General features: G+C 40.3%; 1 protein-coding gene across 1 annotated transcript; it reads right to left on the reverse strand.

Moving 5' to 3' along the window:
- Positions 1–8,680: 8,680 nt before the first annotated feature.
- Positions 8,681–45,757, reverse strand: mmp2 (matrix metallopeptidase 2). The gene is made up of 13 exons (XM_072279547.1): positions 45,406–45,757; positions 42,595–42,821; positions 42,037–42,185; positions 35,440–35,568; positions 34,646–34,819; positions 26,982–27,155; positions 22,162–22,335; positions 16,148–16,303; positions 15,536–15,662; positions 14,489–14,625; positions 13,538–13,697; positions 13,196–13,305; positions 8,681–9,580 (listed from the first exon to the last, which is right to left on the reverse strand). Exons 1-13 carry the CDS (start codon positions 45,556–45,558, stop codon positions 9,477–9,479), a joined length of 1,974 nt encoding a protein of 657 aa, XP_072135648.1. The 5' UTR covers positions 45,559–45,757; the 3' UTR covers positions 8,681–9,476.
- Between the last annotated feature and the right edge of the window lie 26,332 nt (positions 45,758–72,089).

Here is a 72,089-nt window from a genome sequence, read left to right on the forward strand (position 1 = left end):
TGCAGATGCTGAGGTCAAAGCAACACTCACAACATGCTGGAGGAACTCAGCAGGTCGGGCAGCATCCATGGAAACAATGAGTCAACGTTTCGGGCCGGAACTCTTCGTCAGGACTGAAGAGGGAGGGGGCAGAGGCCCTATAGAGAAGGTGGGGGGAGGATAGGAAGGAGAAGGCTGTTAGGTTCCAGGTGAAAAACCAGTAAGGGGAAAGATAAAGGGATGGAGGAGGGGAAGTAGGGAGGTGATAGGCAGGAAAGGTGAAGAAGGAAAAGGGGAAAACACAATGGGTAGTAGAAGGAGGTGGAACCATGAGGGAGGTGATAGGTAGCTGGGGGAGGGGGACAGAGTGAAATAAGGATAGGGGAAGGGAGGGGGAGGGAATTACCGGAAGTTGGAGAATTCTATGTTCATACCAAGGGGCTGGAGACTACCTAGACGGTATATGAGGTGTTGCTCCTCCAACCTGAGTTTAGCCTCATCATGGCAGAGGGGAGGCCATGTATGGACATATCCAAATGGGAGAGGAGGGAGAATTAGAATCAGGTTTAGTAAATTATAGTCTTAAGGTAATTTGTTGTTTTTTTCATCAGCAGTACGTTGCAATATGTAATAGTAAAGACTGTGAATTACTGTAAATATATATATATATTTCTGAAGTTACACAATCAATTTTTTGGTCATACTGACACCGAGTGCAAGGTTGCTGGTGTGACACCACTCAACTAGCTGATTTATCTCACTCTAGTACGCCTTCTTGTCACCATCTGAAACTCTGCCAATGATGGCTGTGGTGTCAGCAAATTTATAGATGCCATTTCAGCTGTGCCTAGCCTCACAGTCATGGGTGTAGAAAGAACAGAGCAGTGGGCTAAGCACACGTGCTGGAGGTGCACCATTGTTGATTGTCAGCGAGGTGGAGATGTTAGTTCCAATCCGCATAGACTGTGGTCTTCCAATGAGGAAGTTGAGGTTCCAATTGCAAAGGGAAGTACAAAGGCTCAGGTTTTGGAGCCCTTGAGTCTGAACTGTAGGAATTATTGTGTTAAACACTGAGCTGTTGTCAACAAGCAGCATCCTGATATAAGTATTAGTATTCTCCAGGTGGTCGAAGGCTGTGTGAAGAGTCAATGAGATTGCATCTGCTGTAGACCTATTGTGGTGATAGGCAAATTGCAGTGGGTTCAGGTCCTTGCTGAGACAGGAGTTGACTTTCGTCATAACCAACCTCTCTTAGCACTTCATCCCGGCAGATATGAGTGCTACTGGACACTAGTCATTAAGGCAGCTTAACCCTAAGCTTAGCTCTGCACCATAGCCCTGAATCCCTATTGCCAACCTTATTGTAAAGGCAAACTTCATTCCCTACCTCAGCTCATCTGCTGCTAAAATCCTTATCAGTCTTTAACAGTAGGCAAGCACCCTTGGCTGGACTTTCAAGTTCCACCCTCAATAAGTCTGAATATTCTGCAATCTATGTCCAAACACTGTCCCATTTAGCCATCACCATGTGTTTGTTGATTTAATCTTGGTCTAGCTTAAATCTCACCCTTGTTTTAAATTCCTTCATAAAATCACCTTCCCAATCACTGTTATCCCTTTCACCTTCATAATGATTGAGATGAGGTGGTCATGCTCATTACCTGAATCTGATCACTCCATCAGTGCCTTCAGCTGCCAAGCCCTAACCCTGAAATTCCCTTCTCCAAAGCTCTACCCCCCTCCTGCTTAATGATGCCCGTTATGCTTTTACTAAATTCTTTAGCCAATGTGGCTTTGTTGAATAATGACCCTTAGGCTATTTAAAGAAGTGATATAAATACAACTCATAGTTGTCCTTTTAAAAAAATAGTCAGACAAAGGAGAATTATCTGGATTGATTTCCACTTCAGGGCATATAAGGTTCTTTTAGTTGGAATGGAGATTATTATTGTTACAACAAACACAATTCACATGGTATTTCGAATGATTATATGTAATCAATATTGAGAGGCTGAAGGGATTATAAATGACAAATCAAGGTTTTGCAATGAAAATAAAACTGGTTAACAAATAAAATCGAGGAAAAAGTGCAGAGCAGCACAAAATGAAGTGGAATGTCACAAACACAATCTAAAAACTATTGTGGCTATAGGCTTGGCTTGCAATGTGGAAAAATTTGGAAATAAATACTCTGTTTTCAAGCAATTTTCAATCTTGATGTGATGTCACGTGGAAATGAATTGGCTGATATTTACAGGAAGCTTGGAGGGGGAGGCTGTTCTAACAGTGTGAAAGGATGGAATTCCTCCCCCTCCCCCCACTCCCATTTACTGGTAAATCCAGCAGGACCTAATTACCATCTGTAAAATCTGTTTTCCAGCTGTATCTAGTTAAACAAGCCAGTGAGCTGCCTGTAAGGTGGATAGACCTTGGTCTGCAGAACACAGTTCAGAAGTGGAATGGAGTGGGGGACAGGGGTTCTATGGATATAGTGGTGGTGTGGAGAATGCTGGAGAAATAGGTTGGCAGATTGTGGATAAGGTATGCATTGATATGGAATCGAGGGACATTAGTGGTACTGGAGATGGATAATGCAAGATATAGAGAGGCAAGGAGACATGAGAAGGGTTTCTGGAAAGATCAGGACATTGATATGGAATATGGGCAAAAATTGAAGTTGTGGGAAATTGCTAAGGAGAGCTGGAAATATTTGGAGTCATGTCATGTATCTATATAAAACCTTAGTCGGACTGTTTTTGTAGTATTGCATGCATTTCTGGTCCCACCATTATAGGAAGGACGAGGAGACTGAGAAAAGAGTGTGCAAGTGGTCTACCAGCGCGCTGGCTGGATTAGAGGGTATGAGCTATAATGGAAGTTTGGGCAAACATGGGTTGATCTTCCTAGAGTGACAGAAGCTGAGAGGAGACGTGAGAATTTTTTTTATATAATAGAGTCAGAATATTTTCCCTGTGATGAATATTCACTCCCTGGGTGTCAGCTATTCATTGATCGCTAAGCTTGCTTTCTAAGCACGGCAGTTGCTACTTATAAGATTGCAAACATACTGTATGTAAGTTCATTTCCAACTAATATTGCTTTGTTTCATTTCTGGTCATAATGGGAGTCAGTCTTCAGTTCTTAAAATGTAAATGAAAAGCAGTAATAAGCTTGAAGTTAAAACAGCTCTGTAAACAAGCTCTGTTTAGATGCGGTATAAGACAGTTGGTTATTTAATATGGCTTGTTTCAAAACAGACAAGTTGACTCTAAATTGGTTATTTCAAGGAAGGTTGCAGACCAGATGGATTATATTACAGCGTATCAATAACTGATGTGGTTAGAGTTAGAGGGTTTATGGAGTTAGCTTCAAAGCATTAATTGTCGTACTGTGCCTCCAAGATGTTTTGAGACCATTTGTGAAAAAATTGTATCTGAGGAAATATTATGTGTGTGTGATGTCACCCAAGTGGTAGAGAAGCTATGAATGTCTTCTTCTTCTTCTTCTTGTTTTACAGCAGTTGGTACCCAGCTTAATGTCGAGAGCGGTTCAAGCTTATTAGGAATGGGGTAAGGAACATTGAGAAGAATGGAGGAAACACGGGTAAACGGGAATCCATTCCTCTGGTTTCAATTTCTGCGATGGACAATTTGTTCAGCTGCAACACATTGGTAAACAGAGCAGTCATTTTCATCAAGGAGAGGGCCACGCCAGTCATAACAAAGAGGTCTAAATCCAATCTGCCAAATCATGGGAGATGTGGGTCGATGTGGGGAGGAAGCTACAGTTCCCGGAGGTGGTACAAACCACACTTCGACCAGACATCGCACTGTGATCCACCGAAGACAAGAAAATCATCTTGGTGGAGCTCACAGTACCATGGGTGGAAGTATGTGAGGAGGCTCATGAGAGGAAGGTCCTGTACCAGTCCTTAGTCTAGGAATACTGAGACAAAGGATGGCAGACATGGCTACTCCCCGTAGAGATCGGCTGTAGAGAATTCCTGGCAAGGTTGGCATGGAAGTTGCTGTCTGCGCTGAGCCTTGATGAAAAGAGCAAGATCCAAACAACTCGCAGGATGGTGGAAGAAGCAGAAAGACCCTCTTGCTGGATATGGAGCAGGCGAGATGAGTTGAGTTGGAAGTCAGGAGCAGATGGGCAGTGACTTGGCCATTACTACTGACCCGCCGACTGGAGAGTGTAGTGGTTAAGGGTCGAAACACTCTATGAATGTTGGGCACCACCTGACAACATTTGCACCTGGCCAAAGGCTGTGGTTACCTCATCAGGTAACTATAGAGAGCACACTGGTGTATGATGCAAGTGTCTTTTTAGCTTATGGGAATTGTACCTGTGGTTTAGGAATCCTTTAGAAACATAGAAACCTAGAAAACCTACAGCACAATACAGGCCCTTCGGCCCACGATGCTGTGCCAAACATGTACTTACTTTAGAAATTACCTAGGGTTACCCATAGCCCTCTATTTTTCTAAGCTCCATGTACCTACCCAGGAGTCTCTTAAATGTCCTCATTGTATCCGCCTCCACCACCGTTGCCGGCAGCCCATTCCACGCACTCACCACTCCCTGCGTGAAAAAACTTACCCCCGACATCTCCTCTGTACCTATTTCCAAGCATCTTAAAAGCACCTTTGTGCTTTGTGTTTTGGAAATGCTTTGTGTTTTAGCAGTTGTTTGTGATTTGGAAATGTTTAAGATAGAAATCTTTTGTAAGATTAAAATGAGTTTTAAAGATGCTGTTTGATTTAAACCTGTATCACTGAAAATAAATGAACTGTGTTTTAATCATCGAACCATTGTCAAAGATTCTCACCACCCAGGCCATGCTCTTTTCTCACTGCTGCCATCAGGTAGAAGGTACAAGAGCCACAGGACTCACACCACCAGCTTCAAGAACAATTACTACCCCTCAATCATCAGGCTCTTGAACAAAAGGGGATAACTACTCTCATTTAAGGACTCTGTTATGATGTTATTTCATGCTCATTATTTATTGCAATTTATTTATATCTGCATTTGGACAGCTTGTTTACGGTTTACAGTTACTGTTCTATAAAATAATCTTAAGGTTTAATGTGGTTACATGTATGTACTCTGATAATAAATATTACTTTGAACTTTGAACTATTTTATTTGCTGGAACTATGTTCTCCCTGGTAGGGAGAGGGGACCCGTTACTTGAATAGTGGGTATTGCGAGCTAAACTTATCATGGAGAATGAAAAGGGAAGTAAACTAGCTTTTGAAGATAGGGTGATTACAGTATAATCTCCCTTTAGTGAGAGTACTCTTGGCTATTTATATCCCATTGGGCTTAAGGACTTCATTTCTCTTTGTAGTCAGCAAACCCAATACCATCACATCACTTGGATAGAAATATCAAACGCCAGAGGGCAGAGTTTGGGGGGGGGGGGTAGTTTAAAGCTTATGTAGGAACAAGTATTTTTTGCATAGAATGGTAGGTTCCTGGAATGGGTTGCCAGTAGTAGTAACAGAACAAGGAGTTTGGTGGAGAGGCTTTTGGCTAGACAGTGGACAGAATATGAAGTGAATGGATATAGATGATACACAGGAAGAGGGCATGAAACATAAATTGGCATCAAGATTGTTACAACTTGTGGGCTGGATAGCCTGCCCAGTGTTGTGCTGTACTTTTCTATGTTCTGTGACATCAAAGAGGTTCCTTGAACCAATCAAGAGAGATAGTAGGTCAGTGGAGAAACTTGGATATTTGGGGGTTGAGAGTGATTGGTGGTGGGGAAACGTTAATGAGAGAAATCAGAGATATGGAAATGACAAAGATGGGGCCTTAGCATCAGTGGAAGCACAGCGAAAGGAGTAAGTGAAGGGATGTTGCTACAAGGGGAAACTCTGGGACATGGAGAGAGCATCAACTCATAACTTCTTCAGTTTGCTACAGACGTGGAAGCAGAAGGAGGCCAATCAGCCCCTGTTCGTGCTGTCACTTTGTAAGATCACAGCTGATTTTCTTTACTTTGCTGCACTAATCGCATACACCTTGATTCCTTTAAATCTAAAAATCCATTTATCTCTGTCACAAATACCGCCAATAACTAACCCTCCCCATGCTTTTTGCAGAGAGAGTTCCAAACATGCTCTGCCCCTGACGGAAGAACTTCCTTCTCATTTCTGTCCTGAACAGTTGACATATTATTTTGAAGCAGTTATCCTTGCTTGCAGAGGGAACAGCCAGAGGTAACATCCTGCATTCCCCATTCAAATACCATAAAGATTTTGTATACTTCAGCAAGATAACTTCTTATTTATTGAAACTGAAGAAAGCATGGACTTACCATGTCTCTGGGATGTATGTGGATAGCAAAGTACCTAGAGAAAACATAAGTGCAATTTCCACACATACAACATTGGAGGTCAGCGATGAACTCGGGTCACTGGAGCTGTGAGACAGCTGCACCACGTACTGCCCATAATTTCTTCTCTCTCAGACAGTAAGGGACTCACATTAACTTCAGCTAATCTTCCTCTTTTGCTTATCTGTAGAAGCTCTTGCAATTAAGTTTTTTTTATATTTCTTGCTTGGCTGCTTCTGGATTCAGCGCTTTGGCTCTCCCATGTTGAATTCTGCGGTTTTCCAAATTCTCAAATTTACTGCTAATTTGGAAGCGTTGAAACCCTTCTTCCATTGATGTCTTTCTCCCAATGCAATTGTTAACTTCTCTTGATAAACCACAACTGGATACTTTACCTGGTTTTTCATCTTACTTCGATACTATTTGTTGATATTTAAATGCAAGCCATTATTTGCTCAGTGTCATATGTTTTAATATAGATTCATGATATATCATAGTAGGCTCACTTCTCATGATTCCATAGTTTGGTATGTTTGTATTTATGATATTGGTTTTAGATAATCATTAACTTTTATGTAAAATTCAATTGATTTGTTTTCCAAAGGCCCCTTAATTATCAGAACATTAATCAGTCCTTCCTCAATACACAATACTAGATTTAAAATAACCTAATTTTTTTTAAAAGGTTGGCTTTCATTTGGAATAACCTATTCCTATTTGATTTGTCAACGTACTGATTTAGGAAACCATCACTTATATACCTTGTGCTCCACATGATTTTATGCTAATTTAGTTAGTCCAGACTAATTGCAGATTACAGTACTCAGGATACCTTTGTTACATGCTCCTCTAAATACCTGATTTACATTATGCACTATTTGGAGCCTATATATACAACATGACATGACCTCTCACTGGACTATTGCACAGAGCAAGTTTATTCTTGTTACCGTTGAAGAAGAATGGGACAATATGGCTGTACTGACTGGCTTGAGAATTTTGTCCACTATAAACAACTGGTCCACCTGTCCACTTGCACAGAAAAGTGCAAGGCAAAGAAAATGAGACCAAAGCAGACTGTCAAGACCAATTCAAGCAGCTGCTGTTGTTGCGATGGTAATCACATTCAACAAAATCACATCAATATCAGATGCCAAGAGATGCCCACAGATCCAAGGCTAAGATGGAAACAAATGCAATTTCAGTGGCTACATGAAACAACAGAAAAGAGGACCTTGTAGTCTGAAATAGGATTGGCTGCCCCCAATAATACAAATGATAATTTTACCTAAAATGCTGGGGGAACCCAGCAGGTTAGCCACATCTATGGAAATGAATAAATAGTCGACATTTTGAACTGAGACCCTTCTCTCTTTCACCATTCCCCATTCCTGTTTCTTTCACTCTATCTCCTTAACTGCCCATCACCTCCTCCTCATCCTTCTCTTTCTTCCATGACCTTCTACCCTCTATCAGTCACCCTCCTCCAGCCCTGAATCTCATTCACCAAGCAACTTCACAGCTTTTCTTCACCCCATCCCCGTCTCCCAGTTTCATCTATCGCCTGCCACTTTGTGCTTCTTCCTCCCCTCCCCCCAGCTTCTTGCTCTGACTTCTCATCTTTTATTTCAGTCCTGAAGAAGAGACTCGGCGCAAAATGTCGACCATTTATTCATTTCCATACATGCTACCTGACCTGTTGAATTCCACCAGCATTTTATGTTTTGCCTTGGATTTCCAGCATCTGCAGATTTGCTCGAGTTTGTGATGCATTTCAATGTACATGTGATAAATAAGTTAATCTAAAATCTTAAGTTTATTTAGACATCGAGAAGCTGAGGTTGTACAGTATTATACAATATTTTGTTTTAAATACTAAAATTTTGGCACAGATTTTTCACTGGAGGACACAAATAAACAATCACAAGAAATTCCTGGTTTTATTTTTATATTTTTATGGTTCGTTGTCTTTGAATTCTGGCAGAACTTTGTAAAGTCACTTAAGAAGAGAAAGGTTACTGTCAGTGTCTCTCTGTGCCTGAGGTAATTTAATTTGTGCTTGCAAATTGGAATTTATATTAAGAATGTTCATTCTTAATATGAGGTTATCGCATCTTCACACTTATAACCTCTTTTCCTTTCGTTTTGAAATAGGTTTGCCAAACTATCTTATTAATGAGATGACTTCATTAAAATGTCTAGCTCCAGGCAAGGATTTATTTGATTAACAATATACTAATACCCATTGTGATATATGGGTTAAATAATTTCTGGATAAACTTAATGAGGTAACTTTGTCTGCCTACTGTCCTTTCACTGTTAATTAGTCAAAAGAACTGGATTCAAAACTCTTTAAGATAACTTTATTGAATATCAAATTTCTGCAAAAAACTAAATTAATACATGAATACTTCCAAAATTCATAGTTCTTCTGCAGATTCATTTAACACTGTAATAAAAGAAACTGAAACACCTGTGTTTCTTGTGAATTATTGTTTGCAATCAGATTTGCGTACTTAGCCTTGGCTAAGCATACTCTTCGAACTTATTTTATTCAAAACATGCAATTAAACTGATGCCTCTGTGCACCATTAAGCAAACACAATCTGATATTTAGACTTTTTTCATCTTTTTTGTCATTTGTGTTCTAAAAATATTAACTGTGGTCTGCTTCTGATAACTAATTGATTATTTTCACATTTCAGCTATTATCAATATTTCATAGTCACTGCATGGTATACAAAGCTGTAAAACTAATTAGATCTGTCAAAATATTTCCTGATTTTAAAACACAAAAAAACATTAATATTGCATGTATTAAAGAAATTGTGCAGTGAAGTACAGAAAGCATTTTTGAATTTTTAAATAATAGTTTCTCATTATAAATCCGTCATAAATCAAAACTTGAGGCAACCTGTGCCTTCACCACTTTTACCATATCATAGAATGATGAAATTAACAAAGCAAAACTATTGTTCCAATTCCAAAGCTGGATATAATACTGTTGTAGATGGTCTTGGCATGAAATTCCAAGATGGTGTTTGCTACTGTATGACATTGATGTCCTTGCCATTTTAAAAATAATGTACAGCAAAGACATTCGATTACTTGAAAGAAAAGATAAATGACTGAAAGCATGTTTAACCTAACAACCGAGCCAGTCACGCTTCACACTGCCTATTTTGACAATCTTCAAGCTTTGATCTTCCAATTTAAGGTAGTACCAATCCTTGAAAAAGTAGCTGTGTCCTGTTCAAAATGAAGGAAAAAAAATCAATGCAAAATTATAAATGACAGGTTATGGCCTTTTGCTCCAGTTTAACACATATTTCACTTATATCCTGTTTAATGTAGCCAGCTAATGTATAGAAATATGAAATAAGTAACCTTGGTGACGTGCAGATATACGATCATTTCTGACACAAAAGTAGTGAACAGTATAGTTCAGCCTCCTAAGTTACAAAGGTGACACTGGTGATTTTGGACCTGAGTTAGTTCAAGGGCAGAAAACAAAAGGTGAAATTATGCAGATCCTGGCCTTTGTACAATGGTCATCCTCTACGCTAACATACTTTCTGTAATGATCACTTGCTAATGGTCAGCTCTGCAAATTCTGCCTTGGTCAGCTGGCAAGAAGAAAGACCCTGCTCATCTACCCTAATGGTCTTCCAACATCTCATGCTTTCAGAAGGCCTATTCATTGTTTCCAAATACAATGGATTCCAGTACATTGGACTATTGGTTAATTGGGGTAGGTGCTTATTTGGAACAATTCTTAAAGAACAAAAATCTAATTGAGGAAACTGCCTGGTTTCCCTTTGTTTATTTAGGACGATATGCTGCTTAAATAGGACAGGAGACTGTTGTTGAGCATTCCAATTACTATCAGCTGTGTGTGCTTGTGTGGTCATTAACACTACCCTGTTCTTAGAGCCAACAATTTTTAAATAGCATCAGTTCCATGTGTTTGCATTCAAAAAGCAGTGATTTTTCAACACAGATGGTGAGAAATGAGCAGTAAGATAATTCAGAACTTGTTTTGCTCAGTACAGTTTCAAGCATTCAGGTTTAGAGATGCCACAAACACCTGGGAGTGAGAATGAAACTATTTCACTATGTCAACAAGTTAGGACCTACGAAGGTGGTATCAATAATCATCTTGAATCATACAATAAAGATGTAGATTTGGAGGAAGCAATCACTGAAAGGGTTGTATGAAGGTGGTCCATTATCTACATTAGATGCCTGCACTGATTTTGTTAACTTACAATGAGAAGAACACAGTTGCATGTGCTTGTTGAATTCACCTGGTGATAACTAATACACAGTTTCATAGTACTGTAATTTTCTCATTTGTTCCATATTTTATTTAAATACATAATTTGTTACTCAGTTAAATGGTAATTTGTCTTTTTATACTTTTTTTTAATGATTTCCATGAAACTTTGGCTATCTGGGCAGCCGTTTAATTGGGCCACAATGTAATGGTCCCAATTAACTGGAATCTACTGTACCTCTAATGATCAGCCTCATTTAGAAAATAGTAACAAACATATATATTCACTTTAACCTTCATGAGCCTTTTCAAATGTGTGGGGCTGTGTCAGATGCTTTAGCAGTGATTGACTAACATACAGAATGTCCCTAGATCTAATGTTGATTCTGGGGATTGCATAAGAGTTTATCTGTTCTCTGACACAATCCCAATTTTTGAGTGGCAAGGGTGGCAAGTGAGCGGTCTGTAAACGGTAGGGGCCAGTACTGCAGCCAGCTAACCATTCTCTAGGGATCCACTGGCTAACCAACAGTATGTTTTCACCATTTTGTTTTTGGCACACATGTGGATAGTTTGCAAATTGAAGAATAGTTGGTGTTTATCCCAGGAGTAACAGAGTGGAAGTGGGAAGAGAAGACATTACCTGCAATTCTCTGGCTTTGACAGTTAACAGTGGATAAGCCAGATTGCATTGGAGGATGTATTACCAGTCAAATCAATGGACACAGGCAGACTGTGAAGGATGGTATCTCACAGTTTATTCTTGTCACAGTCAAACTGTTTGACTTTTGTGACTTTGATAAGAACTGTTTCAGTGGAGGAAACCTGACTGGGGAGATTTAAATAGATTTCTGTGAATGATGGGCACATTATGATTAGGAGAAGGAAGGGAGTCAGGGGAAAGGCAAGAACAAAGGAAGGGTTTATATTAACTTTTCAAAGAGGGTGATGATGGGAGACTTGATGGAGCTGGACACTTATAGTTGATTGACCAAGATCTGACACTTGTCTCATCAGTCAGATGCTAATATAAATGGTTTGACTTCTGAAAGGAAACACAACAGAAATGCTGATGTTTGTATTCCCATAAGTACCAAATGCAAGGTTTCACCTGCATGCTAAAACTATAGGCTGAACTTGGAGTGCTGATGCTTTCTCTATGTGACCAACTCTCCCTGCACTGAGCTACTTCGTTGTAGAATCTCATGATTTTATATAGGTCTGTACATCTCATAACAGATGTGAACATCCAACTATATGTGATAACAACAAAATCCACTCCAACTCATTTCCATGGGCATCAGTCCTCAGTAATAATGCTTCCAGTCATCTCCATTGCACCAGTCTTGAAACAAAGCTAGCCACCAGATTGTGTGTTAAGTCCAAACAACCTGGGCATTGAAATATACTGTACGTAGCAAAACTTTACCTTCCTTTCCAAGTAGCCCACCCTTTTAAAACTCTTGGACGTTTCCTTACTTATGGTCAGAATAAGTATTAATTAACAATCCCATCACCTTTAACACAGCAAGAAAGTCACATCATTATCGTTGTTTTGAAGTGGTATTGGTATTGGTTTATTATTTCACATGGACCGAGAAACAGTGAAAAACTTAATTTTGCAAGCCATCCATACTAATTCTTTTAAAACATAATCACACTGAGGTAGTACAAAGGAAAAGCAACATTAGGGTGCAGAATATTATTAACTGATGTTGAAGTGAGCAGAGACAGTATGCCTTAAACCTCTAGCAATGATACTTAGCACAAATACAAAGTTCTAATAGATAAGTTTAACCCACGCGATGCATTATCAACTCTTGCCCATTTACCTGGTGGACTTCAAGTCCATTACACTGTTCATATCAATATCAACAATGTGCCATCTTTACATATGCTAAGTTAATCCAGCAGGGAAACGGCGACTGTGGAGAGAGAACCATTAAAAGTATGTGCCAGGAAATGAAGTTTATTCAACAGCTGTTTTGGGGGTAATAGGGTTGATGGAGGAGCAGGCAGACTCATGGGCATGATGGGGCACTAAAAGGAGATGTGGTCCAGACAGGTGAAAATCTCAGGAAAGATCTAAGTTTTCAAGGCGAATGAAAATGCAAAATTCAGAGGACCTTCCTTTACGAACCTGACTTTGACTTCCAAGATGAGTCTATCGCATGCTTATAGATGTGGTTAAGCAGAATGCCCAACTATTTAGGTTGGTTGGAGTAGGTGGTGAGGGTGGTTGGCAGGCTGGTGAGTCACTGAAGTAAAACACCTTGGCAGTTCTTAATGCCAACAGTTAAGTGGCTTAACTATTGGTCTTTATCCCCCAATACATTCATTTGCCTAAGCTGTTGCTTTCTAAGATTTTGAAAGAAATGTTGAGCCTGTGTATAATGTCATTACAGACTTTTGTTATTGCAATGATTTGTCTAAGTCATGTACAGGCCTTATTTGTAGCAAACTGATACAGTTATAAATATGCGTGTTGGTTCTCAGGGTGCACCATAGCAAGGAAAACATTGTTTGGCTTCCTGGTTTTTAACAAGTAATATCCCATGGTTTTGGTCTACTTTGAAGACAGAGCTCACCATTTTCAAAGGACTTTAGGGCACAGTCCAAGTTATCCGGGACCCCATTCCAGGCATCTGCAATTAACTTAGGGAATCCGGCATCCATTTTCTTCTTGGTTTCATTGTATCTGCAATCGTTTAAAATCCAACCCTTTAATTATTGTAAAATGACGTAATCATAATAAGAGCGATGATTGAATCTTACTCTTGAAAACTGTGACAAGATAATATAATATGCAGCATTGTTAAATCTAGTGTTTTACATTTTGCACATTTAAGGGAATAAAGAAATGTTCTGAAAACTATCATCCGAAAATAAAAACATCACAGCGGTAATTAATATTTAAAGCTTCAACTTACCTCCAAAATTTGTCACCTGAAAAGAGGTAGGTCTTCTTGTTTCTCTTCCAGTTAAAAGCTGCATCAATTCGTGGCAAGTTACTTGGTAGCCCAAGTGCAGTTATTTTCTTAGGGTATCCTTCCTCCAGATCATTGGCAGTATAAACCCAGAACTGATCTCCTAAGTAAAGGGAACCATTGTTTTGGTAGCATTGTAATATGACTGAACATTGCTGACAGGCCATTTCTTAGTGTTAGCAGCCATGTGCTCTATAAAACGGCTTTTTTCTTCTAAACTTATTCTCACTTTGTGATATTTGAATTTATTTTCTGAAATAAATGATAAAGTGTTTTTTTCCAAAACTACTGGAGAAAGTTGATCTACAACTAAATCAAAGGTTATTGCACCATCAAAAATAATTATTTTCCTCTTCCACATTTGACATAATCTTTAATCATAGAATTATATAGAATAGTACAGCACATTACAGGCCCTTCGGCCCACAATGTTGTGCCGACCCTCAAACCCTGCCTCCCATATAACCCCCCACCTTAAATTCCTCCATATACCTGTTTCTTAAACTTAAACTTCACTAGTGTATCTGCCTCCACCACTGACATAATTGCTTCCAGATGTAACATTGGGCTGTTAGTGGTTCAAAATGTGGAAAATGCTTATTTCTGAAAATGTCTAGCTAAATCAATATGCTCATAGGATTTACCTCAGAATTTGCAAAGCATATACAGTTTTGCAAAAAGAATGGTTAAAATGGATTATTGCCTTTTAGGAAATCGGTAGTTGTAAGCTGTTTTTAAGAAGATAACAAATTGACTAAGTTATGTATACTGGTATGTTTGTGGATGTTCCCTTATGTTTGGCCATGTCTTTCATCGGTATCTAGAAGCTTGTTGAATAAAATATTTACTTTATGTATTTACTTAACTAAAAGAGATGAATATTGAAATTGATACCTGCAAAGAATATGGTTTTCTCTCTCAGCGGTTCCTCATAGGCGGCATCAATTTTTTCAGGCAATCCAGACCAATACATCGCCACTAAGTTTGGCCCTGATGGTTGGGTATTGGGACTTGTGGTCCTCCAAAAGAATCTAACAGAACAAATGATTTTAGGAAATATGCAATAGTCTAATTCATTAGCTAACCCAGCTGATCAATGTATGCAGCATTTATGGCTGCAGCAAAGTTATTATTTCCCTCTCCTTTTGAGATGATTCCTTTTAACAATTGTTTTCTAAAAAAATGTTAAAGATACCTGCAAATAAATTAAAATGACATGAAATATTTGTTTTACATTTCTGGCAAATGAAGAATAACTTTGTCAACTGCAAACTGGTAATTCTATCACATTAAATACATAAAGAAATAACCATTATCTTTAGACTTTCACTCAGATAAAGTTTAAGTAACTACTTTATTGAATAATTAAGACAAGAGCATGTGATTACACAGCTTTCTACTAAACTAGCAAAACTGGAACATTAGCAGAAAACAAAGTCTTTACTGAGAATCTGGAGATGCGTTCTTTATAAAAGAAATGAAAAAGCCATCATACCTTAAAATTTCTGTTGGTTTGCTATCCTTAACTTCATCATGGATGGTCTCAAGACCAACTGCTAAAAGGAGGAAGGATGGGATTGTGACTAGCAACCCCATCCCGTACAAACCCAGAGCTACAGAAACACCAACAGAAGCTCCAAAAACCTCATCCTTGGGGACAACTTGGAAGGCTGGCTGGACAGAGGACTCAGGCAAGTTGCTGTTGGCAGCCTATGCCCCAGTAGAAATGGCAGGCTTTAAATAAGTATGATGCTATCCTGAACAGAAATTTTAATTAGGGGAATCTGGGCACATTGAAGAGGTATCATTTAACAGTGTGCTAGGGTAGAATAAAATAGATGAATCCAGAATCTATTTTACATCACTTCAAAACTTTTTATTTCTTTTTGATACATTTAATGGTAAATAAGAATGTATATAAAATGGGGAAAGCACCCTTACCGATCTTTAAAGAAGAACAGTTCTCTCCTTATTAGAGTAATTGCATCAAAGATCAAATTCCCCTTACACAGATCCAATGGAGTGACAGGACCCTGTGTTGGTGGCAGAGGCTTATCGGTTGGCACGCCTTAAGTGAATGCAAAGGACACAAAATTGTTTGCAGTTGATGGGATGCAGTAAGAATGTTAATTATTGTTGAGCCCTTTCAACAATAATATATTGATATGTTTATAACTCAGTTAAAGTTACATCCTGATAATGTCTCACAAATCTACAATTTTTTTCCTCTCAATTATCCTTGGACTGATATTCAGCTGGTCTCTTATGGATTGAACCATGTTTAAGTTGCAGCTGCTTAAAATACAATGAAAATGTTTAAATTTTTGAACAACTGAATAAAATTTAGAACAAAATTCCAAAGTTTCTCTCAAGGTTTCTTGACATTGCACTTTATAAATAAGTAGAGGAATAAAGGAGAGGCTGTACCCTGTTCTTAAGTTGCAATGTGCTTTACACTCTATTTGAATACTTTTTATTCATAGTTGAGTCCATATGCAGTGTACTAAACAACTTATTAAGGTTCCATTATGATTTTATCTACTGCTACTGTACCGTAAAGTTTCTGAATGCCAGAAATATCATCTTGAGGGAGCCTGAAGTTTCTGGTGTAGGTGTAAATTGGGCTCATCAGTGCTCCAGGGTCTTGGGAATGATCTAAACCAAGTGCATGGCCAAACTCATGAGCAGCAACCAGGAAAAGACTATAACCTGTCAGAAATAAAAAGAAAAATCAGCGCTACTTTTGTCAAAAAATAATAAAATAAGGATACAAACTATATTCTAATATTTCTATAGTTAACCCTTATCCAAATATTAGAGATGCATTTCAACTTCCCCCCTCACCCACTCAAACACACTGACCATGAGCATTTGCAATACTGGCATAATGCTTGGCATAACTGCATGGCCACTGGTTGTTTGGTCCTCAAACCTCTGAGTGCGGTAGGGAGCCCAAGAATTAGTCTGGGAACCTGTGATGACAAGCCTTGGCCTCAACTTTGGTTACAAGGAAGTGCTATTGGGAGCACTGTGGAATTGGAACCCACCTTGAACTTGCCTTGGTTGGCACATATTACCTATCTTCATCTGTATTCCACTCAACCTTACCATAACTTTATCATAATGAGAAACCAGAAGCAGCCAATTCCACCCAGCACAGGACCACTATTCTGCTGAGGAGACCTATTCTGCTAGGGAAAAGACCTAGGACATTACGCCTCATATCAAAAAAAACATTACATATATACTGGCAATATGGGGATTGAACAGGCTTAGCTAGCGGGTAAGTTTCAGATGGAAAGACACACAAGCACTAGATGATTGGAATCACAGCAAAGGGAAGCTAATGACCCAGCTTCCTAAGGGGTAGGGGGGGAATCACACTATTTTTTACCCCAGATGACACGAGTACATTGCTATAGAATGCTGATGTGGATGCATGAACAAATGCTAATTATATCATCATTAGAGTTATATAGACATCAGGTGGCATGGGACAAGTCAACCTTTAACCTGTCACAGTAGCGTTTGCATGCCAGAAGTGTGCATGAGCTCCTGTGCTGGATGTGGTATGTATGCTGTACCACCCAGTGGCCATACTTAATATAGTGGCTAACTGAGCCAAGAAGTCACAGGGGAAAGTCATTTAGCATCACCGTGTCTCCGTGAAGTCTTGTGCCAAACCAGTTAGAGCTCTGCTTGCTATATACTGCCATTCCTTTAAGGCAGGAAGTCAACAGAGGGCAGTGCTCTGTTGTCATCAGGGAACACTCTGCTCTCCAATCAAGGACCTGGCAATGCTCTGAAGGCTGCTTTGGCAAGTATGCAATCTGCCTTACTAAAGATCTACAGCTGTAATCTGGCTCATCCCACAAAAGTCCCACTGGCACTGTAAGTCTTCTTCTTCAACCATTTTTCTCCTCTCCAAGATTCTCAAGGTATGCCTTTAACTGTGCCCTACAGACAGACTGAAGACCAGTAAGCCCAAATGCAACCTGTATTAAGCTCTGGAAACATAGCTGGAAGATGCTCACACCAAGGAGTAAAACACCGGACAATCAGAATAAATGTTGCAGTATTAAGTTTCTTCTGGTATTACTTTGCAGTCTCCTTTTTTGGAGCATTTATTATCCCCTATTTATTAAATGTCCTTGAACACAGACATATTGTGGAGTTAACACATTACTTTAACCTATGTCATTTGCCAAAACCCCTTTCCACTTCAATGATGTGTGAAAGTAATCACTGTCAGGAAATGACTACGTCAAGTCATTGAGAATATTATTACTGGCAGATTTCCTTATACCACCCAGTGGAAGCTCATGCTGCCTGGCTTTCCCTTCGAATTAGCCTAGTTTCAGATGAAATTCAGGTGTGGATGGAATTAGCAGGGGATTTTAGAGAAGAAAGAATTGTGAAGATTAAATCTAAGAACTTGCAAGTTCAGTGAACATTCCTTACTCCTATTATGTTGTGCATTATTATTGAAACTGTAACTGAGTTAGAGCTCCAATTCTTTTCACAATATTTTACATCGTAATAATAGGCATCGTACCAGCTGATCTTCTTCTCAAGCCTTTATCGTGTCATAATGTGGACCATGTGGAAGTCTAAATGTTGACTGAATTTTTGACCTTGCTGGCTCTGATAGTTGCCAGCAGCGATCAACGTGGTTAGAGCATATTTTCCAAGGTTTTTGCTCTGCACTAAGACCAGCCTTCTCCTTCTCTCTTCTGAAACATCCCAGGCAAATTCTTAGTCATTCTCTAATCCATGAACCAGCAGATAATATCAAGGTCTGAAGCCATTTCAGGAGAGTACTGCTGATGATGCAGACTGCAATAGCATTCCTCACTAGGTACTTGTCCATGCCATGGCCTACAACACCAATAGGTTGCACTTGCTGAAGTAGAGACAAAAGTCAGAAATCAAGGAAAGAGGGTCTAGGACTTATCCTTCAAGATACAGCCTATGGAGAAATGTTCTGTCTGAAATAAGGCAAGCTGGAGTTAACCATGGATTATTGATTCAGAGAATAATCACCCAGGCAAGACTGAAAGATGACCCAGAGATGGAATTTATGTGAGGTTATTGACCTTGAACTATGAAAGGTCAACAATCCTTAAAAGTCCAATTGCTATTTCAGACTGAAGACACAAGAGACTGCAGATGCTGGAGGAAAAAATCAAACTGCTGGAAGAACTGAGCAGGTCAAGCAGCATCTGTGGAGAAAAAGCAACACTGACCACCTCCTTGCATCCAAAGACACTGTGTAATTCACTGAGTTCCTCCAGTAATTTGTTTGTGCTGCTAGTGATTGGTGCTCAAGGAGTAGACAAAATCTCTTTTCCTTGAATAGAGAACACCAGCAAATTCTCAGATGCTGTAGTATACAGTACACAATGAAATGCATCACAGATTAGACACCACTGCCTCAAAAAAATTGGTCTCAGACTTTTCCTCTACAGCAGGGGTCCCCAACCTTTTTTGCACCGTGGACCGGTTTAATATTGACAATATTCTTGCGGACTGGCCAACAGGTGTGATGTGTTAATCATGACTGGAATATAGGTGATAATTCAACTATATGTCACTTATCAGTGGCTAATACACTCAATTTTGTTTCTAAGGGTTTATCTAACAAATTTAATGTTAAACACACAGCGCATATTTTCCTCGCATGAATATAGTGATAAGTCAATTATGTCATAAGGAGGTTCCTTATGTCCAGTCTATTCCGCAATTTGGTTTTCGTTGCATTCATTGCAGAAAACTCCACTTCGTAGAGATATGATGTTGGAAATGGAAGCAACATTTTCAGTGCTTTCGTGGCTACCTCAGGATATTCAGCCTTGACTTTGATCCAGAATGCCAGCAGAGATGTTATGTCAAACATACTTTTTAGACCACCATCATTTGCAAACTCGAGGAGTTGATACTCTTCCCGTACAGACATGGATGATTCGCCGGGGACGTTCACAAATGGGTCACAGACCCATTCCTTTGCACGTCTTGGGTTATTTGCAGTTGGGAAGTAATGCTCGAGTTCTGTCAACAGTGAAGATAGGTGTTCGCACACCAGCTGTGAGCCTCAGTCTCTCCCAAATTCCCAGCTAATGTCGGGAACATGTCAAATATGCCCCTGTCCACTCGCCGTCCCCACAGTTCCAGTTTCGCTGTGAAAGTAGACATTTTATCTGCCAACTTGAAGACAGTTGTCATTCTCCCCTGAAGTGTCAAATTGAGTTCATTGAGCAGGTTGAAGATGTCACACAGATAAGTGAGTTTTGCTATCCGCTTCTCATCACTGAAGTGTGCTGCCAGTGGTGACTTTTTTCCAGAAAGAAATCTCTGTAGTTGCTCTCCTAACTCAAAAACCCTGGCCAGGGCTCTCCCCCTTGATAGCCACCTGACTTCAGTGTGTTTGAGAAGGCATTTGCGCTCTGCATCCATTTCCTCGCAAAGCTGCTCAAACAGACGTGAGTTAAGGGCTTTTGCTTTGATGTGATTGATAACTTCAAGAACGTCACTCAATATGCTGTTAAGATCAGGTGACATTTTTCGGCTAGCCAGCATTTCCCTGTGTGTGACACAGTGTGTACACTGGCATTCAGGAGCAACCTCTGACTCGGGTAGTGAAACCAGACTCGTTAAGCCGTTCCAACAGCTGTGCTTCAATGTCCTCCGCTATGTCATCGATTCTCCTTGAAACTGTGGTAGCTGAAAGAGAAACCTGTGCCATCTTGTTAGCTGCAGCTTCTCCCAACAGTTCACGGCACATGTCCTTGGCAGCAGGCAGAATCAATTCTTCACCAACAGTGAAAGGCTTCTTAGCCTTAGCAATACGGCTAGCCACTAAGTACGACACTCTCAGAGCAGCAGAATTTGTGGAGGTGGTGGCTCTCAGCACTTGCTTCTGTTCCGCTTGCTCGCGTTCTTTCCGCTCAAAAAACTCAACGGATTTGTCTTTAAGTGTAGGGTGCTTGGACTCAAGGTGCCGAAGCAGTTTTGAGGGCTTCAATGCCTCATTAGACAGTTTGTCTCTACATATCACACACAAGGGGCTTGGAGCGTGCGAGTCACTGGTCGCAATAAAGCCGTATTTTTATGTACAACTCGTCATATTTTCTGTTGAAGGAAGCTTTCTTTTTTTTTTGCAGTCTCAGCCTCAGCTGTCTCTGCGTTATCATCATCGTTAGGCCTTTTATGTCCCCTACCACCTCTTCCAAAGAAACTCTCAAGCGACGTTTGTTTTTCACCCATCAAGTAGTTGTAGATTAATGACCGACTGATCTCCTCGCGTGGGTAATGACCTTGCGTGCGTTCCAGTTCAACAGTGGGCGTGACAGGCAATGAGGAAAGGTGCAGTTGACTCATATCATTTGCTGGCGGCCCAGTAGCACATGGTTTGCGGCCCGGTGGTTGGGGACCACTGCTCTACAGGCTTGATTTTGGTATCACACAGAGAAGACTGCAGGTCTACGTCAACCCTGCTGTCAGAAAGTGGGCTTCCATTTAACATGCTCTTCAGAGTGCAGGCGAGTGGTGTTCCAAAGATTCTTGGAGGATAGGGTCCATGGAATGAACTTAGCTTCCCTTCTTGTCTCAGGGTACCTTCAATGCATCCCTCACAGCACCAAGTCATGCAATACCTCCACTGAACATTCCATGATAGGTCTTAAAGAGGCAGTACACCTCACCCTAATTCACTGTAGTCAATGGCTGCATATTCCTTAAAAAGCAAACAACCTCTACTGATCTGCAGCAGACTTGCATAAACGGCACCTTAAATTGAACTGTTTAACAAACTGGAATACTACAAACAATCTTTGTGAGTGGCCAATGATTTGTGTGAAAACTTGACCTAATTCCTCCTGGCAATTGTTTAAATGAGCCTTGTACAAAACATGACATCGCCTTCACATTAACATCCATACAACAAACACTTGATCTACAATCACATGCAGAGTTTTCTGAAATGTGATTCTTGAGGAATTTCCAGCCTTTTTGCGACTTATTCAATTTTGTAATATATAATTCTGAGACAGCTAGCTCAGTGCAATCCAATTTCTAGGCATGTGCACCTATGTAATACACACAAAATGCTGGAAGATTCAGCACGCCAGGCAGCATCTATGGAAAAGAGTACAGTCGACGTTTCAGGCTTTTCCATAGTTGCTGCCTGGTCTGCTGAGTTCCTCCAGCATTTTGTGTGTGTTGCTTGGATTTTCAGCATCTGCAGATTTTCTCTTGTTTGTGCACCCTTGTAGTACCTTTCAAGATCTTAGGATTTTTCAAAGTGTTTTTACAACCTAAAGATCATTTTGTGAATTGTGCTCTCTGTCATTATGTCAGGATGTATTAACAACCACTCTATGTCACAGTCATGGTTGGCAGCACACATCAGAGAAGCCTCAGGCTTTAAGCTGCTGTTACACAGTTCTCTAAGAGTTGGCAAGTTTTGAGATAATAAATTTCTTTTCAAAAAGTTACGTGCAAGTCTGATCACTACTTTGTTATACACATTGTCCCCTTCCAAATGCTTTCAACTTTTGTCTACCATTTACCATTGTCCGGGCAGAATCCCCACTTGCTGTCTTCATCATAGTTTCCAGTGGTTGCACACCACATCAGGCCATCATTACGTCCACTGGAGGTGCAGGAGTTATAAGTAGTACCAAGGAAAACAAAAGGAAATACGCAGGGGTTTCCATCTGAATTCCCACCGGTAGTTGACAGGGCTGAAATGAAGAAATCAGTCCAATGAGCAACATAACAAAAATTATAAATCAACAAATTACATACAAGTAGTATATTGATCAAAATATATTTCTACAAACTCCTTTTATTAGAAGCCATCACATTGATTATGACCTGAAGTGTACTGTTCAATAACGATACCTAAAAACTACCAAACATAGCCTAAGTCAATTGTAACTTCGTTTTGGTTCTGCCACAGGTACATGTAAATAAGATTTGTTTGTCCAAGATTTAAAAAAAGGACATTAATACCTAATTTTAAAACACAACATAATTGGATCCTTTCAGCCAGTTGTGGGTTCAGGACCATTCTCTGTAGAAATACTTATTAAGTTTATGTCACATGGTATGAATTTTTATTTTATAATCTCCCCAGAACTCAGTCCAAAACATTATAGGTAATCTATCTCTGATGAATACTAACAGCTTTTTACAAGTAGTTGGAAATCCAAAGCTTCATGTTACTTTTGGAAGTGATACATTTTTGTAAGCCCAACAACCATATTGAAGTGATTATCCTGAGCAAACAATTTCACCCAAGAACTTATTTTAAAGAACATTTTGCCAAAATGTATTGTTCCTGAACGATCAGACTTTGTTATGCTGCATGGCAAAAGTGCATTTGAAGCAGAAAAGAAATACCACATTGATGATCTGACAAGTGTCCACTGGTTTTATTTCCTAATAACTATTGCACTGGGAGAATAAAGAGTAAATTACTGGTTGTTGAGTGCAGCTGAGACACCATGAGAATTTATCAAACTGTTCTCAATAGAAAAAGGACCAGTTTTGGAAAAGTTGAGATTTAAATGGCCTTTATGATAATGATAGCAAAAGTTTGGGCAATTATGCTAGAACCACTTATTACATATGTGGTGTTTGCAATATTGGATGCTTATCCTATTAAGAGTTACAACATATGACCAACCGTTCCCTGTGTACGTTAAACTTCTGACGATCTGCTACTAATGATTAAATCACCCAACACAAAAACAGGCCATCTAACCCTCAATGTCCATGTTGACCTTCAAGCACCAACCTAAAGTAACTCTGTTCAACAGCACTTAGACTGTAGCCTTCTATGCCTCGGTAATTCATACATGAGCTGATATATCTTCAATGCTCTTGTGTAGATAATATCTTGAATGCATCCAACACCCACTCCAGTACCCTCCAGATTCCAACCATCCTCTGGAAAATATGCTCCTTCAGACCCCTCTCTCAGCATCTTTCCCAAAATGTATGCTCTCAGTTTTAGACACTTCTTCAATGGGGAAAGGTTTCTTCAGATCTGGCTCTCTGGGTGTTGATTCATATGCTCTTTCCCCTCCCACAGTTCCACGCTCCTTTTAAACTCACCCTAGTTCCGTTTCCTATGCTCTTTCTACCTGTGCTTTCCACATTCCCTCTGAACTCTAAGGGACAAAGCTCCATACTCCCTTTAAACTGTTTCCAGTGTTCCCCCAAAACTCAATGGGTTCACTGGAAAGTTTACTGCAAGATTCTACTGTGTAACATCTTGAAGACAAAGTGAAATAAATAATAATGTTCAAATATTATTAAAGAATAACATCCAATAATCCAGAAAGCTTGCTAGTCTGACAACAAAGGCTGAACAAATTGGATTAATTGAGTTTTTACTGTATTGTTTCAAAGTTCAAAATAAATTAATTGTTAAAGTACATATATATCACTATGTACAAGCCTGAGTTTCATTTTCTTGTGAGCAATCACAGTAAATGCAACACAATTTAATCAATAAAAGATCACATCTAACAGGATGGACAAACAACTAATGCGCAAAAAAAACAATAAACTGTGTAAATACTAAAATAAAAAAACACTAAGACATAAGTATTGAGAACATGACATGAAGAGTCCTTGAAAGTGAGTCAATCAGTCGTGGGAACAGTTCAGTGATGGGGTGAATGAAGTTATCCCCTCTGGTTCAAGAGCCTGATAGCTGAGGCATAATAACTGTTCCTGAACCTGATGGTGTGGTCTTGAAGCTCCTGTACCTTCTTCCCATGGTTGCAGTGAGAACAGAGCATGGTCTGGATGGTGGGGGCCCATGTAAATTTGGTCAATGGTGGGGAGGATTTTACCCGTGATGGACTGCGTCATATCCACTACTTTTTGTAGGCTTTTCTGTATAAGGGCATTGGTGTTTCCATACCAGGCAGTGATGCAACCAGTCAATATACTCCCCACCACATATCTACAGACGTTTGTCTAAAGTTTTAAATGACAAGTTAAATCTAAATGAGCTTCTAAGAAAGTAGAGGGATTGCCATACTTTCTTCATAATGGCACTTACGTGCTGTACTCAGGACATATCCTCTGAAATTAGAACACCAAAAGAATTTAAAGTTGCTGACCCTCTCCACCTCCGATCCCCCGATAAGGACTGGTTCATGAATCTCCTATTTCCTCCTCCTGAAGTTACTAATCATCTTCTTGGTCCTGCTGACAATTGAGTGAGATGTTGTTGTTGTTGCTGTGAGATTTTGCAGCCAAATTTTCAATCTACCTCCTATGCACTGATTCCTCACCACCTTTGATTTGGCCAATGACTGGTGTTGTCAGAAAACTTAAAATATGGCATTGGAGCTGTGCTTAGTGACACAGCCATAAATATAAAGTGAGTAGAGCAGGGGGCTAAGCACACAGCCTTGTGGTGCACCTGTGCTGATGGAGATTGTGGAGGAGGTTTACCACAGGACTGAATTGGTTTAAATTTCCAAATGCAAACTACAGTAAAGAAGCTATCCCACAATGCAAGCTTTTCTTTTGTTTAATAAATGTACCCTCTTTGTTAGTCAAGAACTATTTTCCAGTCTCTGAAAGTGAAATACTGAGTCGCCATTGCTCTATATGTGAGATTTGTATCTACAGTTCACCCTGATGACCCTGTAACTGTAACAAATATTTGGCATCCCCTATGCTGGGTGAATTCAAAGGGCAGATTGTCCGCTGTTTTAGTGGATTGTGGCCTACATTAAAAATGGCCCGCCATCGCAGGGAGGAGAAATTGTTAAAAACTGATATTACCCCATTCAGCGTCACTGTTCAATAATCCTTTAACTTGTCTTACAAACTAAAGTATGGTTTGATCAGTTTAATGACCACCTTACAAGAGGAGTTGAGGGTGCAGCAAAGGAAGGACATGATTATTTAAAATCACACCAGAAGTTCCATTGAAGAAGTAGATAAGGAAGACATTTTGTACTTACAAGGCACAATGGAAATTATGTATGACTTTATTTTAAAATAGTACTGTATATTGTAGCTAACACACTTTAAACAAAAGTTGGCATACCTTCAGAAAGGAAACATGCAGTACAAACTGTGTTAGCCTTTTGAAAGTACAGCCTCATATTATTCCTGAAGCACTTTGTAATGTTGTCAGAAAGTCCATTAGATGCAGTCAGCAAAAAGATTCCACAATAATCTTTATATGTGCAGAAGCTTACCACACATTTTTTTGTTCCAACACATGTTATTCTTCCATCTGCTGACAGGAAAAGGCAGCTCATAAAAGGAGATTATGAAGTTTGTTATTCTTAACTCCATAACCCATGGATTTTTGGCATGGAAGCAAAAAGGGGAATCAGGGAGACGTGGTTCAGGAAATAAGGAAAAGAAAAACAAACTGCAGATACTGGAAAACTGAAAGAGAAGCTAAAAAAATACTGGAAAAAAAACTCTACAGATTAGGCAGCAGTTGTGGAAAAAGAAACCGTTAACCTTTCAATTTAAAGCCCCTTTTTCAGAACTCAGAAAGAGAAAAAAAGAAAGAAAATTGATCTAGGTGGCAGAGAAGGTGGGGAGGGTAATGGCTGATAAAAGGGGATTTCTGTAATAGGTTGAACTAATGTGCCTATTGAAAGGCAGTTGAGTTCCTTGGTTCAGAGGTTCTCACTATTTACTGAAGCCTATTTTAGATGTTTGACTAACCTACCGGAACCAGGTTCTAATGTCATACTAACGTCATGAAAACTTCCCCTTATTCATATTAAAACTGGAGATATGATTAAAATGAGTATAAAAGTGCTGTTAGTGGCTTGACTGCAAGTAGCCAGCATGCTTCATGTTCCTCAGCTCTATATGCACATCTGACAGGCCCCAATCTTCAGAAGCCCTTAACGCATTGAGACTATGTCAAGCAAGGTACAAGATTGCCGCAGGTGATAAGATTCAATTGGATACAAGTACATAAGAAAGGCAAGAGTTACCAAAATTTGGGATATGGAATAAAAATGCACTCTATTGAAATTTACATGAAAAATGTAAACAAATAAAGATAATACTTATTATTTTTCAACATGTACTTCTTGTAGAAAATTGTGATATGGACTCTTTTCCAGAAATGCACCCCTTTATAATAAGGGGTTCAAAGTAAATTTATTATCAAAGTGTATATATGTGTGCATGTGTCTGTGCGGATATATACACACATATATGCAGCCCTGACATTCACAGTAAATACAAAAATGCCTATGTATTATTCCCTTCATATCACATTGTCAATTTCCATATTTTTATGGAGAGACTTCGCTGAAAAATTATATAAAATATGTCATGCATTTTGCTCCTTATTGCTGTACTGCACAAAAGTTGACAATACCTTGTTCTGGGCAAAACCCATATTTTCTGTCTGCATCATAATTGCTGGTCGTGCTACACCACCTATAGCCATCAGTTCTTCCTTCAGTTGTACAACTATCATATCGCCTGCCTTCAAAGGTAAAAGGAAACGAGCACGGCACTCCTTCACTATTTCCACCCATAGTAAATAGTACTGCAAGGAAGCAGAACTTGTTATAGATTCACGCAGAGCAAACAATTTTGATGTAAAATTATCACACAGGCGCATCCTGGTATACAAGTTAGTTCAAGCACTTAGCAAAAATCAAGATTTGATTGTTATTATTGAAGAAAAATGAACATCTGTTTAATGACTCAACTGCAGTTACTTAGGTGAACCATTGAGTATTATGCAGCTTAAGGTCATTCGTGGCTTTAATAATTTTGAACATACTGCTGATTCATATGCACATGCAATACAAAAACCACAAACACAATTTTTAAGTGAAATCACATGTCTACATTGCTAAACAAAAGAGTAATAACTGCAACAGAATACTAGGACCATAAATGGAAGTTTTCAGTTCTTAAGATATGCTATCCTCAGCTAAATCTAAGCTGTAAAATTCTTGCATTACAGCCACAAAATTTACTTCGACTACAGGAAAGGGAACACCTTTTTGCCATGATTACAAAGGTAATATTTAACATTATATAAGATAGCATGGTGTGGAAGAAGAATTGGTGCGAGGGGCAGGGTTATAGATTTATGGGTCTTTGGGATCTTTTCTGGGGAAGGCATGACCTGTACAGACGGGATGGGTTACATCTGAACTTGAGGGGGACCAATATCCATGCAGGCAGATTTGTTAAAGCTGTTGGGAAGGGTTTAAATTAGTTTGGCAGAGGGATGGGAACCAGCATGCTAGGGCAGAGTTTGGGGCATTTGATGAAAAAGTAGATGCATCATGTAGAGAGACAGTGGGGAAGGATAGACAGCGGATAGGGCATTATTGTTATCAGTTGGATAGGGTGAAATGTGCTTATTCGAGTGCAAGAAATATCAGAAACAAGGGTAATGGATCAATACATGGCAAGCCTAAGGGAAAGAATGGTTGCTGGATGATCTGGGGGTTTAGCTGTTTCAAAAGGGGCAGGAAGGTCAGTTAAAAAGGGTGGGGGAGTGGCATTGCTAATCAGAGATAATGTCAAAGCTGCAGAAAGGGTGGACATTTTGGAAGGATCATCCACAGAATCAGTGTGGGTGTAAGTCAGAAACAGGAGGAGAGCAGAGTATTCTATAGACACACCAAGAGGAACAGAGACACTGAGGAACAGATCAGGATTTTTGAAAGGCGAACATGGGTTACTTCAACTTCTCAAATAATGATTTCCACCTTCTTAAAGCAAATGGCTTATTAGACAGGGCAGAATTTGCTAAGTGTGTCTCTGAAAGATTCCTGATACATGCGGGCAGGACAACTGGAGGAGAGACCACACTGATCTAGCACGAGGCGAGGAACCTGGTCTCAGTGAGTGAGTATTTCAGACAGTGACAACAATTATCTTACCTTTACCATAGTTTTAAGCAGGGTTTGGAGCAGACAGTATGGAAATGTATTTAATCGGAGGAGGGCAAACTATGATGCTATTAGGTAGGAATTTGGGAACGTAAATTGGAACAGATACACTCAGAGCAATACAAGACAGAAATGTGGGGGTTGTTTAGGGAGCACTTCCCTGCAGTTCTGGATAGGTTTCTCCCACTGAGGCAGGGGAAAGATGGTAGGGTGAAGGAACCATGGTTGACGACAGATGTGGAACATCTTGTCAATGAGAAGAGAGAAACTTACTTAAGCTTTAGGAAGCAAGGATCAAACAAGCCTCGGAAGTTATAAGGTAGCCAAGAAGGAGCCTAAGAAGGGATTTAGGAGAGCTAGAAGAGAACATGAGAAGGCCTTAGCAAGTAGGATTATAGTAAACCCCAAGTTACTCTACACATCTGTGAACAGGAGAATGACTAGTGTAAGGATAGTACTGATCAGGGATGAAAGGAGAAACATATATATTCCTGGGGTCAGAAAATGTAGAAGAGATCCTTAACAAATACTCTGCATCAATATTCACCAATGGGAGACAGTGATTGACAAATGTGAAGGCAACTTAGAACAGGCTGTAACATGTCAACATTAAGAAAGTGGACGTGCTGGAACTTTTGAAAAATGTTAGGATAGTTAAGTCCCTGGGGCCAGACAGGATAAACCCCAGGTTACTACAGGAAGTGAGGGAAGAAAGTGCTGTGCCTTTGGCGATTATCTTTGCAACCTCACTGGCCACTGAAACAGTACCAGAAGACTGGAAGGTGAGAAAAGGTATTCCTTTGCTCAAGAAAAGTAATAGGGATAACCCAGGGAATTATTGACCAGTGAGTCTTACATCAATGGTGGGCAAACAATTGGAGAGGATTCTTAGAGACAGGATGTACGAGCATTTGGAGAAGCATAGTTTGATTCTTTCTTCTGTCCTCTCCCATTAGAATCCCCCTTCTCCAGCCCTGTATCTCTTTCACCAATCAACTTCCCAGCTCTTTACTCTACCCCTCCCCCCACCCAGTTTCACTTATCACCTCATATTTCCTCCTCCCCTCACCCTACCTTCTAACTCTGACTCCTCATCTGTTTCTCCCCAGTCCTGATGAAGGGTCTCAGCCCGAAACGTCAACTACACTCTTTTCCACAGATGCTGCCTGGCCTGCTGAGTTCCTCTAGCATTTTGAATGTGTTGCTTGGATTTCCAGCATTTGCAGATTTTCTCGTTTCTGGTTAGGGACAGTCTGCTTGGCTTTGTGAGAGGCGCATTGTGCCTCCCAAGTCTGACTGACTTCTTTGAGGAAGTGACAAAATAAATCGATGAAGGCAGAGCAGTGGATGTGGTATGAATGAATTTTAGTAAGGCATTTGATAAGGCTTCCCACAGTTCGCACAAAAGCTAAGGCTTTCCTCTTTGGGGTAAGGAGAGTAAGTGGCAACTTTAAAGAGGTGTACACAACGTAGAGGCACAGACAAAGTAAACAGCCCGCCTTCCTCCCAGGGCGGGAACGGATTAGAAGAATTTTTAAGGGAGGTGTGAGAGGTAGGTCTCTTTCCCCAGACAGAGAGTGGTGAGTGATGGAATGCACTGCCGGGGTGGTGGTAGAAGCAGGTATATTGGCAACGTTCAAGAGACGCTTATGTAAGCATATGGATGAAAGTAAAATGAAGAGCAGTGTGGGACAGAAGTGTAAAATTGATTCTGGAGTAGATTAAAAGGTTGGCACAGCATTTTGGGCCAAAGGGCTTGGACTGTGCTGTACTGTTCCATGCTCTAGATTAATTCACTGATTATATAGCACATGAGACTTTGGTTCCTTTCTCAACTAATAGTTGGTCCTTCAATGATCCACTGGAATACCAGCAAGGTATTCAGGCACCAGTGAGGATATGAATAAAATGATTTGGCAGATGAATGCATGGCCAGCAAGTGGTGCAGGGGCCAGGGTTTCAGAAATCTGGATCATCGGGATCTCTTCTCATGAGGTATGACGTATGACGTGTACAGAAAGGACAGGTTACACCTGAACTCGGGAGAGGGTGGAACCAACAGCCTTGCAGGGATGTTTGCTAGAGCTGTTGTGGAGGGTTTAAACCAAGTTGGCAGGAGGATGAGAACCAGAGTGATAGGGCTGAGGCTGTGTCAGCTGGTGTGCAAGTAGGGCAATGTGTAGTGAGGAAGGACAAGCAGATGGAAGAGCAAAACTGAAGTGTAACATGGGGACAAAACTGAAAAGGGTAATGAAAACAGGACTGAAAGTGTTATATTTGAATGCGCACAGTGTACAGAATAAGATAGATGATCTTGTCGCACAGTTAAAGATTGACAGGGATGACAATTTAGGCATTACTGAGCCGTGGCTGAAAAAAAGATAATAGTTAGGAGCTAAACACCCAAGGATACACACTGTATCTACAGGACAGGAAGGTAGGCAGAGAGGGTGGAGTAGCTCTGTAGGTAAAAAATGAAATCAAATCTTCAGAAAGAGGTGACATGGGATTGGAAGATGGAGAATACTTAAAAGAGTTAAGAAACTGCAAGGGTAAAAAGACCCTGATAGTGTTATATAGAGGCCTTTGAGCAGTAGCAAGGATAAGTGATACAAATTACTGGAGAGAGAAAGAGCATGTAAAAAGGGCAATGATATAAGAGTCATGGGAGATTTCAATATGCAGATAGATTGGGAAAATTAGGTTGGTGTTAGATCCCAAGACAGGGAATTTATCGAATGCTTCCAAGATGGCTTTTTAGAGGAGCTTGTGATTGAGCCATCTAGGGGACATGCAATTCTGGATTGGGAGTTGTGTCATTATCCAGATTTGACTGGGAAGCTTAAGTTAAAGGAGCCCTCAGGAGAGAGTGATCATAATGTGATAGAATTTGCCCTGCGGTGAGCGGGAGAAGATAAAGACAGATGTATTGGTATATCAGTGGAGTAAGGAAATTACAGAGGCGTGAGAGAGGAGCTAGCCAAAACTGATTGGAAGGGGACACTAGCAGGGATGACAGCAAAACAGCAATGGCTGGAGTTTCTGGGAGCAATTCTGAAGGTGCAGGATAGAAACATAGAACATAAAAGAGTACAGCACAGTACAGACCCTTCAGCCCACAATGTTGTGCCGACCCTCAAACCTTGCCTCCCACATAACCCCCCACCTTAAATTCCTCCATATACCTGTCTAGTAGTCTCTTAAATTTCACTAGTGTATCTGCCTCCACCACTGACTCAGGCAGTGCATTCCAAGCACCAACCACTCTCTGAGTAAAAACCCTTCCTCTAATATCCCCCTTGAACTTCCCACCCCTTACCTTAAAGCCATGTCCTCTTGTATTAAGCAGTGGTGCCCTGGGGAAGAGGTGCTGGCTGTCCACTCTATCTATTCCTCTTATTATCTTGTACACCTCCATCATGTCTCCTCTCATCCTCCTTCTCTCCAAAGAGTAAAGCCCTAGCTCCCTTAATCTCTGATCATAATGCATACTCTCTAAACCAGGCAGCACCCTGGTAAATCTCCTCTGTACCCTTTCCAATGCTTCCACATCCTTCCTATAGTGAGGCGACCCAATGATGAACTATTATAAAGGGAGAAAGACACAACAATAGCTGACAAGGAAAGGCAAGGGCAGCATAAAGGCAAAAGAAAGGGCATATAATATAGCAAAAATTGGTGGGAAGTTACAGGATTGGAAAGCTTTTAAAAACCAACAGGAGGCAACTAAAAAGTCATAGGATGGAAAAGTTAAAATAAGCCAGCCAAAAATATAAAAGGGAAGACCAAATCTTTTTATCACATATATAAAAAGTAAAAGAGGTGAGAGTAGATATCAGATCACTGGAAAATAATGTTGAAGCAGTAGTAATGGCTGACAAAGAAATGGTGGATGAACATAATGTATTTTGTGTCAGTCTTCACTATGGAAGTACTTGCAGTATGCCATAAATTCGAGTGTCAGGGCGCAGAAGTGAGTATAGTTACTACTACTAAGGAGAAGGTGATCTTTCAAGAATTACTAGATCCTGGAATGGTTCCAGAGGACAGCAAAATTGCAAATGTCACTCCACTCTTTAAGAAGGCAGGGAAGTGAAAGGAAGGAAATTATAGGCCAGTTAGTCTGACATCAGTGGTTGGTAAGATATTGCAGTCCATTATTGAGGATAAAGTTTCAGGGTTCTTGGAGGCACATGATAAAATAGGCCAAAGTCTTGCCTGACAAATCTGTTGGAATCCGTTGAGGAAATAACAAGCTGGATAGACAGCGGATGTTGCTTACTTGGTTTCAGAAGGTTTTTGCCAAGACATCTCACATAAAGCTGCTTAACAAGATAAGTGCCCATGGTATTGCAGGAACAATACAAGCATGGAGAGACGATTAGCTGATTGGTAGGAGGCAAAGTGTGGAAATAAAGGGGGCTTATTCTGATTGGCCACTGATGACTAGTGCTATTCTGCAGGGGATGGTGTTGGAACTACTTCTTTTCACGTTATATGTCAATGATTTGGATGACGGAATTGATGACTTTGTGGTCAAATTTGCGGACATTACGAAGATAGGTGGAGGGCCAGGTAGTGTTGAGGAAGAAGAGAGTCTGAAGAAGCTCTTAAGACAGATTGGGAAAATGGGACAAGAAGTTGTCAATGGAATATAGTGTAGGGAAGTGTATGGTCATTCACTCTGGCAGAAGGAATAAAGATGTGGACTGTTTTCTAGATGGGGAGAACATCATTCAAAAATCAGAGGTGCAGAGGTACTTGTGAGTTCTAATGCAGGATTACCTAAAGGTTAACTTGGGAGCTGAGTCAGTGATAAGGAAGGCAAATGCAATATTAGCATTCATTTTGAGAGTCCTGGAATATACTGTGAATGCAAGGATGTAATGCTGATGTCAGACCACATTGAACTGCAAATGGGGCAAATGGGAAAGTCCAATAAGAAATCTTGGAAGATGAATTCTGATTAACTTCTGTTTTCCTTTGGCTTAATCCTCAACCTCTCATCACCCTTTGATATAGTTGACCTCACCATCTTCCACTAACCCTCTGCTCATTTGGAATGCCTTCCCTCATTTGGGTCTACTCTTTCTTATCCAACTGGAGCCATGGTATTACTGGTGAGTATTTCTCTTCCTACCTCATATCTTCTGCTCATGTGCTTCCCAGTAAATCAGCCCAACTTAATTATCTTTCTTACTTTCACACTGACCCTTGTTGACATCATTCCAATTTACAGGGTAAGCTTCCACTGTACACAGACGAAATCCAACTGTACTCCCCATGACTTCACCCCTCTATGACCTTTAACCTCCTTTGTTACTCATTTGGAATCCTATCATGGAAGAACTGCAGTTTTCTTTAATTACCCACTGGAAAGGCTGAATCCATAGATCCCGTGCCTCAAACTCGAGCCACTATTATCCTTTCAATGTTTCTCCCTAGCTACTCTTAAATATTGAACCAGATTTTTTATACCTCACTGAGCCAGTTGATAAGCCGCAAAGCATTCGACGTCCTACTTGTTCCACCTCAAAGACCATTTATTTGTTCCAGAACATCACCTACCTCTGGCATAGCCCACCTGCTGCTGAAATTCTCATCTGCAATTGTCCAGTCCAGATTCAACAATTCCAACATTCTCTTGGCCAGGTTCATTTTCTCTACCCATGGCTAACTTTAGTTCATCTAACATTCTGCTGCTGTTCCCTACCATTCACCATCTTATCAGCATTACTGACCAGTTCTTTAACTATTCCAATGTAAGACTTGCGTTCTTTTGTTTAGATGACAGAAGTGAGGCAATGAAGAGTGTCTCCTCTCTGCCTTTGTAAGCTCCGTCAGCCCATCAACCTCTGCCACAAGCATTTTGTTTTGCTGTTGTTTGGCTTTAGAGTATATTATTTCAACATTCAACCATATGTAGAAATAACTGCAGTTGCCTAATCCTTATGGCCTGAGATTCTTTCTAAACCATGTTCTCCCCATTTCATTTTCCACATATGTTATAACAGCTCCAGTTAAATTTTTTATTTGATTACCTCTCTCTTATCTCCTTTAGCTCATCATCCACTTTTGCCTGATTATATCTCTTTGGTGCACTAGATTAAAATGGAAAACTTACATTCATGAGGACAGAATCCATATTTTGAATCTGCATCAAAATTGTAGGTTGTGGAACACCAAGGGAATCCGTCACTACGGCCATCGGTCGTGCAGCTTTTGTATTCCTTCCCATTGAACAAAAATGGAAATCTGCAAAATGCACCTTCTGCGTTCCCAAACCTTGCTTTAATAACTGTAAAATACAAAGTACAGACTCATACAGCATTTACAGTCTACTTTGACTGATGTTCTAAAGTAGTTATTGTAATTTATCATTCATATTAGCTGGTACTAAATAAGTCATTTTATGGATAACAATATCAGCTGTGAAACCTATAGTTTTACAGACCATAAATGCATACAGATTCTTCCTTAATTTAAAAATGGAGCATAGCTGATAATCATAAAATAATCAAGTCTCAGAAGTGAGCAGCTGTACTCTTAAACTGATATAAGCACAATCTGCAGATGATCAAAAACAAGAGTGACACACACAGAATACTGGAAGAACTCAGCAGGTGAGGCAGCATCTATGGAAAGGGTAAACAGTTGCTGTTTCAGGCCACAATCCACCTGACACATCATTGCATTATTGCTTTCCACACATGCTTCTTGACCTGCTATTCTTCCAGCATTCTGTGTGTGTGACCCTTAGACAATTAAGTGACAGTCAAAATTATTGGTGTAAATTAAATAACTTGCAAAATGTTGTCAAACAAAATTTCATATTCAATTACTAAATTAAAATCAAATTATACATGAATAATCAATGAGTAAACTGAATAGACCACAGATTAACCAATGAATACATACCTCGTCCTTCTCCCAGTGTCCACAATTCATCATCATCAAAGTGAGAATCTCCTCCAAGGCCCTTTGCTGGGGCAAATGCATGTGCCAGGAGACCATCCTTCCCATCAAATGGGTATCCATCACCGTGTTCTGGATAAGGTTAAAATTATACCGCAGGGTGAGATCCCACATTGATCATCTTTGGTTATAGATCTGTTTTAATTTTTGGTCACCCCAGAAATGCTCAACTGTGTTGTTATTATCACACTCTAAGAGTCAAATTACAGGATCCCTAAAGAGTTACATGGCATTTTTTTTTTCTTTTATTTTCATGATTATTTTATAATATTAAAAGAATGTGTTCTTTTTGATATTGAACTCTCCTCAATACTGAAAATAAACTGATCAAGTTGACAACACCTCAGGTGCAGAATGATTTTGAAACATGCTTTAATGCACTGCAAACAAATTTGTTTGTCTGTTTTCAAATGTGAAGGCTTAACCAGGTGTTTACTGTATATAGTGGGTCAAAAGAACTGATATCCCCAAAGTCTCATTTTATATGTATTTGTCAGACAAGTACCTCATTTGCCTATAATTCAGCATTAATAAGATGGTAATGTGATGAAAACTCTTCGATAAGAAGCAGGGATTCCATCTTTGGAGATGTGCAAAACCTACAGAGGACATTTCAAAACTCTGGACAAGTACCATGTTTGTTAAATCCGCAAATTTCCCCAGTTGCACTGGTAAGAATAGGCAAAGCAGTGTCAGTGTCCTTACCCATTCCAACATCAAGGCACTGTAAATGCTTAAATGGCTTTGGTGGGTGGGCCACATTATCCATTACCTAGCACCAGATTCCTGAAGCAAGTACTCTTCTTCTCATCACTGTCAAAATGTAGTCACAGTGTGCACCTCCACAAAATGCTTTGGAGTTACTTGTCCCTGAAGTATTTAAACATCAGCTCCCTAACCTCTACTATCTAAAACAGGGGTTCCCAACCTTTTTTATGCTATGGACCCCTAATGACTGTAGACCCCAGGTTGGGAACACCCGATTTAAAAAGAAATCAGCAGCTAATACATGGGAACATCAGCAAGAGCAGGCTCCCCTTCAAATTACCCACCATCCCGATTTGTAAACGTTACCACCATTTCTTCATTGTCTCTGTGACTAAATCTTGGAACTCCCTGTCAAAAGCAGTGTGAGACTAATGCCACCAGATGTACAGGAGTTTGAGACTGAAGCTTGGGGAGGGGCAATAAATGCTAGTCTTGCCAGTGATGCCCTCATCCACATCCTAAAATAAAAATAAGTAAGAGAAAACTTTTATTCTGAGGTCTATCACAGCCAAAGATTTCTACAAGGACCAAGAAAATGCTTCAAGTCTGCTATTTTAGATTAGATTTTATTAGAGGACACTCAGTCCTCATTTATTGTCATTCAGAAATGCATGCATGCATTAAGAAATGATACAATGTTCCTCCAGAGTGATATCACAAAAAAAACAAGACAAACCAAAGACTAACACTGACAAGACCACATAATTATAACATATAGTTACAGCAGTGCAAAGCAATACCATTTGATAATTTGATAAAGAGCAGACCATGGGAATGGTAAAAAAAATCTCAAAGTTCCGATCAACTCCTGATAGTCCCCGATAGCAGGCAGCAGAAGGGAGAAACTCTCTCTGCCATAAACCACCAGGCACCAACAATTGTCGATGCATTGGAAGCACCCAACCACAGCCGACTCTTGAGTCCGTCCGAAAACTTCGAGCCTCCGACCAGCCCTTTGACACCGAGCACCATCTCTGCCGAGCGCTTTGACCCCAGCCCCGGCCGCTGAGCAACAAGCAAAGCCAAGGATTCGGGGCCTTCCCCTCCGAAGATTCTGGATCACACAGTAACAGCGGCAGCGAAAAAGGCATTTCAGAAGTTTCTCCAGACGTTCTTCCATTCTCTCACGTCTGTCTCCATCAAATCAGGATGGTGCACGGCATCCTGCTTGACAGATTACAGATTATCATTCACTGGAGCGGCCGCGCAAGCTGAAAAAATTAACTTTGCTACTGACTGGTGGGAATTATTGTCCCATAGCCACTCAAAATGGAGGAGCGTTCAAGCAGATAAGTATCTTCAGTTTCAATGAAAGGAACACACAAAGTGTAAGGAGTGCAAAACATCTCAAATGTTGCAATATTAGTGTCAGGATTGTACTCAACACCTTTGAAATGAAACTGGACAGACAGGAAGTGTCAGTGGTGGGAGCACTTTGGCAACAGAGATCACAATTGTGCAAGTTTCAAAGTCATTATGGGAAGGAATAAGTTTGGTCCTCACACTACCAAATCGGGAGAGGCTGATTTCAAAAACATAAGTACCTAGCGAAAGCAAACTGGGAACAGATGCTTGCAGGTAAAATGACATCTGACAAGACTCCACCTTTCAAGAGAGTTAATGGAGTTCAGAGCCAGCATATTCTGCTATGGGGAAAGGATAAGATTTAAGAAATGTTGATGACAAAGAATACTGAAGGTTTGATCCAGAGAAAAACAGCATTTGAAAGGTAAAGTTAGATGGAATCAGCCCGAGTCTTGTGAAGATATAGAGAGTGTTGAAGACTTAAAGGATTTATGAGGGCAAAAAGAGAGCATGAAGTATCTTAAGCAGGTAGGATTGAGGACAATACAAAGACATTCTGTAGCAGGAGCAAGAGAGTTGCCAAGAAAAGAGTGGGTCTACAGAGGTAATCTGAGAGACTATAAAGGTAATCTGTGTGTGAAACCCATGGGTGTAAGCACGGTTCTAAATGAATACTTGTTATCTATATTCACAAAGCAGTAGGAAATGGAAGATAATGAATTCAAAAAGTGATATGTTGATGGTGGTTCCTTAAGGTTGTCATAGCGAGGGTAGGTAGTGGGGATAAGCTCCCTTTACCTATTAAATGCACTCAATAGTATGCATCTCAAATCACCTCTGGCAACCAAGTCTAGCTCCTGGCCTTCACATGCAGCTTAGGTACTAAGCCTGTTGGAACTGTTTCCACTAACAGGACAAGGGGCAAAGAGAAGTTACTGGTGCCTTAAAACCAATCACTTTGAGCAGATGGGGCTTATCAGCTGTAGACAGCAGCTCATCTCAAAGGACAACTCTGATCTCAAACCTCTTCTGCCTTGCAACTATACCAATTCATGGGGAAGGCTTTGGGAGTCAACTCCAAGGAAAAGTCTGCAGCTAGAGTTCCTAAGGCAGTCCAACGTTGAGGTCAACACTGACTGGTAACTCCTACAATGCTACTGGGGTCAAACTGTATTGATCTCTGCCACTCCTTTATATTCATTGGCTGCATGGAGAGGGGGAGCATGCTGCATTGTGCAACAGCTTTCTCTCTATATCAAAATGCCCTGCCTTGCATGCCTTGCATACCGGCTTGCGTATCATGTATACTGCTAGGACGCAATATATATGGTCAATCCCAACCAACAGAGGGTCTCATGTTGATAATCTGGAGCGTGTCAGTAATAAGACAATAGAAGTGTTAGATGTCCTGGAACACGTAAGGGTGGATAAGTTTCTTGAGCCAGATGAGATATATCCCAGGATGCTATGGGAATCAAGGGAGGAGACAGGTAAAGACCTACAGAGATTTTTGCATCTTCATTAGCCACAGGTGAAGGATCAGAAGATTGGAGGTAACTAATATTGTTTCCTTATTTAAGCAGGACATCAGATATAGGCCAGGTAACTACAGGTTGAGGAGCTTTCTGCCAGTGACAAGGAAGTTATCTGAGAAACTTTAAAGGGATTTTATTAGTATACTTTGAACAGAGAGTGTCAATATGGCTTTGTGAGAGGGAAATCCTGTCTCATTTATTTGATTGAGCTTTTTGAGGAAGTAATTAAGACTGAAGAAGGCAAGTGAGTACACATTATCCTCATGGATTTTAGTAAAATATTTGACAATATCCCACAAGGTAAGTAGGCCCAAAGGTCAAAGCATATGGATCCAAGGTAATCTGGCTGAGGATCCAGAGTGAAAGGAGACATCAGGCGATGGAGGAATTATATTTTTCCGATTGGAAGCCAGTGATAGCAGAGGTTGGTGCTGGGATCTTTGTTGCTTCTGATATATATTAGCCACATGGACGTGAATGTAGGGGATATGATTGGTAAGTTTGCAGATGACATGAAACTTGATGGTGCTTTAGATAGTGAGACAAGGTTTCTAAAGCTACAGCAGGATACAGATCTGATGCAGTGTGAGGTGGAAGATTGGCAAATGGATTTTAATCCTGACAGGTGCGAAGAAAAGCATTTTGAGAAATCAAATGGAAATAAGACATAGACAGTAAATGGTGGAGTGCTAAACAGAATGTTGATGAACACTGGAAAGCTTGGGGATTCAAGGCCAAAGTTCCCTGAAAGTGACATCACAGGCAGATAAGATGACAGACAACGTTTATGTCTTGTTTGCCTTCATAGATGGGGCATAGATTATAAAAGTTAGGATGTTACATTCCACCCTTACAAAACCTTAGAGTATTATATGCAGTTCTGGTCATATCGGAAGGATGTGATTGCTCAAGAGAGAGTCTGGCGAGATTCACCACAATATTGCTTGGACTGGAGGACTTTCGTTATTGGGAGAAATTGGACTTATTTCCCTGGAACAGAGGAAGCAGAGAGGGAACAAAGGCATACAAAAGTATAAAGAAAAGATAGTCAAAATCCTTTTTTTTTCCCCATCTGAGGAGTATGGCTTTAGTTGTTCTGAAGGAAAGTTCCTGTTGATAAGCACAGGTTGATTAGTATCTGGACCAAGCTGCCAGAGGAGCTGGTGGAGGCAGGTACAAACACTAAGCTTAAGAGGCAGTCAGACAGGCACTTGAATAGGCATGGTTAAGAACAATGCGGACAAGCGGCTTCGGTGTAAATGGCTAACAGTTCAACATGGATATGGTGATCCAAAAGTCCTGTTTCTATGCTGTTCCACTCCCTGCCTCTAAAATCAAGCACCACCTGTGCATAGCACAACAGAAGGAGTTAAACATCCCACTTTGATTTTTATCACCTACTTGCCTTTGGCCAGGCGAATTAACATCCCCTGCTGCACCTCTGCTTTATCTCAGACTATTTTTGTTAAGCATTATCTTTCAGATAAGATCATTGATTCAAAAGGCTGAAAATGTTCTAAAAGGAATGTTTTGCTAAGTTTGGTAAAATCAAACAAACAGAGAAATTAAGTTTTACTTACCCTTCATCTATTGTCAGCTAATAGCAAAAAGAATTATTTTGTTTAATAGTTTTAGAGTCATACAGCTCTTCAGCCCACTGAATCTTTGCTGGTCATTAAGCATCATTTACATTAATCCAATCTCTCACTGTCTTATCAATGCCACCCCACTCTAATTCTCATCCCTTGCCCCATAGGTTCTATTTATCACCTAGACACTGAGGGACAAGTCAATAAATAAATTTTTGAAATGTGGGTGGAAACAGGACAACCCAGAGAAACCCATGTAGTCACAGAAAGAACCTACACACTCTACAGACAGTACTGGAGGTTAGGACTGAAGTAGGCTGCTGATGCTGTAAGGTTGTGCTGCCATTATTGTTGAAGTACTTTCCTGAAAAGAAAAGTTTAAGTGACTATTTTAATAACACATCCAAAAAGAAATTTGTGTTATGACAACCACTAATACTAATGAAAATTACCAAGTAGTTTAGGATTCATACAACCAAACTAATTGAGCTATTTCTTAAAAATGTATTTTAGAGTTCATTAATTGTCTTCACAATTGGATGGAAATAAAAGGGTATAATATATTTTTTGATTTTACTTGTGTGAACTGAAGAGCACAAAATCCAAGGAGTTTTCCTTGCTCAACTTCCCAAGTAAGTTGTTAAGACTCAATGAGGCCAATTTTGGGAATTCCACAATTACCTCCTTAAAGATGAAACTTCTATTTTTCTTGCAAAGAAATGGTGATAAGAGCATAGGGACCTTCTACATCAGTAATTTCTCCACCTGAGCATCGATTGGGACCTAGAAAGAGGTCAGTATACTTAGGCGATTCTCAGTAGCTTCCACCAATGGTTTCCAAATAACTTTGCTCCACCAAAGAAAACAAAATGATTAATAAAATAATTAATTCTTTTTATCATGAGGGCGAAGAAGAATTTAGTTGCAGCTGGCTTGGACTTTTGTTTCTCCTTCTAATGCAATCAGTGGGGCAATCTGTTGGTAGTGATACAACTGGTATGTACCAGCTGCCAGATCCTAAAGAGGTGTCCTCCTGTTCACAATGAAGTGAAAATCCCATTGATAAGAGTTGGTATCGAGCAGAAGGCTTAGAACCTGCCATTTCATCAAGATTACATAGAGAAACGCTGATTCAAATATTTGCTAAAAGAGAACAGTTGTCCAAATACTTCCATTACAACTTTTTCAATTTGAAGTAACTTAAAGAGGAAGCATCATTTAAAACTTCCTTTCAGATATCTGGATGTGACCTTTTCAATATCCATGTTGTGCATTAAAAACACAGTTTTGGCTTATCATCCCTCTTTCAAGAGTTGTTTTGGTTACAATGAAAATAATGTTACCCCAGCGCCCAAAGTTGATCATGATGTCCGCGTCACCATCGTAAACCCTTGAAAATTTCAGTGGCGTGAAGTCACTCCACACCTGAAAAGCCCGAGCAAAAGCGTCATCAACTGTTTCTTCATCCAGATCTTGAGTGTAGCCCAAAATCCTGACAGAAGAACCAAAAGATGTTAAATTAGAATGAACTAATTGCTATGCAGAACAATGATAATCAAAACATTTCTACCAATTCTTATGATAATACATCTATTAAAATACATTTATCTCAACTAAATCTAAGTCTGTTTGGCATAATCAATGACACTAAAGGATAATTTTGTTCATGTTCACAAGATGGTGTATCAACCATTTGTTGGTTAGCATATTATCATGCATCTTTTTTGATTAGTATATTATCTATTAGATAATAAAATTTAGGAATATTCTAAAATTAAAAACTGATATATTTTATTTTGCAGCCAGTTTGGAAAACATATAATTACAAAATAGATTCCAAGCATTTAAAAGCATCTTACAAGTCACATTCGTTATTTAGACGTGTGTAAATAGACACCTGCCTGTAAGTTAGTCTATTATTTTCCCATTTTGGCTTCTGAGGGAAAAAGTTGTAATTTGCTAAATCAGGAACTCCACATCGTGGCTTTTTCATCACATTTACTGTTTCGGAGTCCAATTTTCCAGTTTGAGGCAGTCCAAAAAACTTCTGCATTTTCTTCAGTGTGTCCGACAACACCACAAGGTCACACCTTTCTTTCGGACAGCCATAGAATTTATTCAAGTATATCTGATGCAAAAACACAAGTGAATAAGTTTGACTGCATGCGTTTGCGTGGAAAATGAACGGTCATTGAGTAAAGTGGTACAGCATTACTTGGAAAAGCTAAACATCTTTGACATTGTGCCACACGAGGCTGCTAAACAAGATAAGAGCCTATGGTATTACAGGAAAGATACTAACGTGGATAGTTGATAGAGGAGACTGAGGTCCTTTAACATCTGCCGGACGATGCTGAGGATGTTCTACGAGTCCGTGGTGGCCAGTGCTATAATGTTTGCTGTTGTGTGCTGGGGTAGCAGACACCAACAGAATCAACAAACTCATGCGTAAGGCCAGTGATGTTGTGGGGATGGAACTGGACTCTCTCACGGTGGTGTCTGAAAAGAGGATGCTGTCTAAGTTGCATGCCATCTTGGTCAATGGCTCCCATCCACTACATAATGTACTGGGTGGGCACAGGAGTACATTCAGCCAGAGACTCATTCCACCGAGATGCAACACAGAGCGTCATAGGAAGTCATTCCTGCCTGTGGCCAACAAACTTTACAACTCCTCCCTTGGAGGGTCAGACACCCTGAGCCAATAGGCTGGTCCTGGACTTATTTCATAATTTACTGGCATAACTTACATATTACTATTTAACTATTTATGGTTCTACTACTATTTATTATTTACGGTGCAATTGTAATGAAAACCAATTTCCCCCAGGATCAATAAAGTATGACTATGACTATGACTATGACTAGAAGATTGGCTGACTGGCAGGAGGCAAAGAGGGGGAGTAATAGAGGTCTTTTCTGGTTGGCTGCTAGTGATTACAGGTGTTCCAAAGGGGTTGTTATTTGGACCACTTATTTTATATGTGAATGATCTGGATAACAGAATTGATGGCTTTGTGGCCAAGTTTGCAGATGATATGAAGATAAGTGAAGATAGAAGCTGCAGTGTTGAAGCAGAGAGCATGCAGGACTTGGTCAGATTAGGAGAATGGGCTCAGAAGTGGCAGATGGAATACAGTGTAGGGACGTGTATGGGCATGAAGTTGGGTAGAAAGAATCAAGGCGTAAGCTGCTTTTTAAATGGAGAGGAAATTCAGAAATCAGAGGTGCAACAGGACGTGGGAGACCTTGTGCAGGATGCCATAAATGTTAACTTGCAGTTTAAATCAGTAGTAAGGAAGCCAAATGCAATGTTAACATTTATTTTGAGAGAACAGAATTTAAAAGGATGTAATGCAGAGAATTTTAAGCCATTGGTCAGACTGCACTTGGAAAAAGGTGAGCAGTGTTGGGCCCCTTATCTAAGAAAGATGTGTTGACATTGGACAGGGTCCAGAGGAAGTTCATGAGAATGATACTGGAAATGGAAGGGTTAACATAAGAAGATCATTTGATAGCTCAGGGACTGTACTTGCTGGAGTTTAGTATGAGAAGGAACCTCACTGAAACCTATCAAATATTTGGAAACATAGATAAAGCAGACTGGAGAGGATGCTTCCTATAGAGGGGGAGCCTAGGACCAGAGGACGCAGCCTCGGAATACAAGGATGTCCCTTGGGAACACAGATGAGGAGGAATTTCTTTAGCCAGAGGGTAGTGGATCTGTGGAATCCATTGCCAGAGGCAGCTTTAGAGGCCAAGTCATTGGGTATACTTAAAGCAGAGGTTAACAGGTTCTTGATTAGTAAGTGTATCAAAGGTTACAGGGAGAAGGCAGGGGAATGGTGTTGGGAGGGATAATAACTGAGACTTGATGGAATGGCAGAGCAGGCTCAATGTGCCAAATGGCCTAATTCTGCTCCTGTGGTCTTACGGAGTCAACCATGGGCAATATTTACAAGCAATGAAACCATTCAGTGTCTTCCAAAGTATGGAATTAACTATTTTAGCTGGGCTTACAATTTACAGAGTAGGTCACCGGATTTGGGATTGAGGAGAAAGGGGAGAGAAAGCCTTCATAACTCAGGCTGATTTGGAATCAATATTTTAACATTCTTCAAAAGTGATTCAAAATTTATGGTTAATTAGGCAATTGAAAGTCTAAAAGCGTCCTTCCATCTGCACAAATAATACGCACACTGCACATTCAATGGTACATCAACTGGCGATTTGCCATCAGTCCTCACAATAAAAACTAACATTCTTGATCTTGAAAGATGCCAGTTTATTTGAGGTAAAAGGTTGACATTCAAAACACATTGATATGGGGGTAATTTTTCTTTGATAATTTGAAATATATGTAATGGACACACAAAACTAATTATACTATAACATTTGTTCTGCAAAGAATATTTCTAAATTACAGACAATTTTGAAAGGAAATGTTTAAAAATATGCTTTACATAAACAGTAGTTCCGATTATCTTTTCCCTCCTTGAGATGGCCCTGATTGTTGAAACGAACAGATGTTATCAAGGCCATATTATGCTTTCACTTAAGAGACTTTGAACCAAAATAATTCCTGAGCATACCAGATTTTTTTTACTTCGCTTTGGCAGCTCGTGGAAGCAAACGAAAACATCAGCCCAGCAAACTTTAAACGCCATTTGCAAGGCAACAGTGATAAAAAGTTTAACAACTCCCCAACTTACAGTGGCTATTTCCTGGTCTGTTTTCGTGCTGTTATCACCTGGAAACTTCACTATGCCTGTCGGCGCCGCTACAGCCTGCCGGACCCCGATGGTGCAGAGCAAAGTTACTTCTAAAACTAAACGGCAAAAATTGTTGGTTGCTTTGATAGTCATTTTCTTCCAATGGGAGGACAATTACTTAAAGTCGAAAAGCAAATATCACAGCTCTGAGATCCTTCACTGCAGAAAGGCAATGCTACTTTTAACTCAAGATTGCCATCATAAGATTCAGGGACAGGACAACTATGTACGGTCGTTACTCGCTCCTGTCGAGTCAAATACTTTGTACTTACAGATGCGCAGACGCGATCAATCTGCTGGGCAGAGAACTGGCGGAAGTAGAAAAAAACCCACCGAAGGAAATGCAATTTCTGGCATTTGGAGCGTTGTTTTCCCTAGATCTTGTGGAAATCTGAAATGCACACATCTGCCAGATGAGAGCACTTCTGTCAGTACTTAAAATGTCTTCTAAACAGCCGAATTTCCATTACATGTTCAGAAAATATGGAAATAAAAGCGATGAAGCTATTAATCTGCTTTTGATTTTCTTTTTCCATTCCAAATAGGTGTTTTCTAGCTTCCCAGGGACAACTGGTTTATATCTCACAATTACATGCACTATCTTAACTTGTTGACAATGAAAAAAGGAGGATTTTTAAACCATGATTGCAAAAACAATCTGTCGAATACAATAATGAGTAGAAAATAAACAATTTTTAAGTCATGTCGACAATGTTGGATAGTTTTCAATGTCATTGGTAGAAACTTAAGCAAATCAGAGAATATTACAATACAGAAAAATACTCTAAAACAATTTGGAAGTTCAAAATAAATTCTAAAATAAATCTTAAATGCAAGAAAGATTTACAATTTTAAACTTAGAAGGTTGTGCACTAAACTTGTTAGGTGAGTGTAACAGACACAACGCTGGAGATGCCATAAGACTATGAGACCAATGAGTAGAATAAGGCTATTCAGCCCATCGAGTCTGCTCTGCCATTCCATCATGGCTGATTTGTTATCCCTCTCAACCCTATTCTCCCACCTTCCCCTAGTAACCTCTGACGCCCCAATTAATCAAGAACCTATCAAACTTTGCCTTAAATATACCCACTGACTTGGCCTGCACACTGTCTGTGGCAAAGAATTCCACAGATTCTCCACCATCTGGCTGTAGAAATATTGCCTCATCTCTGTTCTAAATTGACATTCCACAACTTTGAGGCTGTACTCTTTGGTCCTGGATTCCCCCACTACAGGAAACATCCGTTCCACATCCACTTGCTAGGTCTGGATAGAGACCTAGCGATATTGGAAAGATTTCAAGGAGATTACTCCCTCATTCTTCTAAACTCCAGTGAGTACAGGTCCAGAGCCGCTAATACTACTCATATATTAACCTTTTCATTCCTGGGATCATTCTTGTGAACCTCCTCAGGACTCTCTCCAATGCCAGCACATCCTTTCTTAGATAAGGGATCAAAAATTGCTTACAATACAATAAGGAGGCAAGTGTGGTCTGACCAGTGCTTTATAAAACCTCAGCATTACATCTTTGCTTTTGTATTCTAGTCCTCTTGAAATGAATGCTAACATTGCATATGCCTTCCTTACCACCAATTCAACCTGGAAGTTAACCTTTGGGGAATCCTGCAGGAGGACTCCAAAGTCTGTATCTCTGAGTTTTGAATATCCTCACCATTTACAAAATAGTCCATGCCATTATTCCTTCTGCCAATGTGCATGACCATCCACTTCCCTGCATTATATTCCATTTGCCACTTCTTCACCCAATCCCCCCAATCTGTTTTAGTCCTTCTGCAGAAACCTTGCTTCCTTAAGACTACCTGCCCTTCCACCTATCTTCGTATCATTCACAAATTTGACCACAATGCCATCACTTCCTTCATTCATATCATTGGCAGGCAATGAGAAAAGAAGTGGTCCCAATACCGAGCCCTTTGGAACACCACGAGTCACTGGCAGCCAACCAGAAAAGGCCCCCTTTATTCCCATTCTTTGTCTGCTGCCAGTCAGCCAATCTTTTATCCATTCTAGTACCTTTCCCATAATACTATGGGCTCCTATTTCATTGAGCAACCTCATGAGCAGCAGTTTATTAAAGGCCTTCTGAAAATCCAAATAAACAACATCCACTAACTCTCCTTTACAGTGCCTATAAAAATGTACTCACCCCTTGGAAGTTTTCATGTTTTATTATTTTACAACATTGAATCACAGTGGATTTAATTTAGCTTATTTGACACTTCAACAGATAAAGACTTTTTCGTGTTAAGAGGAAAACAGATCTCTACCAAGAGATCTAAATTAATTACAAATATAAAATACAAAACAATTGATTGCATAAGTATTCACTCCCTTTAATATGACACACCAAATCAACACTGGTGCATCCAATTGGTTTTAGAAGTCACATAATTAGTTAAATGGAGATCACTGGTGTACAGTCAAGGTGTTTCAAATGATTGTAATAAAAATACACCTGTATTTGGAAGGTCCAACTGTTAGTGAGTCAGTATCCTGGCAAAAACTACACCATAAAGACAAAACTACACTCCAAGCAACTTCATGAAAAGGTTATTCAAAAGCACAAGACAGGAGATGGATACAAGAAAATGTCCAAGTCACTGAATATCCTTGGAGTACAGTTAATTCAATTATCAAGAAATGGAAAGAACATGACACAGTTGTAAAACTGTCTAGAGCAGGCCGTCCCCACTGAGTGACCAAGCAAGAAGGGGACTAGTGAGGGAGGCCACAAAAGACCTATGACAACTCTGGAGGAGTTACAAGTTTCAGTGACTGAGATAGGAGAGACTGTGCATACAACAACTGTTACCCGGGTGCTTCAGCAGTCACAGCTTTATAGGAGAGTGGCAAAGAGAAAGCTACTGTTGAAAAAAACTCACATGACATCTTAACTAGAGTTTGCCAGAAGGCATGTGAGAGACTCTGAAGTCCGCTGGAAGAAGGTTCTATAGTCTGATAAAACCAAAATTAAGCTTTTTGTCTATCAGACTAAACACTATGTTTGGCACAAGCCAAACACCGCACATCATCAAAAGGGGATTTAGATAGGCACAGAAGTGTTAATTATTTGCAGGGCAGAAAGGAAAGGGGATTGTTCTGCTTAAAATTTGGGCAAATGAACACCACAGTAATGTAATGATTTGCTAATTTAGTCATTGTTAAAGAATACTTTCACTAAACTTGTTCAGATGCCAAACTATCACATCTCATGCATGGATTGCACAGCACATTCATTGCCTTGTATTGACACCCTTCCCCTACTCCTCCTATTTAAGCAATTTAATTAATCCCACTGGTCTATGTTGTTCTGTAGTAATCCCCATCCTCCACCCTTCATTATTTAACATGTCGCAGTTGAATCGGCTTCCCATGCAGTGCTCCCTAGTGTGCCTTATTTTTTCTATAACCTTTTATGATCTCTATTTAAATATCCTACAAGTTAAGAAAATGTCCTTAATTTATGGAAACTGTGACGATTTTGAACACTACTGTCGAATCCCTTCTTGATTTACTCCTCACATTGCACAAGAAGTTTGATTATTTTGTTTTTTTTAAATATAGTGATTTTATTCTATTTCCTGTCATCCCACCCCTGCCAACCTTGGGGTACTTTCAAGTAGACTGTGTTTAGTATTGATAATATGTTAGTTAAATGTTGCTGGTCAAACTGGAGAGAAACCTCTGGAATCCGCAGATGTGCAGTTACAATGGAAATTAAGGACATTTCAGAAAGAGATGCTCCTTCAATGCCATAATCCTTTGCCAACAGATTTAGCCCTTAAACAACTGCACCAGCTTGAAATTGATTTTCTACAGTACTTCTGTAAAGAGAGGTTGAATCTCTTAGGGCCAAGGCATTCAGGAGTAAGTGATTTATTTATTGATTTGTTAAGTGGCAATCAGCCATCAAAACCCCCCAAAATACCCCCCACAGGGTATTTCTTCTGCAGAAAATTAGCATTGCTCTTTGAATAAAATAAATCTGCTTCTTTTACCTCCTTCTCTTAATTAAAATTCCACTTTGGTTTATTTTGTTCCTGCAAATAATTTACATGTAATTGCTGTTTAATGTGGCAGACACAGAATGTAGGGGAAACTCTTCATGCTTCCAGGTTTGAGAATGACTCACCCAGACAGGCAGAAGCCATGGCAGTGCCCTCTATCCTATTTGACCACTGACCACTTTATAGAGCTAGTAAGGACAGCATCCAGGTCAGACAGAAAACTGTCTCCATTGCCAATAATTGTCACCCACAAATGTACACAGACAGTTTATTAGGGGTTTATTCATGAGATAGGTTTGTGGACACAGGGTTATTAGTGTCGATAACAGAGTTAAGACTGGAGAGGCAATTTGGATTACCAGTGCAGGGGGTGAAACAATTGAGAGCTGAGAGAATTGAGCCTTGGGTGCTGGAGATTGGGGAGTGCAAATTTCTCAATGGCAAGGCAGACCAAGAAAGAGAAGAGATCGGACACAGCATCAGAATGCAGCCACCCCGGCCTGAATGAGGAGTGAACATGAGCAGGGTCCATTCAGCGGTTAGGTCAAAGATCAAAAGGACAATTCGTGAGGGGGTGCCATTGGGGCGAGGTTCTTGTAGCCATTCAAATAGAGGCTACCCCAAACCCTCCTGTACATCGATCAAAGGGACTGAGAGACTTGTCAGGTTACTGTGACAATCTTCCATTATGGCATGGAGTATGAAATGTTGCCTGTGAACAGAAAACAAAGATACCTTGCTGCCCCTGCACACAGAGTAACTACTGATAGCCACTACCGAGTTTCAGCTCTCAGATACTGAAGGGACAAAAATAACGACTTGATTAAACTGCTATGGGCCAATGGGGAAGGAGGAAATCTTCTATCGGATTGAGGTCTGAAAATGATGTCAAGTCTGGTTCATCAGAACTGAAAAAGCGTGTGTGAGCAAGGAGGCCTACAAATCTGACTCAGTTACACCAGTTCTGTCTGGAGGAATGGAACAAAATTCCAGCAACTTACTGTGAGAAGCTTGTGGAAGCCTATCCAAATCACTTGACCCAAGTTAAACAATTTAAAGGCAATGCTACCAAATACTAACAGTGTATGTAAACTTCTGGCCTACTGGGAAAGTGATGAAAGAAATAAAAGCTGAAATGAATGATTCTCTCTACTATTATTCTGCCATTTCACATTCTTAAAATGAAGTAGTGATCCCAACTGACCTAAGACAGGGAATGTTTTCTAGGATTAAATGTCAGGAATTGTGAAAAACTGAGTTTAAATGTATTTGGCTAAGGTATATGTAAACTTCTGACTTCATCTGTCGATGCCCTGAAGTGCAGTTTGACAGCAGAGTTTCCAGTGGGGACAGAGAAACTGGGCAAAAATATTTGAATAGAGCAGCTTGGTCAATTAATTGGCCACTTTAAATTGCCTCTATTGTGTAGCTGAGTGACAGAATCAGAGGAGAGGTGACGAGAAAGTGGGAGGATTAAATGGGATCTTTGTAAATGTTTACTTGATAGTCAGTGGGCTGAAGTCCTGCTTGTGTGCTGTGTGACTCTATAACCATATGCAAAGATATATATCTTTCTAAATGGCCCTAGCTATTATTTACAATTAACATTTTTAACGCCTGAATAATAGTGACAATTTTTGAGGACCTTTTAAACCTTAGGCTGAGCTAATTGCAGCAACTTTGCCACTTCAAATTCTTATGCACAAGGTTTGAAATACCCATCAGAAAGTTAATATCCTGATACCTTATGATATTTTGTTAAAGAAAATGCTTTGCAGCCAATCTCCAGATGTCAATGAATATATAAACAAAAGATGGTTAGGGTTTGTATGACAAGCCTCTGCAATTATTGTTTTGCCAACTATGGTACATACTGTAACTTAAGTGCCACAATAACCCCCTTTTTTTGAACAAGCAGCACCAGATGTGATTGTGATTAGCTCCCTGAAGGGGTAAAATATTTATGCTTGCTATTCTTCAGATTGTCAATCTTGCTAGTCTGTGAATGGGCTCAGAAAGAGGAAACATCGCGTTGCTTTTAAAGGTGAAAAATAATTTTTAAAATTTGAATTAATTCAACCAGTCTTCTGAAACATCTGAACATCGTGTGTTGTGTAAAACTGACAAAAAAACAGAACTACCTTAACTCTTCAATTGAGGGTGAGGTAGAAAGAGGGGGTAAATATTTATAAAACAAAAGCATCTTGTTTCTTGCGTTGGGTTTCACGAACAGCTACAACACACGAATGATGGAAGTAAGTGAAAACAGCAACTAATACACTTGCATATATTGAAGGCCCTTGTCTCCTGCACTCTTCCCACATTGACTTGTGGACTTCAGCTAACAATGTTGCATGGGGGGGTGGGGGACATCTATCCTCAGTCACTTGTCCTTAGTGTCTTATTTGTATCTGCTGTCTGTTCTATTCTGTTTCCATAAATCATTTGTTTAATGGAGAAAAATACCCCTTCTGAGTGAAGAGTCACACCTGGTTGATGAAAGGAGGCAAGGGAGCTCAAAATCAGGTTTCTTATCACTGAGATGAGAAAATCTGCAGATTCCAGAAGTCCAAAGCAACGCACACAAAATGCAGGACAAGATGACGGGCTTTGGCCTGAAACGTCGACTGTTTGCTCTTTTACATAGATGCTGCCTGGCCTGCTGATTCGCTCCAGCATTTTGTGTGACATCTATCGTGAAATGCATTGTTTTGCCAAAAGCAATACAGTGCAAGACATAAAGATTACTCTAAGTTTTAAAAAATAAATTGTGCAAAAGAGAAATAGCAAGGCAGTATTCATGGACCATTCCAAACTCTGATGGGGGAAGAGGAAGAAGCTGATCCAAAAACATTTTGTGTGGGTCTTCAGGCTCCTGTACCTCCACCTCTAGGGGAGTATTGAGGAAAGAGCATGTCCTAGGTAGTAAAGAGCCTTAATGATGGATGCCACCTTCTTGAAGCACTACCTTCTGAACGTGTCCTGGATGGTGGATAGGGTAAAGGCTGATAACTCACCTTATGATGACATCCAGGGCATCATCATATAAGCCAGCCATAGACTGGCTTGATGTGGATGGCTGCCAAATGGGCTCAAGCAGATGTCAAGTCGGATCTACCAGGAGATCTGCAAGTTAGTAAAAATTTTCCTCGTGATAGTGATCAGGGATGTGGTTATCCATGCTGAGAATGCCAGGCACAAGATTGCAATGGATATAGACATTAGACTGCAGATACTGAAATCTGTCGCAAAAGGAACATCCGCTGGAGGAACTCACAGTTCGAACAGCATCCATGATGAGAAAGGAAGAGCCGACAATCAGACAGAAACTCTTTACTCAAATGTGCAGTGTCTTGAGCCAAAAAAATCAACGGTTCCTCCCCACCCCCACACAAACACAGATTTTCCTTGATCCACTGTGCTCTTCCAGCTGTTTACTTTTTACTGCTAAGGATATGGTGTATACTTCAAAAAACACAAGGCTACACTTTCTATGTTGTCTGAAGTCTCCACCCTTTCTACCCCTTGGTTATACTGATGCAGCCTGAGAATTTATTTTGTGTAAGAAGATATAGTTTATTTGATGTCAGAATCAAGTTTATTATCATAGAACCATAGAACACTACAGTACAGAAAACAGGCTATTCGGCCCTTCTAGTCTGTGCCGAAACTTTATTCCACTAGTTCCATTGACCTGGACCCAGTCCAAAACCCTCCAGACCGCCCCCATCCATGTATCTATCCAATTTATTCTTAAAACTTAAAGAGTAAGCCCACATTTACCACGTCAGATGGCAGCTCATTCCACACTCCCACCATTCTCTGAGTGACGAAGTTCCTCCTAATGTTCCCTCTAAACCTTTCCCCTTTCACCCTAAAGCCATGTCCTCTTGTATTTATCTCTCCTAATCTAAGTGGAAAGAGCCTACTCGCATTTACTCTGTCTATATCCCTCACAATTTTGTAAAACTCGATCAAATCTCCCCTCATTTTTCTACGCTCCAAGGAATAAAGTCCTAAGCTGTTCAATCTTTTCCTGTAACTCAACTTCTGAAGTCCCAGCAACATGCTAGTAAATCTTCTCTGCACTTTTTCAATCTTACTGATAATCCTTCCTATGGTTAGGTGACCAGAACTGCACACAATACTCCAAATTTGGCCTCACCAGTGTCTTATACAACCTCACCATAACATCCCATCTCCTACGCTCAATACTTTGATTGAGTATGCAATGCCAGGATGCCAAAAGCCTTCTTTACAACCCTGTCTACCCGTGACGCCACTTTCAGGGAATTATGTATCTGAACTCCCAGATACCTTTGTTCCTCCACACTCCTCAGTGCCCTACCATTTACTGTGCATGTCCTACCTTGATTTGTCCTTTCAAAATGCAACACCTCACACTTGTCTGCATTAAATTCCATCTGCCATTTTCTGGCCCATTTTGCCAGTTAGTCCAGATCCCTCTGCAAGCTTTGAAAGCCTTCCTCGCTGTCCACAACGCCCCCAATCTTAGTGTCATCAGCAAACTTGGTGATCCAATTTACCACATTATCATCTAGATCACTGATATAGACGACAAACAATAATGGTCCCAGCACAGATCCCTGAGGCACACCACTAGTCATAGGCCTCCAGTCTGAGAAGCAATCATCCACTTCCACTCTCTGTCTTCTCCCACACAACCAATTTCGAATCCAGTTTACAACTTCTCCGTGGATACCTAGTGTCTGAACCTTCTGAACTAACCTCCCATGTGGGACCTTGTCAAAGGCCTTACTAAAGTCCATGTAGACAACATCCACAGCCTTTCCTTCATCTACTTTCTTGGTAACCTCCTTGAAAAACTCTACAATATCAGTTAAACATGATCTACCACGCACAAAGCCATGCTGACTATCCTTAATCAGCCCTTGGCTGTCACAGAATGTCACCTGAACATTCCAGTGGTATTTCCTTACTTATATCCCAGCATAATATCACTAGGTTGTTCTGTTGAGCCAAACATGTTGGATGATTTTGAGTGTTGCACAATGCAATTTTATCACTTAATATCAAAACAAAAAAATTGCATGTATTTTCTGGAAAATCTTACATTGTGGTGCATGGTTCTTAAATACATCACAACTTTCATGAATTCTCTTTTCAAAGTGTGAGGTAAGTAATTAAAACACACAGCAAACATTTGAATTTTATTAGTAATTCTGTCCTGGGACACAAGAGTTCAAAGGAGTGCAGGCTTGGGAGAGGTGATGGGGAGATGAATGATATTTTGCTAATATGTTTTGAGAGCCCACAGCATTTCAACTTAGACAGATTTTCTTTAGCACTTAATGATTTGGTCTCTGGAGATATGATTTCTTTAACAAATTAGGGTTATCCATTATCACTGGAAAAAATACTGCATCATACTAATAATTCTGCTTGTCTTGTTATTTTTGTACAAATCCCCTTTGACAACCTGTATGGATTTAATTACTCATTAGTGTTTTAGGTTTGTAGGAATTGAAAGGTTGAATTAATGACACAAGAGACCGAGTGTTTTATATTTTATGACAGAATTTAATTAAACTGGCGCACTTATCAAAGTAAAATAACAGCAAGACTTGAAGTGTTGAAACTCCAACTGTAGGATTTTAAAGAAATGTCTAACGCCCAGTAATTTTCTCAGTGTGTAGGATTTAATGTCACATTGGAATTAGAGCATAATTTTGAACAAAAAATATTTTGTGTATCTTAAAGGCACAATATGATAAGGTACCTTGCATTCCTGTTAGCACATCTCAATTTCAAAGAAGCATTAGGTGGTGTCATCAGCAAACATTGGGTCAGAACTTCCCAAGAAATGCCCTCTAAATGGTTGGAAGTGCAGGATCATGACAAAGCTGTGGCCAGGTGTTGGATTCTGCAAAGAGTTCAATAGCTTCTGTTATTCAAGGTTTGTGCTACCTTGAAGCACAAACTCTCTGCAGTTCTCTGGTAGCTGCAATGTAGAGTCTACCAGCACCCCCCCCCCCCCAAATCCCATCCCCGCTTCCCAGACTGCCATAGAAGAAAGGCAAGTGCAAGTTTTTATTCTGTTTCCAAGTGACTTAATACCTTTCAACATTTTTACTCATTCCATTAGAAAGTTGTATTTTTGATGTTAGTAGTTTCTGAATAGTTTAGCATGCCCTTGCATTCAGAACCATTCAAAGCTTTGGCAGCCAGTAAAAACTTGGGAAGGTGGTGGGGGGGGGGAGGGTAGCTTTCAAGGTAGGACTTATTTAGGTCCTCCCAGTTGATATCAGGTCTTCTCAAGCAGAGCATTGGCTTCAAGATGATGATGGTTTTAGGCAGTGTAGACATTGGCTAATTTGGAAATAAATCCATAGCTGGCACGTCTGTCCACAATAATCTAGAGTGGGCTCTGCTGCTAAAGGCCAGGTAAGGCACAAAACCGGTTTCTATTACTGTAGTTGTCGCTCACCTGCTGAATGATTGCAACATTTTATTTAGCTAATTACTAATCCATTGTTAATTACCTCTAGAAGTGCCAGTGAATCTTCATAATTGAACCAAGACAGAAGGAAGCTAAGTATATCAGATCCTGGAGAGTGCCTGCAGTTGAAGATTATTGATGCCCAGTTCACTTAGTGATGTCCTTGGAATGGGGGCAGAGTACTGACATGGATTGAAAATTGGCTGGCTGACAGAAAACAAAGAGTAGTGATTAATGGGTCACTTTCGGAATGGCAGGCGGTGACAAGTCAGATACCGCAGGGTTCGGTGCTGGGACCACAGCTGTTTCCAATATAAATTAATGATTTAAATGAAGGGATTAAAAGTAATATTAGCAAATTTGCAGATGACACAAAGCTGGGTGGTAGTGTGAAATGTGAGGAGGATGTTATGAGAATGCAGGGTGACTTGGACAGGCTGGGTGAGTGGGCGGATGCATGCAGATGAAGTTTAATGTGGATAAATGTAAGGTTATCCACTTAGGTGGTAAAAACAGGAAGGCAGATTATTATCTAAATAGAGTCAAGTTAGGAAAAGGGAAAGTACAATGAGATCTAGGTGTTCTTGTACATCAGTCACTGAAAGCAAGCATGCAGGTACAGCAGGCAGTGAAGAAAGCTAATCGCATGCTGGCCTTCATAACAAGGGGAATTGAGTATAGGAGCAAAGAGGTCCTTCTGCAGCTGTACAGGGCCCTGGTGAGACCACACCTGAAGCATTGTGTGCAGTTTTGTTCTCCAAATTTGAGGAAGGACATTCTTGCTATTGAGGGAGTGCAGCGTTGGTTCACAAGGTTAATTCCGCGATGGCAGGACTGTCATATGTTGAGAGATTGGAGCGACTGTGCTTTTATACACTGGAATTTAGAAGGATGAGAGGGGATCTGATTGAAACATATAAGATTATTAGGGGATTGGACACGCTGGAGGCAGGAAACATGTTCCCACTGATGGGTAAGTCCAGACCCAGAGGCCACAGTTTAAGAATAAGTGGTAGGCCATTTAGAATGGAGTTGAGGAAAAACTTTTTCACCCAGAGAGTGGTGAATATATGAAATGCTCTGTCCTAGAAGGCAGTGGAGGCCAAGTCTCTAGATGCTTTCAAGAAAGAGATGGATAGAGCTCTTAAAGATAGCGGAATCAAAGGTTATGGGGATAAGACTGGAACTGGATACTGATTGTGAATGATCAGCCATGATCACAGTGAATGGTGGGGCTGGCTCAAAGGGCCGAATGGCCTATTCCTTCACCTATTGTCTGTTATCTATTGTCTATTGAATGATGGTAAATTAGTGTCTAATTTCCTTGAAGAAGAGAATCTAAATCTTGTGTCAATAATGCATTTGTCATTTTGTCAATACTTCTCAGGCACTTGGGCTCCTTCAGATTACACTGCAACTACATTACACAGAACTTGTTTGGCTTTCAGTAGGGTAATTTGACATTATTTTTTGTCACATCCTGAATTTACTGAAGCACTGAGTGCTTTACTGCAATTAAAATAAATTGCATCAGAGACTTGCCATCATTTTGAGCCAAGCAGTCTATCCTGTGCTCTTTCATTTGTCCACATTATCACAGCCACAAATAATTACTTGGAGACCAGTAGAAAATGTAAATTGTGGAGTTGTTCCTGGTTTTAGAATAAATGGGACAGCTGTGGCAGTACAGTTTTCAACATCAAATAAAGATGTTTATCAGAGATCTCGTGAATTTGCGATTCTTCATTCATAAAGCTAAAATAGTAGAAGATTGGTATCCCACAAGATGATAGTTTCCTCGTTGTTGTCTGGGAAAATAGCAGGGCACAAAGGAGGAGCAAGTAACTTGTTCAGTAGATTTCTGGGCTCTTTCCACTGGCATCTAAGTGAGCCAATGGTTACTTAACAATACTGTTGATTTGGACCTACCTGAGTTCTCAATCTAAATTTAAAATTTGACATTGGAGAGGTAATAGCTCTCTCCTGATCTGTAACTCTTCTGTAACCACTGGCAATGGCATGTATAGGATCTTTAATGTGGTTAAAGCTTCTCAAAGCTCTTCATAAAGAGAAAAGCAGATGGGAAACAAAGAGCTTGGTCAAAGAAACAGGTTTTCCTGTAATCTTAAGGGAGGAGGAAATAAGGGAGAGAGGGTTGTTGCAGAAAAAAATTCCAGAGCTTGGGAAATGAAGAGTTGAAAGCATGGCTGCTGATGGTAGAGCAATGATAATTAGAAGGAGTGCAGAGTTATGGATTGCAGAGGTGTTGGAAGATATACTTAAAGTTGAGTTTGTTAGATTCTTCATTAGTAAGGGCTTCAAAGGTTATAGGAAATACAGGAGAATGGGGTTGAGAGGGCTAATAAATCAGCCAAGATGATTCGACCAGTAGATTCAATGGGCGGGATGGCCTAACTCTGCCTCTATGTCTTATGGTCATGTGATCTCGAGGTCATCATAGATATGGGGAGAGGAAAGGCTGCAGATGGAAGCAATAGGTGCCTCGCCTCGATAAAAAATTATTTTTGTTACTATATATTCTTTCTATTGAATGCAAATACATTGCTTTTAAGCAGCAGTTCCAGACATGAAGACATGCAATTGCCACAAATTTGTGCTTCAATGAAGTTTTTACATAAAATGCTTTGGCAACATAACTTGCATTGTTAAATATACTAAATTCAAAGCTTCTATACTGATTCCATCAGATAGAACATCAAAATGTTATGCTATTTCATTTTCGACAGCAAAATTTGAATTTATGTAGTGAGATGAGAAGGTTGAAAGCATAGTTACAGGTAGCACCATTAATATGTGTGCTAGGTAAATATTTAAAAAGCTTGATTTTTTCAGTCAGAGTGCATTAGCTTTTATGCTCTGTACAGAGGAATTTTATGAAAGAGTCTACTGTAACTGAAAGGGTTTTCTGAATACCTTATTATTCTGCAGAGGCTGTTCAGCTTCGAGCTGTTGTGTTGTCAGATCTGTGCACGGTGTCTCAGCAGGACTAAATAAATGTGAATTTTCAGCCCCAAATTGCAGTCCTTGTTTGTATTTGGTATATATGTGCTGTTTTTTTGCAGCCTGTGCTAGCTAACTTTTTCAACAATGCAAACTGATTCTTGCATGTTATAATATTAATAACCTGTTTGCCAGAAATGAGATATATTCTGAATCACAATGAGCCTAAAATATTCCAATAAGTGAATCGAATTACGTTTTCACCCATTAAGATTGCTCTCCAAAGCTTTGATAATTATTTAGTCATAGAGTTGCAATAACCAACTTCAAACATATTTATTGTTAGTTACTTTAACGGGGATGTTATTAGCGCAGTCAGCAACCATTCTTTACAGCCAAATTGTATTTGAATGGATTATGCACAATTTACAGAAGAAAATACTTACCTTAACAGTTTTTAGTCACGTTTATGAAAAAATAAAGAAGAGTGGTAATGCTTTTGTTAGGACAATAGGGTAGCTTGTAGTTATTGTTATCACACTTGGAATTAACTGGAGCAGTGCTTTACAATAAATTGAGGCAGAGACTTGGCATCATTTTGAGCCATGCAATCTATCCTATGCTCGGTTGTTTATCCACATTTTTATAAGGACTATCATAGCCCTCTTAGGACATGAAACTTGTATTTATTTGTATTTTCTTTAAAAAGTTCCATGGAATTAATAGTTGGGGATGGGATGCAAATTTCAATTTCAATTTCAGAGGAAATTATGCACAATGTGCAAATACCCATATGTAAGACATTTTACTGAGATGTAATCAGACAATAAAGGAAGGTAAGGTAACAAAGGAGGCAATAGAATGAATGACTAAACCCTTATTTAAAGAGAGGGTATTTTTAAGCAGCGAAGAGTGAAGGTAAAGGGGACACAAATCATATCACAAGGGCACTTCAGAATTTGGGGCTGTCTAGTTGAGTCAACAGACACCCGATCCAATGTAATGGTGGATGGCACAGAAGTGGAGAAATTATGATTTTGTAATGAATCATCGGTAATACTCCCCAACTCTTCTCCAATATATATTTAAGAAACAGTTAGATAGGTTTTTACATAGTAAGGGAATTAAGGGTTATGGGGAAAAGGCAGGTAGATGGAGCTGAGTTTACGGACAGATCAGCCATGATCTTATTGAATGGCGGGGCAGGCTCGATGGGCTGAATGGCCTATTCCTGCTCCTGTGTCTTATGTTCTTATGTTCCTTCTCTTCATTGATGACTGCATTGGTGTGGCTTCATGCACTCAAGCTGAGCTTGTTAATTTCATCAACTCTGATGAAAGTTGATATTTTGATACTTCAACTTCCACCCTGCCCGTAAATTCACTTGGTCTTTTTCTGACACCTCCCTCCCCTTTCTTGATCTCTTTGTGTCCATCTCTGGAGACAAACTGTGGATAAGCATCTTTTTTAAACCTACTGATTCCAATGGCTGTCTTAACTATACCTCTTCCCACCCTGTCTCCTGAAAAAATGCTATTCCCTTTCCTCAGTTCCATTGTCTCTGCCGCTTATGTTCCCAGGATGTGGCTTTCCTTTCCAGGATATCAGAGACATCGTCCTTTTTCAATGAGCAGGGTTTCCCTTCCTCCACCATTGTTGCTGCCCTCACCCACATCTCCTCCATTTCCCAAACATCCACTCTCACCCCATCTTCCCACTACCTTAACAGTGATGGAGTTCCTTTTGTCCTTACCCCATCAGCCTCTGCATTCAACACATCGTCCTCTGCAACTTCCCCCATCTGCAAAGGGATCCTACCACTCAACCAGGGATGTATGACTGACAAGTCTATGATTCCCAGGGTTATCCTTATTACTTCTCTTGAACAAAGGAATAACCTTTGCTATCTTCCAATCTTCTTGTACTAATCTTGTGGCCAGTGAGGATGCAAAGGTCATCAGCAAATGTGCAGCAATCTTTCCCCTAATTTCCGTAGAAATCCGGGGTATATCCCATCTTGCCCTGGAGACTTAGCTATCCTAATGTTTTTTCAAAAGTTCCAGCACATCCTCTTTCTTAATGTCAACATGTTCCAGCATATCGCCTGTTCTATGCTGTCCTCACATTTGTCAATGCGCTTCTCATTGGTGAATATGAAGCAAAGTATATGTTAAGGACCTTATCCTTCTCCTTTACCAATATGTACCATGACTTCTAGCTGCTCAACCTCCCCCTTAAGAATACTGTCGACTCGATCTGTGTCATCCTTTACCCTGGAACCTGGGAGGCAAGAAAACACGCAGGTCTCTCTTTCACATCTTAAAATCTCCTTGGTCATTGAATCTCTTATCACCTCTTCTCCCCCTCTCCCTCCTAAGCCACAGAGCCAAACTCTGTGTCGCAGATCTGGTCGCTGCAGCTTTCCCTTGGTAGATCATCCCCAAATGGCATCCAAAGCAGTATACTTGTTATTGAGGGGAAGGGCCACAGGAGTAACTCTGCCTATTCCTTTTCCCTTTCCTGACAATCACCCATCTACCTCCCTCAGGCAACTTAAGTGTGACTACCTCCCTGTAGCTCCTATCCAGCACCTCCTCATTCTCCCGAATGAGCTGAGGTCTTCCAGCTACAGCTCCAGTTTCTTAACATGACTTGCACTTTGTTTCATGTGTCTTTTGCATGTATCCCTTTAGCAGATAAACAAAAGTATTATGAAACACCTTACTTTGAAATTGTTTCATTAAAATATAAGGCAATTTCTTTAAATCTTTCTTTACATTATAAAGAACAAATTGAACTTGGTCTGCAGAGTGGAAATGAGGATGGCAACAGGCCTGAAGTAGAAACACAGAAACGTAGAAAACCTACAGCATAATACAGGCCCTTCAGCCCATAATGCCGTGCTGAACATGTCCTTACTTTAGAAATTACCTAGGTTTACCCATAACCTTATACTTTTCTAAGCTCCATGTACCTACCCAGGAGTCTCTTAAAAGACCCTATTGTATCCACCTCCACCACGATTGCTGGCAGCCTGTTCCATGCACTCACCACTCTCTGCATAAAAGCATCTCTGTACCTACTTCCAAGCACTTTAAAACTGTGAGTATGTAATTATTTTTGAGGACTTCAAGTTCACTGTTAGATTCTACAGCAAAACCATTCCATTTTTGCGGTCAGCCAAACTTACAGGGTTAGTCTGGAGGCTGTGAGGTGAGACCTCACAATGTGGGAGTAACTTCTCTTTGAAATACTCTTGCACACTGCACAGAAAAAGAGTGCCCCAGCTTCCCAGCCCTACTGACTGAAGTTAGCCAGCAGACCAGCTAATTGGCCTGAAGCTCACAGTCATTGTGGAAATAAGGTCCAGCCTTTGAATGCACCTTGGTTTAGAATGGATCAGTGTTCTGCCCACTGCTCATCCCATCAGTGGCGACAACATCTCCCTGGAGATGTGATGTTCAGCTGCTTATTGAAGGTGTAGACATTATTTTTACTAAAGCATAAATATACTGTGGGTTAGTCTGAGGCACCAGGATTGACTCATTTGTGGCTTTTAGCTTTCTAAAGTACTGTCTGATTCTTCTATCCTTCATCTTGTTTATTTTCCAAGAAGCAAATAAATCTACGCCCACACTGCATGAGGTCAGCTAGTAATTTAGTTTCAATTTAGTGCTCATGTAAGCACAATTTTGACATTGTGTTCATTCTGCAGGGATATTCTTAAACAGTGCAGAATTAACTTTCTAATGATATTCAACTGCAGTGATTTTGCAGAACTATAGAACTGTGCTGGTTTCAGACAACATTAACTGAATATGAATTTCACTGGTAAATGTCAAACTGTTGTGGAACATTGCAAACTATTTATTTTAATAATTCAATATTAAGAAGTTTATGGTGGGAGCTAAAGTGCTCAGCAGGGAAAGGAGGTCAGAAAATCTCAAACCAGTCCTCACTGAGGAGTCAGGGATGGAAAAGGTGAGCAGTTTCAAGTTCCTCGGCATCAAAATCTCAGAGGATCTGTCTTGGGCCCAACATATTGCTGTAATGACAAAGAAGGCACACCAGCAGCTAAGCTTCATTAGGCGTTCGAGGAGATTTTGTCTGTCACCAAAGACTCAGGCAGATTTCCACAGATGTACTGTGGAGAGCATTCTGATTGGCTGCATCACTGTCTGGAATGGTGGATCCAATGCACAGGATCACAAGAGGCTGCAGGGTTAACCAGTTCAGTCACGGGCACAAGCCACCCACAATCGAGGACATCGTCAAAAGGTGGTCCCTCAAGCAGTCGGCATCCATCTTTAAAGATCCTCACCATCCAAGACATGCCCTCTACTCATTACTTCCATCAGGGAGGACATACCTGAGATAAAGAAACGCATTCAGTGCTTTAGGAACAGTTTCTTCTCCTCTGCCATCAGATTTCTGAAAGGTCCAAAACACTACCTCACTATTCCTCTTTCACATAAGTTATTTATTTATTATTGTAATTAAAAATACAATAATATTTTTATGTCTTGCACTGTACTGCTTCCACAAAACAAATTTAATGACATATGCCATTGATAATAAACCCGATTCAGATTCCCAAGAGTTTGATGAACTAGATCAAAATGGCTATGATTGAGAGCTTACAATTTTGACTGCCTCAAAACAAATGTGATGAGACCGGCCCTATGAGAAATTTATACCTTCAGGCCTTGTCATTGTAGGCGGGAGTTGTTTTGAGCAAGCTGGCCAGAAGGGAGGCTAAGCTCAGCTTTAGAAGTTCCTTAAAGCAGACAAGTAACCAGAAAAGAGCTAAGTGGGAACATGAGGAGTTGGTGATTGGGATTAAAATGGAGGCCATCAGTACTAGTACTCAGAACATTGCTGGTGATTGAGGAAGTTGCTTTCTCTGATTGGAGTGGCTTGATGTTATGAACTGGCAGGATGTATATTGGTCTCAGCCACGTGGTCTAACTGGTGGGGCACACATAGACATAATTTTTTAAACTGAGTAGTAGGGTCATAAAAAGTTTAGTGATCTCACTCGTGGTTTGCATCAGGGAATGTATCTTTAGATGTTGAATCCTATCCAGTGCATATGCCAGCCTTTCACTATGATCATTACACCGTACACCTTGCATTCGTCTGCCAACAATCTCCATTATTAGGACGTTGATTAACGTTTGCATGCTCCACTTTCATGTGGCACTGCACCAAACCTCTCATAGGTGGCAGCTCGTACCCGGATATTCAATCATAGCTCACACATCTCCAAACTATATTTTGTGGCACTGACTGACAAGCATTTCCCTGACCTACAGAAGAAGTTAATAGAACACAATTGGAGGCAGCAGTAGCCAGTGGAGGGCAAAAACTGAAGTAAGTGACAATAGTCAACCCTCCGTTGTACAGTTCAATTCTTTATTACCCTGCAATGACTTTTGATTTACATGTTCTAAATCAGGGTTCCCAACCTTCTTTATGCCACTGAGCAAGGGGTTCATGGGCCCCAAGTTGAGAACCCCTGCTCCAAATGGTATAAGCATAAACCTCTTCTTTGTCTCCCCACCCAGTCACAACTATCCCTATGCCTTTCTTCTTTCAATAGCCAGGAACTGCAATTTGTCCCCTTCTCATCAGGAAAACAGTGAAGGTGAAGTTGTGCTGTTTCCTCATTTAGCACTCTCTGTCTCCAGGTGAAGTCAAGGGACTTCATTTAGCCTAAAGGCAGGATCTGCTTGGGGTGAGATGGTAGGAACAAATGGCCTCACGGTGGGGTGAAGGTAGCATGGTTGCCAGCTCATTGCAGGGCAATGTTGAGCAAGGTGTTCTGAGCAACACACAGAATGCTGGAGGAACTCAGCAGGTCAGTTAGTATCTATGGAGGGGGATAATCAGTCTAAGGTCCGGGCAAAGACTCTTCAAAAGGACCCTTCTGAGATCCTCCAGTGTTTTCTGCGTTGCTTGAGTTTCTTGCATCTGCAGAGTCTCTTGGCATGGTGTTCTGTTGAGGAGTTTGATGGGATAGATGGCAGAACATGGCTGGTACTGTATGAATAACGTAATGCTTGGTGCGTCAGTTGGCTTTCACAGAGTGTGCATTACGTCAAGGAACATGGAACAACCTGGTGGCAGTGTTGCTTAGGCACCTTGGTGCTTGGTTCCAAACAAGCAAAGAGTGGGAATAAAGTGGGCCTTTTCTCTTTGTTTGCTGGTAACTTGTGAGGTCAGAGTTGGGACAACTTCTTTTCATATTAAATGTCAATAATTTCTATGATGGAATTAATGGCTTTGTGGCCAAGATTGTGCATGATATGATTATATGTGGAGGGGCAGGTAGCGTTGAGGAAACAGGGAATCTGCAGAAGGATTTGGACAAATTAGGAGAATGGGCAAAAACGTGGCAGAGGAAATACAGTGTATGGAGGTGTATGGTCATACACTTTGGTAGAAGGAATAAAGGCATAGACTAATTTCTAAACAGGGAGAAAATACAAAAATCGGAGTGTAAAGGCACTTGGGAGTCCTTGTACAGCTACTCTGAATGTTAACTTGTTAAGAGTTGGTGATAAGAAAGGCAAATGCAATATTTGCATTCATTTAAAAAGAACGAGAATATAACAGCAAGGATGTAATGCTCGGTCTTTATAAGGCATTGCTAGACTGCACTTGGAGTATCATGAGCAATTTTGAGCGCCTTACCTAAGAAAAGATGTGCTGGCATTGAGAGAGTGCAGAGGAAGTTCGCAAGGATCCTAAACAAGAAGTTCTGCAGATGCTGGAGATCAAGGTAACACACTCAAAATGCTGGAGGAACACAGCAGGCCAAGCAGCTTCATTGGAAAAGAGTAAACAGTCGACGTTTTGGGCCAATGAGGCGAGACATCAAAGTAAGAAAGTAGGGGGAGGAGAGGAAGAAATACAAGATAGTAGGTGATAGATGAAACTGGGAGAGAGGGAGGGGTGAAGTAAAGAGCTGGGAAGTTGATTTGTGAAAGAGATAAAAGGCTGGAGAAGGGGGAATCTGCTAGGAGAGGACAGAAGGCCATGGAAGAAAGGGAAGGGGGAGGAGCTCCAGAAGGAGGTGATGTGCAGGTAAGGAGATACAGTGAGAGAGGGAATTGGGGTTGGGGAATGGAGAAGGAGAGGGGGCAATTACTGGAAGTTCAAGAAATCATGTTCATGCCATCAGGTTGGAGGGTATCCTAATGGAATATAAGGTGTTGCTCCTCCAACCTGAGTAAGGCCTCATCACGACAGTAGAGGAGGTCATGGACTAGCATGTCAGAATGGGAGTGGGAAGTAGAATTATAATGGGTGGACACCGGGAGATCCTGCTTTTTCTGGTGGATGGAGCACAGGTGCTCAGTGAAGCGGTCTCCTAGTCTATGTCAGGTCTCGCTGATATACATGAGGACACACCAGGAGCACTGGACACAGTATATGAACCCCAACAGACTCACACGTGAAGAGTCACCTCACCTGGAAGGACTGTTTGCGCCCTGAATGGTAGTGAGGGAGGAAGTGTAGGGACGGGTGTGGCACTTGTTCTGCTGGCTCAACCTGTGAATTAACCTTCTGGGAGTCTTGCACGAGGATTCCAAAGTCCCTCTGCACCTCTGATGTTTGAACCTTCTCCCCATTTAGATAATTGTCTGCACTATAGTTCCTTTTACCAAAATACATTATCATACATTTCACACCACTGTATTCTAAATGCCTCTTTTTTGCCCATTCTTCTAATTTGTCTAAGTCCTGCTGCAATCGCATTACTTCCTCAGCAGTACCTATCCATCCACCTATCTTCATATCATCCACAAATTTTGCCACAAAGCCATCAATTCCATTATCCAAATCACTGACAAACAATGTGAAAAGCGGTGGTCCCAATTCTGACCCCTGAGGAACACCACTCATCAGGGGCAGCTAACCAGAAAAGGCCCTTTTTAATCCCCCTTGCTGCCTTCTGCTTGTCACCCATTCTGCAATCCATGCCAGTATCTTTCCTGTAACGCTATAGGATTTTATCTTGTTATGCAACCTCATGTCTGACACCTTATCAAATGCCTTCTGAAAATCCAAGAAAATAACATCCACTGCCTCTCCTTTGTCCACCCTGCTTGTTACTTCCTCGAAGAACTCTAACATATTTGTCAGGCAGGATTTCCCTTTACAGAAATCATGCTGACTTTGACTTATTTTGTCATTACTCTCCAAGTACCTCGAAACCTCATCTTTAATAATAGACTTCAACACTATCCCAACCACTGAGGTTAGGCTAATTGGCCTATAATTTCCTTTCTTTTGCATTCCTCCCTTCTTAAAGAGTGGAGTGACATTTGCTATCTTTCAGTCCTCCGGGACCATGCAAGAATCAAATGATTCTCAGAAGAGCATGACCAGTATATCCATTACCTCCAGCAACCTCTCTCAGGACTCTGGGATGTAGTCCATCTGGCCCAGGTGACTTATCCACTGTAAGACTTTTCAGTTTGCCTAGCACTTTTTCCTTTGTAATACCAATGGCATTCACTCCTGTTCTCTGGCACTCATAGATCTCTGGCACACTGCAGTGTCTTCCACAGTGAAGACAGATGCAAAACACATTAAGTTCATCTGCAATTTCTTTGTCCCTGTTACTACCTCACCAGCATCATTTTCCGGTGGTTCAATATCAACTTTTACCTCCCTTTCACTCTTTATATAACTGAAAGAACTTTTGGTGTGCTGCTTTGTATTATTGGCTTGTCTTCCCTCATATTTCATCTTTTCTCTTCTTATAGCTTTTCTAGTTGCCTTTTGTTGGATTTTAAAAGTTTCCCAATCATCCAATTTCCCAATCACTTTGGCTTCCTTACATGCCCTTTCCATGGCTTTTATGCAGTCCTTAACTTCCTTTGTCAGCCACAGTTGCTTACACCTGCCATTTGAGAACTTCTTCCTCTGTGGGATATATCTATCATGTGCCTTGAGAGCTACTCCTAGAAACTTCAGCTATCTCTGCTCTGCTGTCATCCCGGCTAGTATCCTCCTCCAATCCACCTGGGTAAGCTCCTCTCTCGTGCCTCTGTAATTCCCTTTATTCCATTGCAATACAGATACATGTTTTATGTTCTCTCTCTCAAATTGCAGCATGGACTTATGATCTATCCAGTAAAGAATTAATAGGTGGATCCATCAGCATAATTCCAAATCCAAACACTAGTGGAAAGTCAGCAACCTTGCACCTACCATGACGGGCAGTATTCATGCTCATCCCTTTGGAAAAAGATTAGTATAAACACACAGAAGACAGCTGTAAAGAAACATATGTGAGTGATGACATTTGGCATATCATGTTTAATTTACTTTTTGGCTTTGGTAAACCTTTTTTGACATTGAGGCAATCAGATTCTGTGGCCAACAGGAGTGGCGATGAGGAAAAATGTGATTTATTGGTAGATGAGAAAATTGGGGAGTTGATTTTCTTAGTTGAGCATCTACATCAAATGCCAGGCAGGTAAAAGATGTCAAGGTTTCCTGATCTTCTACTGTGCTGCAGCTGCTCATTGCATAGCTGGGACGTCACCAGGACTTTGGCAGATAAAACTGTTTCCTTTACAAACTCGCTGCCTGAGAGGATAGTGGAGATAGAACCACTCACCACATTTAAAAAGAACCGGAATGTTCACTTGAAGAGCAGCGACTGACAATAGTGTGGACCAGCCAAACGGGAAATTACTGAGATGTGCATTTGGATGATCCTTCTTCTCCCTTTCCTTCTGCTGTTTCACGGCATCTTGAAGCACCAGAACTGGTAAGTCCAGTCTTGTTTTAACATTTATACTTTATACTTTATTGTCACCAAACAATTGATACTAGAATGTACAATCATCACAGCGATATTTGATTCTGCGCTTCCCGCTCCCTGGATTACAAATCGATAGTAAATATTAAAAATTTAAATTATAAATCATAAATAGAAAGTAGAAAAATGGAAAGTAAGGCAGTGTAAAAAAACTGAGAGGCAGGTCCGGATATTTGGAGAGTACGGCCCAGATCCGGGTCAGGATCCGTTCAGCAGTCTTATCACAGTTGGAAAGAAGCTGTTTCCAAATCTGGCCATATGAGCCCTCAAGCTCCTGAGCCTTCTCCCGGAGGGAAGAGGGACGAAAGGTGTGTTGGCTGGGTGGGTCATATCCTTGATTATCCTGGCAGCACTGCTCCTACAGCGTGCGGTGTAAAGTGAGTCCACGGACGGAAGATTCGTTTGTGTGATGTGCTGTGCCGTGTTCACGATCTTCTGCAGCTTCTTTCAGTCTTGGACAGGACAACTTCCATACCAGGTTGTGATGCACCCTAGAAGAATGCTTTCTACGGTGCATCTATAAAAATTAGTGAGGGTTTTAAGGGACAGGCAAAATTTCTTCAGGTTCCTCAGGAAGTAAAGGTGCTGGTGGGCCTTCTTGGCAGGGACTCTGCTTGGTTGGACCAAGTCAGGTCACTTGTGATATTGACCCCGAGGAACTTAAAGCTTTTGACCTGTTCCACTTGCACACCACCGATGTAAATTGGGTCGTGCGGTCCGCTACTCCTTCTGAAGTTAACAACCGATTCCTTCGTCTTGCTGACGTTGAGGGATAGGTTATTGTCTTCGCACCATGCCACCAGGTTCTTAACTTCCTCGCTGTACTCAAACTCATCATTACCCGAGATATGGCCTACAATTGTTATGTCATCAGCAAACTTATATATTGAGTTATACATTATATACAAACTTACATATTTCATTCAGATGATAATGTGTCACTCCTTCTACCCTGCACAATTTATGCTGTAGACCTCATCTGGATCATGAGCTAATAATGCTCGTTCCAAAGGTGAAATTTCTACCATCTGAACTAAACTTAATTCAGTCACCTTGCTATCCATAAAATGTAAATTTAAACAGCCAAATCTTAGTTCATTGTATTTTTTCTCCACTAAGTCAATAATTTAGTTTTAATAAAGTACATTCACAAAATTAATTTGGCACAAAGTTGACTTAATTTCAGAAATAGCTGAAACTTTTGGGTTTAGTTAGATAAGTACAGTGTACTAGTCAGAATTAGAATTTACAAGACTCAGATTGAAATACTTGAGGAAACTGATTTATACTTCCATAATTGTTTAAGTATTTGGATTAAATAATAACTAATTTGCAAGTTGCAGTACAACATTGAGATTATCCAAAGTTAATTGAAGTGCCTATATTTATCTGCACAATGAAGGCATTTTTGCTTTAACGGTTATCTAGTACTATTAGAAAGTATTTGAAATGAGGAGTGATTTTAGATTTTGGTAATTTACTTGTCAGAGCGTAAGTACCTCTTTTCCTGTGTGACATGTTGCATGACAGCTGAGTCTCTATGCACCTCTAGGTTTGACTGTTCCTCGACATCACTGTATTGCATGCCAGCATAAATGTGATCTGGTTCATCCATTTCCTGAAGCATAAATATAGTTGTCATCATTGTGCAATTCCAAATAAACAGTATCAACTTACTGAAGCAAAACCAGCAATCCATTTCATTTTCTTTGAGCGGATTGGTTGGCCTGCCTTGAGTTTTCATCTTCAGGAGTCACATTATCCTGTTTAAAATTATGTACACAAGAGTCAGTACAGATTTGCCAACGTGGCTGCCAAATTAAACTGCTGTTGGCTTTCATTTGACTTACCCATAAACCCCTTTGGAATTTGTTTTCCATTACATGGTCTGTATCAAAAACAACTGCAGCCTGGAGGAAAACCACTGGAAGCACACATTTAATGTTTCCTGCACTTCTTAATATGCATTGAAAGCATCGTGGCCTCTCTGAACATGTACTGGAGGCTGTTAACAGTTAGACTAAAATGTTTGACCATAGTTAATTGTTGGAGGAATGGGTTTAACAGCAAATATTTTAACAGATAAATTAGCTTGCTGGCAAACGATACATCAGCCAAAGAACCTGAATCACAGGGATGATTGATCATTCTTGGAGCCTACTTAGATTAAGTTTGCATAATACTTTAACTGTGAACAAACAATATGAACATCATAAAATTTACCTCAAAGTTAATTTTGTATTTATGCATTACAATGTATTCCACTGCAAAACTAAAGCACTAACTGAATTATGAAACATAATAGTGAAAAACAAATGTTGCACAGTGATGCCCAAAGTACAAGTGATCCTGATGTGTCATACTAAAGCCTGCTAAAATGTTTAACTTGCTAAGCATGTTCAAGCAATCAAGAAACAGTGGGCCAGGCATATATTACTGCAGCTTCAGGAAATCAGAAATAAACACACTCAAAAAAATGTTGGAACTAGTTTGCAGGTCAGGTAGAGGAGAAACAGAAGTAAGGCTGCAGGCTGATGATCTGAGAGACAACTAAAAGTTGACTTATTTCTGTCCAGTTAAAGTTATGGAAGTAAAAATTATTCCTTATGTGAGTAAATCTGGATCTAATTATGCATTTTATAGCCCATCCCTTCCTGCTTAAAGTGATGGCTGCTTCATGTTAGCATTTCAGAATCAGAACCAGAATCAGATTTATTATCACTGACATACAGTATATTGTGCTTTCGGGCAGCAGTACAGTGCACTACATAAAAGTTACTATGTTGCAATAACAAATACATATATAAAAAACAGTGTAAAAAAAGACCATAACGTGAGGTATTGTTTATGGGACCATGGTCTGTTAAGAAATCTGATGAAGGAGAAGAAGAAACTGTAGCTAAAATGTTGGGTATGTGCCTTTAAGCTCCTGTTCCTTTCTGCTGATGGTAACATTGAGAAGAGGATACGTCCTGATGCATGAGGGTCCTTAATGATAAATACCACCATCTTGAAGAAGTCTTCGATGGTGGGGAAGCTAGTGCTCATGATGGAGCTGGTCGAATCTCAAATCCTCTGCAGGGCTCCCATACCAGATGGTATTGCAACCAGTCAGAATGCTCTCCTTGGTACACCTATAAAAAGTGCTAAAATCTTGGGTGACATACCAAATCTCCTTGAAACCTCTAATAAAATCTATCCACTGGCCTGTCTTCTTCATAATTGCAACAACGTACTGGGCTCAGGATAGATCTTCAGAGGTGTTGACACCCAGGAACTTGAAGCTACTCACTTTTTCCATTGGTGA

Source organism: Mobula birostris, chromosome 15 (genome assembly GCF_030028105.1).
Source record: "Mobula birostris isolate sMobBir1 chromosome 15, sMobBir1.hap1, whole genome shotgun sequence".
Lineage (NCBI taxonomy): Eukaryota > Metazoa > Chordata > Chondrichthyes > Myliobatiformes > Myliobatidae > Mobula > Mobula birostris.

Excerpts from the sequence above, each read along its gene's own strand:
- mmp2 (XM_072279547.1), bottom strand. The coding sequence starts at position 45,558 with ATGACTATCAAAGCAACCAACAATTTTTGCCGTTTAGTTTTAGAAGTA. Across the intron at positions 34,820-35,439 it reads GACACTGGGAGAAGGACGAG|TTATTAAAGCAAGGTTTGGG; the intron begins GTATGTATTCAT and ends TGTATTTTACAG. Across the intron at positions 13,698-14,488 it reads GAAAACCATATTCTTTGCAG|GAGATCAGTTCTGGGTTTAT; the intron begins GTATCAATTTCA and ends CCCTTTACTTAG.